General features: G+C 39.8%; 3 protein-coding genes across 9 annotated transcripts; all 3 read left to right on the top strand.

Moving 5' to 3' along the window:
• The first annotated feature begins 4,517 nt into the window (after positions 1-4,517).
• Positions 4,518-14,901, top strand: paqr5b (progestin and adipoQ receptor family member Vb). The gene is made up of 8 exons (XM_077564478.1): positions 4,518-4,633; positions 5,494-5,621; positions 6,495-6,700; positions 8,304-8,430; positions 8,776-8,820; positions 9,305-9,401; positions 12,441-12,585; positions 13,474-14,901. The coding sequence occupies exons 1-8, from the start codon at positions 4,580-4,582 to the stop codon at positions 13,728-13,730; spliced, it is 1,059 nt and encodes a 352-aa protein (XP_077420604.1). The 5' UTR covers positions 4,518-4,579; the 3' UTR covers positions 13,731-14,901.
• Positions 14,902-15,063: 162 nt separating this feature from the next.
• LOC144050855 (uncharacterized) lies at positions 15,064-18,439 on the top strand. 4 transcript variants are annotated; one of them, XM_077564482.1, is made up of 4 exons: positions 15,064-15,895; positions 16,270-16,342; positions 16,472-16,637; positions 16,741-18,439. In XM_077564482.1, exons 2-4 carry the CDS (start codon positions 16,270-16,272, stop codon positions 17,198-17,200), a joined length of 699 nt encoding a protein of 232 aa, XP_077420608.1. In that variant the 5' UTR covers positions 15,064-15,895; the 3' UTR covers positions 17,201-18,439. The 4 variants fall into 4 exon arrangements, with proteins under 4 accessions (XP_077420608.1, XP_077420606.1, XP_077420605.1 ...); XM_077564480.1 differs by having other exon boundaries at positions 15,064-16,342; positions 16,741-17,017; positions 17,729-18,439; XM_077564479.1 differs by having other exon boundaries at positions 15,064-16,342.
• Positions 18,440-21,754: 3,315 nt separating this feature from the next.
• On the top strand, positions 21,755-38,562 carry LOC144050436 (kinesin-like protein KIF23). Of its 4 annotated transcripts, none has more exons than XM_077563668.1 (23): positions 21,755-21,879; positions 22,223-22,289; positions 22,721-22,849; positions 23,108-23,213; positions 23,305-23,441; positions 23,638-23,750; positions 23,856-24,026; positions 24,624-24,736; positions 27,330-27,451; positions 27,606-27,708; positions 27,785-27,864; positions 27,982-28,101; positions 28,376-28,535; positions 29,659-29,820; positions 29,978-30,144; positions 31,804-31,977; positions 33,088-33,258; positions 33,486-33,758; positions 35,552-35,785; positions 35,934-36,022; positions 37,006-37,057; positions 37,900-37,940; positions 38,045-38,562. In XM_077563668.1, the coding sequence occupies exons 1-23, from the start codon at positions 21,869-21,871 to the stop codon at positions 38,058-38,060; spliced, it is 2,811 nt and encodes a 936-aa protein (XP_077419794.1). In that variant the 5' UTR covers positions 21,755-21,868; the 3' UTR covers positions 38,061-38,562. The 4 variants fall into 4 exon arrangements, with proteins under 4 accessions (XP_077419794.1, XP_077419796.1, XP_077419797.1 ...); XM_077563669.1 differs by having other exon boundaries at positions 21,799-21,870; XM_077563670.1 differs by lacking the exon at positions 35,552-35,785.
• The last annotated feature ends 22,386 nt before the right edge of the window (positions 38,563-60,948 follow it).

The raw sequence follows: 60,948 nt of genomic DNA, 5'->3' as shown, positions 1-60,948 counted from the left end.
AGAAGTTCCGGCGTTGGAAAAGCCCCTATTGCGACCAATTTTACAGACCTTGAGAGCAATAAAGTATTTTATGTTCAGGCAACACACATTTCAAATGATGTTTAAAATGTGTTTGATGTATCACCAAAAGCTTATCGCTCGTCATGACGTCCGCTAGCAAGAGCATCTTCTTGCTAGCGGACATCATCATGGCTACACATAATGTTGCAGAGTAGATAGTGGCAGCTACACTTCCTGACGCTTACCTAATTATGTTCCATGTGGGAACTTGGTTCACTGTGATGTAGCTGAAAATTCATAGTAACAATTATAATGTATGTAATTTTATTTATGTATTATTTTTAGGCTCTCAAACCACATTTGGGTCCCTACCCAACATCTTGCAGGAACACTATTGGAGGCTTCTTGTGAACTAGCTACAGTCTGTGTGGTTTTAGCCAGCCACAGTATATGGAACATACTGAAAACAACCCTTTGAGACACTTTCTGTATATTCATATATTCAATGAATATATTCAGTATCTGGCAAAATGCACATTATAGTACAGTTCTTTGACTTGCACAGGGACAATGCACACTGTATGTACTATAAAGTACATGCTTTGTTTGTTTTTGTAGAAAAACGTGTGTTATTTATTTGTCAACCCGTATGCTTACAATCACTGTGCAATATACAATTTTCTCCAGACCTGTGACATCATGGTCTCACTCCAACCTAATTATCAGCTGGACTCAAGTCTCTACTCTGATTCACTGTTGAAATAAAGGGAGCAATGTCAGCTGTATCATCAATGGGGCCCTTAAATGGTCCTCTATAAATCCAAGTTATTAGGGCCTGAGCACGGAGGGGCCTATTGATCTATCTTTGATTTCCGCAACTCAGGATGAAATCACACTTGCACCAGTGCTTGAAGAAAAAGCCAAATCACTGATGTTATTTTTTTCTAGATTAAAAAATAAATAAATTTTATTGAGTAAAAATTGAGATTTAATTTGGAAAAGTCCACTCTCTACAGTCAAAAAGTAAGACGGTGGAAATTCAAAAGAGAGCAAGAAGTGCCTGGAGTGAGCAACTATTAATAATGCATCAGAAGAACGCCTGCTGTGCATACTACTCGTTTGGATACACATGTCTGCAACAGAAACTCAAGGGACACCGAGCAACAGCAGCGTTCGAATAGACATCTGTTTCTTTTTGTCACACATATTATGCCATCATTACAAGTGGAAAATGTGTAGACATAAACAGTTAATTATTGTTTAGTGGAGTAATTAAAAAGGAAGAAACCGTAAATACTTGTAAACATTTATTTTTAATTAATTAATGTATAATGTAGTGCACAGGGGCATGCGTGTGATCATATTCATCTATTTATGCAAAACGTGTAATTATCTGTCTGATTCAAGCTTCATGCAGGAGGACATGAGCTGAGATTCAAACCCCAGAACTTCAGAACTGTGAGACAGACACGCTAACCACTATTGACAGCGTTGCCCCAGATATAGTCTTTGTATTCTAATTCGTTCTAAACATTTGCATTCATATGAATTGTTGGCAGTAAAACTGTAGGCCTACTTTCAGTACCACCTCACATCGTCTTTGAATGACAATAATTCTCCTGCACAAACACATCTTGTGAGTGGACCCCATTTGCTGTTTTCTTCCACAAGAAGTTCTATGTGGCATATGGTCAAGAGATGCAAGCCTGAAGCTTTTGACTTTTTTTCTCATGAGCATTGAGCCATTCATTTCTGGCACTTGTCCTCATTAGGGTCATGAGTGAGCTGGAGTCTGTCGCGCTTACATCCGGCGAGAGGCGCTGTTAACCATGCACCAGTCAATCTTAGGCCACATAGCCTACAGCCAAAGCGCCATTCATATTCAAATTCATGCCTATGGAAAATGTAGAGTTAACTTAAAAAACGTTTTGGAGCATTAAAGGAGGTCGTAGAAAACACGCAACGTGAACATGCAAACTCCTCACAGGAAGGCCCAAACCGTTAGACCGTATTCATAATAAAAAAAAAAGAACATTTTGAGACAGATTTGCTAACCATTAGGCCACCATTATGCCTTCCAGCAGCATTCTAACACTTTGATTGATTTTGATGCTCTTTAAATGATAACAAAAAATGTTTTATCAATTTACAACATTGGAATACATGTAGTCCTACGGAAAAAAACATGTAAAATGAGTATGCTTGGGGGGCTGAGTTTTTAAAAAGATACCGTCACCATAACAGTTTACATTATATAATATTCACCCTCCGATACAAGCTTTTTCTGTCACACTTTTTGTTACATTCAAATGGGACAATGCAAAAAGTTTTGACTTCTTTGACTGCCAGACGTTTTCAGAAAAGGGATTCCGTGGGTGCCAGCCGATTTAAGCATTTTGACTGATCTTTTGACTGATCTAGGTCCACAGAAAGTTATGTGTTTGGACTATGGAAACACACATACTACCAAATGAAAGATTGGACTCTCATCTTTCATCAGAAAAAAAAGTTTGTTTCTACCTTATTCCGTTTTTGAGTAATCAACAATAGAAAATGGTTAGTTTAACCTCTGTTTTGAAACAAACGTCTTTTAACGTCTTTGGCACTCCTCCATAGGATTTTACTAAACGTTATTTAACGTTTTTGGCAGTCAAAGAGTCAGGAGGTTTCTTTAAAACAAGTTTTGCCTCTGTTTATTGTTCCAACCACTTTCAGCTGAAACCACAAATGCAGTTAATCGCTGTTTGGAGTTGCTCTTTCTTTAGTTATAACAACAAAAGATTGTCTGAAGGTGAAAGACAATGACACAATCCCAAGGGTGGAAAACTGACATATTTTTGGACACATTGCAATAAGGGAAGTGCAAAATGTTTACCTCTTTACAACGTCATGATTATTATGAAGGAATGGTGATCCAAGCCTGGCAAAATACATCAACAGATGGGAGGGGTGGAAAAAAAATCTACTATCCACAACTCAAGTGTGCTTAGTACTTCAATGTGATGATTTACATACACAATATAACAGCCTGAATTTAGATGTTGACTTGCCATGTCAAGTAACGTCAACCTCTGGGCAAAGTTAAGATTTGAGAAGAACAAGTTTACTCCTTTAACGTTTCTCTTGAAAACACTGACACCTTCTGGTCATATGGGGTTATGGGACACAAATCTGACTCCGAGCGCAGCGAAGACGTCACTGAGTCAACACAACTCAATTCATTAAAAAAAAAAGTAGAAAGGGGGGGGGGGGGTATTTTGCCAGGGAAAGTTATCAGATACGTGTTGATGTTAAAAAAAAAAAGTGCCTGCTCGAGGTGATACCTTCTGACTGCAACTGCAACTCGCTGCTCGTCTCTCTGTTTTGTTGTGTGTGCGTGCGTGTGTCTGCGCTTTACTTTGTTTATGTATTTGTATTTATCTATTTTTCAACTCATCCTAATGAGACACTCCCCTTCAGGTGTACAGGAAGCCTAATGCATCTCTTGGTAATTCTTATACCTCCCCCTCAAAGCTGCTGTGTTGCTCCGGTGTTGTAGCCCCTGAGAGAGAGCAGAATGAGATCCCTTAGGTGCGCTCAATTTAGTTTTCAACGTTGTCTTGTTGTGTTTGTTTGTAGTTTCAAACAAAAACACAGCAGTCCAACTTCCAAGACTTTAGTCCTCAATATTACAACAACAGGCAATTTTTTTCCATACATGCTCGTGGACTTGTCACGTAGCATAAGCCAAATACTAAAGTAGTAAGGTATTAATAAGTAGGTTTTCCATCAACTTTTGAGATAAAACATTAACTTGGCTATTGGGTTTGAACCAAGCAAGTTTGTTTCATAATAGCTACTGATTTTAGCAGGTCACACCTTATAAATATATATATATATATTTTTTTACAAATTTATAAAAAATATATATTTATATTTATATTAATTTATAAAATAAAAATACCAGAATGGCAATACATCAAATCAATCAAAACAGAAATGTCATGCAATGTCTTCTTTCAGAGAAATTTCAAACAAGAAGTGTTTTTTTGTTGTTGTTGTTGGCAACAGTGAGCATTCTCATTAGTAAAAAGCAGGTGACAGGCCCGGGAGTTCTGGTCAGGATAGTCCATCTCTCCTTGTCTTGTCTGAAGAAGACAGATGGTGGCATGTCAGCAAGGAAGTGGCTGTGTTTACCTTCCCATGGCCTCTCACACACTTCTTATTCACGTGACGACCTGAAACTTACTTTGTATTATAAAGTCATTTATGCCTTGTTGGCGCATCTTTCAACTCTATCAAACGTTTAATGTCAGTTGTTGAACACCTCTTGTCGATGTGTGTCACAATGTTGTGATCTGTTTTGACTTTCTGTTTGTCTGTCTGTGTGTAGTATGAAGATCGGAGGAGGAGAAACTAGAAGAGGGAGTGCCACAGGTATACTGGATATTCTCGCTGGGTTTGAAAGGGTGTGGGCTGGGGTGGTGAAGGGAGGATTCCGATGGGACGGCATGGCAACACAATGCTTATAAAGATACGAGGCACACCCCGCCGGTAGTCTCAAGTCAGCTCACTCGCATGCAGACACTTTGCAGTAAGCATGCTCAGCCTCATGAAATTACCAAGGCTCGTCACCATCAATCAAGTGCCCAAAGTAAGTTTGCTGTATCTTTCATTGCAACATAGATGGTTGGGAAATCTACAGTGCTCTGTCATCACTTAAAAGTAACTAAAAAAGCAACAATGGTTTCATTTGAGGTATATTTGTACTTCAAATATGGTTTTATTTCACGTTTAGGCTCAGTAGAAACTGAATGTACCAAGACTAGAAAAAATAAAACTGGGCTCAGGGCTGAGCGACCGTGATTTATTGCACTTTAAGTGAAAGTGAAACGTTTTCTTCAACAAATATTTTCTTGCAAAAAGCTTCTGTGGATGTTTTTTTTTTTTTATGTAGCAAACAATATATAATACTGCAATACAATATTATGCCATGAGAGAATCAAATCTCAAGCAAATCAATCATTTTCAAACCCTGTAATACGTGGTAGCATGCTTTAATTGTTATGTATTTGTTTTATCTTGTTTATTCATTATAATGTATTTTTATTTGGTATGGCAACTAGTCCAGGGTGTAACCAGCCTCGCACCCAAAGTCAACTGAGACATGCAGCTCAGTCGCAACCATGATGAAGACAGGTTGCTTTGAAAATGGATGGCTATTATTATTATTATTATTATTATTTTTTTTTAATTAATAGGTCCCCCAAATAGCCATTTAAAAAAAACATTTAGATCAACATGAAGCAAAACATCTCAAAGCGTCCACCAAATTTAAAAATATTAAAATCATCATTAGATGGTCCTTTTGGCCTGTTGGAGCAGTTTTTAGGAGCCCCCCACAAACAGTAGCTCCCTGGTAGCTTCTGTAAGTTTTATGAGTGACTTGAAAATCTTGTTTATGAAAATATTTTCCCACCACATACTAATTTATTTTTCTTGTGTCTTGCTGAGGATTTCCAAGAGCACAGCATTATCTCCGGCTACCGTAACCCGCACAGCTCAGCCACGGACTGCATTTTGAGTCTCTTTCAGCTGACCAATGAGACCCTTAACATTTGGACTCACTTTTTGCCCACCTGGTAAGCACCTGCAACATCTTTTTGACATGTGCCTGCGCTCATTGTGTATTTGACATTTTTACTCTTACATGCTTTCATGCTCTATTTTAACATCAAAACACAATAAATTGCAGTGTTTTGTATTTGGTAGCTGAATTTTTTTTCTTTTGCATAATATGATACTAATCTATTTAAAAGCCTGTTGGAATGTCAGCTGCATTGAGTGCTAAATTTAGACCAATAAAGCTTTATTACACACACAAAAAAGGTTGTTTTCCCAACTCACTCACTAGTGAGTATATTGATGTTATAATGTATTTTGTCATCTATTACTATTATCAATAAAAGTAATAGAATTAAAGCATCAGCAGTAAAACCAAATGGCCCAACTTTTTTGTAATCACTCACAAGAGTCACAATCAGTTTAAATTCATTCAAGTGGGATAAACTGCATGGCAATAGACTTGTTTAAACATTTTTTTTGTATGTTATGCCTCCTACAAAGTGTGTGCCAGGCCTACAACAGACTCACAAATGTTCCCTGGCAACACATTATTTGCAGCCTTGAGTTTAACAATAGACAGACATTAACAATAGAATGATTTCATTATCATTTTACAAGCATTATTATTATTATTTTATTTTTATTTGTTTTTGTTACTTTTTGTAGCATTGCATATAATTGTCCATATAGTAGTTTTAAAAAAAACAGTCACTTCCTATTATTTTGAATGTAGTTTTTTTCTTCTTTGCATTACTTATGATCATAATTATGACCCCCAAAATTTCACATAGCTACAGCCACAGCTTGAAATGGTCTGAATTTGATTCTGCTGGAGCCAAAAGGATGAAAATGTGTTTGAATGACTCTAATCCAATTGTTCCCCCCTGCAGGTATTTCCTATGGAAACTCGTAAGCATGGTGCTGATCCAAACTGCATGGCGGCACCAGTTCAACTGGCCTCTGGTGGTTTTAAGCATTTCCACCTGCATATATCCACTGGCATCGAGCTGCGCTCACACCTTCAACAGCATGTCAGCGCGGGTGCGACACATATGCTTTTATTTTGATTATGGAGCCTTAAGTCTCTACAGCCTGGGTGAGTGTTGTGTGCACCTCATTACAATACACTCATAGGTCAATAAAAATCTAGCTTTTGCTATGATGCAATATGGTTGGACACCACTGCCAAGCATATTGTATTTATGACAGGGTTCCAGACTGCCCCTAAATGGATTCATTTTGCCCTTAAAATTTGAGACAGTGGAAGTACATTTTTCATCTACTCGCACATGTGCAACCATTAACACATTTGCTGTTTAAATATTTAGTATTATTATTGAACTTTTTTTTTTTTTTTTTTTGACCATTTCCTGCTCCACGCTTCAGCCCATTTATCAGTAATATGCAATTGGTTGGCAACCAGTTCAGGGTGTATCCCGCCTACTGCCCGCGACCCTTGTGAGGACAAGCGGTTAAGAAAATGGATGGATTGAACAAGGAGAGATTTTAGATGGATCGATTTTCTTCTTGCACCCCTACAAATTCAGGTTTGGGGTCACAATGATTCGGGGGGTAGTCTGGAGCCATGTATTATGTTAAACATGTTGTTAGATTACCTTTTCTCAAGTCTCAATCGAAACTGAGTAACGGTTAAAAAGGTAGAATTTTTGCTCTGTATTTGACCTTTTCAGATGATTATTCTGTTTCGGTTGTTCACTGTGTATACAGAAACATTATTAGAATTGTTTTATGGTTTTAAGTAAATACGGATGTTTCGATACTACTTTTTTTTCCCAGGCAGATACCAGTACTGAACTATTGAGTATTCACCAATATTGATACCTAGTGCCGATACCACTGTTATTTTTGATACATGAAATTTCCCCCCCCAAAAAACAATGACAAAAAATTTTCAACAAAGACCTACATATAATATCCCAATTTGCATTTTCCTTAAAATTGCACAATACCTGGTACGTGGTACATTTGCCCATCCCTAAAAGTAACCAAGCCATTTTTTTTTGAAAGCTCAATATTATTCATTTGTCAGCCTGCCCGAATCAACAAGTCATCTTCATCGCTCTTTTATTTTTTATTTTTTTCGCGCGCGTGCGTGCATAAGTGTGAGTTTGTGCTCATTAATTCTATTAATACAGAGTCCCGCCAGAGTCGTGAAGTTGTCAGGAGACCAGAGGAAGGATCAAAGAAAAGAAAGATGAAACAAAGTTAAATCCAACACCAACCAGACACCACCTAGAGTTATAAAACCAGAATCTTTCACCAACCCCAGAAACATCTCAATTTCAACAAATTAGGGAGAAATCAAGAGACCAGAGGATAGGAAGGAGGGATAGATGAAGCAGAATGAGATCCAGCATTTTTCTTAAAATTGCATGAAATCAATGGCAATTTTCTATTTTTCAAATTTATAGTTGCTCATTGTAAAATGGCAGTCGCGAGTACCGATAGCTTGAAATAAGGCCGGGTATCAGCCCAGTACCGATACCTGGCATTAGCACACGCCCATCCCTAAAAGTAACCAAACCATGTTAATGGGTGCATTATTTTCTTTTCTTATTATGTGCACTACTTGATCTACCGTACCCAGATACTGATGAATAAAACATCATAGAATAATTTACAGTTGTGACTCAAACCGTTGAAAGTGAAGTTTCCAAAACAAATGTGCTGCATTTCAGGTATTGCTGTTACATATTCAGCTTACGTGTTCCCAGACAAGTGGGTAAACAGCATCTTCCACCATTGCTTTATCCCCGTTGCTCTGCTTAACTCCATCATATGCACTGGCTTGTCCTGCTACTCCAGGTATGGTAAGAAATGTTATCTCTTTGGGAGGGGCATGTCATGCTTGGCAACACACCAGCTATTGCCGTGTGAATTGGGATGACAGCTACAGTATCTGTTAACTGTTAGTGGCAATTACGCAGTATGCATAGTATGCATAATTATTCTATTGAGTGAATATATGATTTAGGGAAGTCTTTCATGTCTTACCGGCGAGCTGCAAAGGCAACATCTAAATTCAGGCTGTTATATTGTGTATGTAAATCATCACATTGAAGTACTAAGCACACTTGAGTTGTGGATAGTAGATCCTGTCATCAGATGATTTTTCTTCCACCCCTCCCATTTGTTGATGTATTTTGCCAGGCTTGGATCACCATTCCTTCATAATAATCATGATGTTGTAAAGAGGTAAGCATTTTGCATTTCCTTTATTGCAATGTGTCCAAAAATATGTCAGTTTTCCACCCTTGGGATTGTGTCATTGTCTTTCACCTTCAGACAATCTTTTGTTGTTATAACTAGAGGAAGAGCAACTCCAAACAGCGATAAACTGCATTTGTAGTTTCAGCTGAAAGTGCTTGGAACAATAAACAGAGGCAAAACTTGTTTTAAAGAAACCTCCTGACTTTAATTAAGTCAAAACTTTTGGCATTGTCCCATTTTAATGTAACAAAAAGTGTGACAGAAAAAGCTTGTATCGGAGGGTGAATATTATATAATGTAAACTGTTATTGCGATGGGATCTTTTTAAAAATTCAGCCCCCAAGCATACTCATTTTACATGTTTTTTTTCCCGTAGGACGACATGTATTTCAATGTTGTAAATTGATGCATTTATAAATTGTAAGGCCATGCAAAAAGCATGAACATGATTTCTTTTCATTTATTTCAGATTCCCTGAGTGTCAGAGTCCACGGTTCAGTAAAGCGCTCCGTCTTCTTGCTTTTGCCTACCCTTCCTTGTTTGACAGCATTCCTCTCTTTTACAGGGTAGGGCCACACTTGTATTAAGGGTCCAAAATAGCAAAAAAAAAAAAGACAACAACAAAAATAAAACTGAATTTAATTTAGTGGTTCCCTTGCGCAAAACTCAATGCTCCATTCATGAAATGATACATGCATGGATGACATGGGACTTTGCCATGCTCAGCACAGTAGTCCATTGGTTGGCACTATAAAGCAGTGCCAGCCCATCCTGTGCGGAGTTTCAGTATTCAGAATATTTATTGTCATTGTCACAAAGGAACAACGAAACTTCGTTTGGAGCATCCATATAGCAGAGTTGGTAAAGTGCAAAATCCCACAAAATAAAAACCCATAAAATAACCCAGAGTAAACATTCGACATAGGACATAGTACAACAAAGACTAAGCGCAACTTAAGGTCTTGTCATTAATAAAGTGCAGATCAGACATATTCACATACCTGAAAATGACATTGTGTATCAGTGCAAAACCGGATCAAAGTTATTGTTGTTGTTGGATGTTTTTATTGTCTATAAAGGGGAGGCAGAGAGGGAAGAGGAGCAGAGTTCAGTAAACTCACAGCCTGTGGATACAGACTGTTGGCCAGTCTTGATGTTCTGGCCCGTATGGACCTGTACCTTCTCCCTGAGGGCAGCAGGTGGAAAAGGTGGTGAGTCGGATGGTGCTGGTCCCGTAAGATGTTGCGATAATGTCCTGAGTGCAGCTAGAGAACCACACTAAGAATCCACATGTTAGAATGCTTCTGATGGCACGGTTGTAAAAGTTCACCATCAGAGATCTGGGAATGTAAGCGCTTCTCTGCTTCCTCAAATAGTAGAGGCGTTGTTGTGCCTTGCCCACTGCTGTGGAAATGTGATCACCTCAGGACAGGTCCTCAGTCACTGTTAACACCAGAAAATGGAAGCTTCTTCTCCTCTCCACCACATCGTTGCCTATAGAGAGAGGTTGATGGTTGATGTGTTTTTTTCCTACGGAAATCCACCACAATCTCCTTGGTCTTTTTGGTGTTTAGAGCCAAGTTGTTGTTGTGGCACCATGACTGCAGATCTTGCACCTCTCTCCTATAGTTTGCCTCATTGTCATTGGAGATGAGTCCGAGCACGGTGGTGTAATCGGCAAACTTGACGATGAGGTTTGACGAAGAGGAGGCAGAGCAGTCATGAGTGTACAGGGTGTAACGCAGAGGGCCCAGAACACACCCTTGAGGGGCACCGGTGTTGATGACAAGGGTGGAGGAGGTGTCTTTGCCCGCTCTGTCACTCTGCGTGCGGTTGGTTAAAAAGTCCACAGTCCAATTGCACAGGGGGGTGTTGAGTCCCATATGGTGGAGCTTTGACCGTAGTTTAAATGGCCGGACGGTGTTAAAGGCAGAGCTAGTCCACAAAGAGGAGCCATGCATGGTTGTTTTTAAGCTCTAGGTGCTCTAAAAGTACATGCAGCACCGTGGCAATGGCGTTCTCAGTTGACCGGTTCATTCTGTATGCAAATTGGTGCGGGTCCAATGATGGTGGTAGGGCAGCTTTAATGTGTTTGATGACCAGTCTCTCCAGGCATTTGGCAGGGATGGAGGTGAGAGACACAGGTCTGAAGTCATCCAGACATGTGACCTTGGACTTTTGGAAAAGGAAGCTGCTTTAAAGCAGGCAGGGACCAGCGAGCTGGACAGTGAGCTGTTGTAGATAGAGGTGAAGACGTCTGCCAGCTCCGCAGCACAGTCTTTCAGCACGCGGCCTAGAACTCCATCTGGACCAGCCGCCTTTCTGGTGTTAATGCTGCGAAAGGCACATCTCACCTCAAGCATGCTCAGGACTGCGGGGTCGGTCAGTGGGTCGTTTACACTTCCTTGCTTGTGTGGATACTCCAACTTCCTCCCACATTCCTGTGGCCATTTAGGACATTACTTGTAATGTTCCTTGTTAATTGCTGATGGCTTCTTGAACTTATGAGTGGCATATAAAGAGGGTGACAGGTTAGTTTTATTGGATAAGTGATGTAAAACAACAAGGTTCCATGAGTACCAAAAATATGTCTTTGCGCCTGTGTCTTATGTCTATGGGTGTGTGACGTGACATGTGTCTGTGTCTATCGAATGTTGAACTGTCCTTATGTCCATGCTAGGTGTATATGTACGTGCTTATGATAGGCGTATAGGCTAGTGCATATGCTATATGTTCATGATAGGTGTATATGCTAGTTGTATATGCTACGTGTCTATGCTAGTTGTATATGCTACCTGTTATTGGACAATGTCATTGCTACTTGTTACCTTGTGTCGTTTGGATGTGCTATTTCAACGTGGTTATGCTTTATTGGTACCGCCGTGGCACCGGCAGCGGCGCCCATACTGGTACTGTAGCTTCTAGATCGGCTCGGAGAACTCCGTTGGCCGAGGACGGCACGCTACGCCAGCTCCAACCAACAAGTACGTTACGTTAAAGTATGTTAATGGAGCTCGACTCCTCTGCACCTAGCATATACAATTAGCATAGACACGTAGCATATGCACATAGCATATACACCTAGCATAGTGTGATCATATTCCTATTTCCAAAAAAGAGGACACTTGCCCAGGCCTTGAAATTGTGGTACCAGTCGCAGTTACACAGTGTACTTTACCTCATATTGGTCATGCAATGCACCCGGACATTTTCATGAATTTATAAATATCCTGGATGCCCGAACAGGACGTAAGAAAATGGTCTGTCCTACCTAAAGACGACACATTTGGTCACCCTAACCTAGTATGGACACATAACATATTCACCTAGCATATGCGCCTATCATAGGCATGTACATATACACTTAGCATGGACACAAGGACAGTTCAACATTCAATAGACAGACATATCTTAGACACAGACATATGACACTCATATATAAGACATAGGCGCAAAGACATATTTTTGGCACTCATGGAACCCCATATTAAACTACATGTAACAAAGTATAGTATTATTAAGACTAAAAGAAATATTTCCAGCTGCTGCAGTGATACACCTTGAAACAAGTTGATTATATTTACCATAGTGCACTCTTTTCCCAGCTGTTCCTATGTGAAGGGGAAGGCTGCACAGATAACGATGCCAATGCCTTCCACTACACCCACATGGCATTGGCTTTTCTCACTGGCTTCCTGTATGCAACGCATTTACCTGAGCGCCTGGCGCCTGGCAGCTTCGACTATTTTGGTGAGTCCAATCTGAGATGTCAATTGTTTCATTCTTGGGGCAGACTAAGTTGAGAATTGCCTTTTGTCTCATGCATGAAAACCAAGTTCAAGCAAATGTAATCCTTGGGTTGAATTATTCAACATTAACTATAACAAACAGAAACTGCTCAGTCAATATAAATAACAACTGATTGACATCTAAAACGGTGAAGATCAGGGGTTCAGAAAATTTAGTATTCTAGTGATTATTCAATAAATTAATTAGATAGTCAGATCACATTTTATTCTATTTTTAAACATTTTCCCAGTCAGCCTGCTTTCATGAAAGAATACAAAAATCGGAGAATAATTACTGTTGAGAAGCTGCAATCAGAGGCTCTTTACTCTCTATTTAAAATAGTTGTTGGCTAATTTGATGATCGACTAGTTCTTTCTTTATTCGCCTTTTTTTTTGTTTGTTTTTTGACAAAAAGTCAAAATTAAACAACAGTCAGTAGCGGACAATCCCCACAAGCACTTATACACACACATTTATGAAAAAAAAATGCTGTTTGTTGTCAGTCTTTAAATGATCAGACACCAGTTACACACGACTGTGATCGATGCAAAACACATTTGTAAAAAACCCTATTTCAGGAAATAGCATGTGCTAGACTTTTTTGCCGGGCATTTTTATGTAGGCCTATGGGATAATTTAGATTTTTTTTTTTAAAAAAGATAATGACAAACCTACAGTATTTATTATGCAAAGAAAATACACAAATATTATAAACTTACCAAGCAAGCAAGTGATGCTGCAGACGGAACGTATTGATTTCTTACCATACACAGCTACAGTGTGAAAATGTTCATTTCAGTGTGTAAACAACTGTTAAAAACTGTAACTGTGTTATGCCTCCTTCTGCAGGTCACAGTCATCAACTTTTCCATGTCTTTGCCATCCTTTGCACCCACTTCCAAATGATGGCCGTTGAGCAAGACATGGTATTGCGACGTTCCTGGCTTCTCGACCACTCCCTACCTATCACCTTTGCCAACTCGTTGGGTGTAACACTACTTTGTCTACTGGCCAACCTGATCATCATCCTCATCTTCAGCCTACCTCTCCTTTCTGCACCAATCGGTCAGCAAAAGGAACATAAGAGACAAGTAAAGGCACACTGACTTTTGGCTTGTGGTATGGCACAGAACTCCAAGCTGGTCTTTGGATAAATCAACATCTATTGTTATGTGGAGTAGGCTATGAAACATGTTTTTTGTTCTTGTTGTTTTTTTGGAAACTGATGAGCTGTCTATGTGAATCACAAGATTCTATCCACACTGAAAAGATAGTGATAGTTAGCCTTTAAATTACTGTGATGACTGCTGTTGTATGTGATGCAAATTGATGATCTTAGTATGTTACATAAACACAATGAAAATACGGGCTACATCTAAATAAATAACAATATTTATTTCTTCAAACCTATAACGGCAAAGTGCCAAAGTATGTCGATTACATCAACATTTGTGTGAAACAGTGAACTAAATTAGATTTTCTGCATTCTCTGATGATGATTGTTAGATATTATTAACATTTAAATTATTTATTTCATATATTAACCATTGTTATACATTATTAACATTTATATTCTTTATATTAACCTTGTCAAAATGTTTTGTAGATGTGAGGTAGTGTTGAACTCAGTATAATTTGACCTTAAGATGGAACATATTGTTTGGTCTAAAAAATTCCTTCTCAGTGTTCTGTGCGAAAACACACATTTGGTCCTTGAGAACAGAATCTGTCTCGAACACACACACCCCTGACCCTGACTCTGTTTTCGCCATCGCTCACGGAAAAGTACCCAGAGAGTATGTTTTGTCTACAAATGAAAGAGAGGCGGTCTGTTTAACTATAAGAAGCCATTTTACACGCGGAAGAGACACATTCAGACTCTGAAATTCCACCTGTTACGTGATGTTTGGAGTCTGTCACGATGTCCAGAGATCTCAGTTTTTTTTTATTAAATCATTTTTGCAAAGGTATTTTTTCTTACATTAAATCTGTCTTCAAATTTTGGAACACGCAAAGAGGACAAATAATTTTATTCCTCTTCATGATCCACACATGAGGATAATTATTGAAGAGCTTGAAATGATTAAGTGAGCAAAAAGTGAAAATAGCACTGTCGTACAGTGTTTTGTTTACTGCTTTTAACCTTGACGCTTTCATCTGCATTGTGCTTGTACACAACCTATGGAATTTTACACAGATTATTATTTTTTGCCTGAACATTTTTAAAATGTAGGCTATATTTATTTATTCGAAATTAAAGCTTATTTGTGTAACGTTTTTTGATTTTTTTTTTTTTTAATAAGTAAAACTTTACGTGGTTATTTGCTGTCATGAACTGTAGCTTTTAATCAAAATACACTATGTGTGTGTCACTTTCCCCCGCTACGCTCACTCATACATACTAACATGGTCTCCCGGGCGGAGTAGCGAACACACAGTTCACTCTGTTGTATACATACTGCTTGTTTATTTATTTATTTATTTTACTGCAATTGTGTTAACATATCTATGCCATTGTTACTTTATATGACCCATAGTATCTTCATAAAAGGCAGGTGATGACTTGGACAGGATATTTTCAGATAATTGTAAAAAAAAAAAAAAGGTATTTAATTAACATCAAACATGGAAATTACCAATTTAGTGCTTTCTCATAATCTTTTGTATCATTTTAGGAGTGAATATAGGATTATAAATAAAAGTATAAAGTCATAACAACTCATGGTAGTTCAGAAATTGCTTCTTTGCTGCCGGTTGCCAAGGTAAATGCTTTGCTTAGCAACCGTTGCTATGCAACACAGCAATCTTGGTGTTTTATCACATTTTGAGCAATTCCTACACCGATTAACTAGAGACTATATAATCTGATGGCATGTGAAGCAATTGATGGCGTTCTCCCCGACAGGGTATCCGGTCTGGTGTCGGTGAAGAGGAAGCGTGGCTACTATATGATGGCCACGCTGCACTCCCTCTTCTCCAAGTCTTCCTCCAAAGAGCACTCGTCCATGCTGGTCGCCAAAATTCATATCCCAATATATTTTCTCTTTCTCTTTCTCTCTCGCTCTATGTCTGTCTCTCTCTCTCTCCACTTTACTGTCTCTCTTATTAATGTCCCTGTCTCGCTCACTCAACCAATCACTCTGTGCATCTAGTCTCAGTTATATTCCTGGATGTGGTCTCAACTCCGATTGTCTCGTGCCTGGGTCGGCCTGTGGTTAAACGACGCTAATGACGTGTGGAAGTGGGTAGACAGAAGTCTTTACACTGGATTGTAAGTGTTCATCTGGTATCACTCAAATTGTTCCTCCGCTCACTACAGATGATGATAAAGACTTTTTGTTGCTCATGGACAAAATCACTGAAAAGACTGCAGTCGGTTTTATTTGACAAAATAGTCATCACTGGAGTATCAATTACTTTTCAAGACCAAACTGGTATTGGCGACAATGTTTTCCTTGAGGCGAACTGTTTGCTATCCTCTGCTCGTCTTGCAACTTTGAAATGTTAAAAGGTAATCCAACAGGTGTAACTTCTCGTGTAATGAGAGGGCAAACAGCCAAATTGTGTTTATCTCAGTGTTTAACCTTAAGATGGCACCAAACACATGGGGAACCAAATAACCAATATGATGAATTCTGTTTTGAGATGTTGTCCAATGGTTTCTTGAACGACCTTAAATGTGACAGACAGTGGATCTACATCTGCAAGAGCACATTGGGTGAGTCCACATCTTGATTTGGGGCTGTCACCTCATGGACAAACGGGGAAGTGCATTACCAATAACTGAACATTTGCATGTTTGTCTTTTAATATGCGTACTCCTTTTAAATGCATTGGATCCCAGCAGACAACCCCTCTACTCCTCCTCAGCCAACCTACCCCCCCACTCCTCCTCCTTGCCTTCCTTGTCGTGCCCTCCAACCAACACCAGCACAAGGTGACGTCCCATCCGGCATCCACGGCCAACAACATGGACGCTTCCAGCATGCTTACTTTGTACACGCAGCAAGCAAGTGAGTTGAAATGAATTCCCGCGTCCTTATTGTTGTCGTGTCTTACAAATCGTTTGTGCTGGTGCGCAGGATGAATTCCTAGCTGACTTTTCTGGCCTTTTAGGCGTTGGACGCTGCATCGCCATCCAAGGACGAGTCAGAGAGGCGGCAAAGAGGTACGTAAGCGCACGTGGGCACATGTGGCCTCACGTCACCTGGCCACTTGTTTGTGTCTGGGCAGTTTTACCTTCAGCCTGCGTGCAGACGATGGCCCGGTGCTGACCGGGCTCCCTGACCTCCAAACACAAAACACCACGCTCAACTCCAACAGCTTGGTCAGCTGGAAAGTCCAGGGGGAGACGCAGGAGGACTTCCCCTTTGTACCGCAACGTGACTTTGAGGTAACAAACGTGACAGCCGCCCGTCCAAAATCCCGTTTGGTGGATCACGAGCAACATGTTGACGCTGCCGGCCCTCTTGTTGGTCTTTCGATTGTCATCAGCTGCGAGGCAGAGCGTTTCCACATGAGCGTGGACGGCGCTTACTGGCTGGATTCAGCCCATCGCGAGCCCGTCCAGTGTTAGATATTATTAACATTTAAATTCTTTATTTTCATATATTAACCATTGTTATACATTGTTAACATTTTAATTCTTTATATTAACCTTGTCGAAATGTTTTGTGGACGTGGATAGCAGGTAGTGATGAGCTCAGTATAATTTGACCTTAAGCTGGGACATATTATTTGGTCTAGAAGTTCCTTCTCTGTGGGAAAACACATTTGGTCCTTGAGAACAGAATCTGTTTTGAACACGCACCCCTGACTCTGTTTTCGCCATCGCTCATGGAAAAGTACCCAGAGAGTATGTTTTGTCTACAAATGAAAGAGAGGCAGTCGGTTTTAACTATAAGAAGCCATTTTACACGCGGAAGAGACACATTCGGCACTCTGAAGTTCCACCTGTTATGTGATGTTCGGAGCATGTCACGATGTCCAGAGATCTCTGTTAGATTAAATTCATTTTTGCAAAGGTGTTTTTTCTTACATTAAATCTGTCTTCAAGTTTTGGAACACGCAAAGAGGACAAATAATTATATTCCTCTTTCACCAGCCGTGCTCCAGCTACTTCCCACAAAGCATCGGTGGGGGGGACGTGGGTCTGATGTACGTCCAGCTCATGTGATCGCCGCAAAATCGGAGCCGCTACTTCCTGTTTTCACGTCAACCGTCGCAGTAAACATTGGCGTCAAAATTTGGAATAGTACTAACTTGCTTTTTGGATTTGCAACATGTTAAAGGTCTCTTTTTTGCTTTCTATTTACATGATAGACATGTTTGTTTTCAGATGGTTATTAAAAAAAAAAAGTGCAAGGAGCTCCCAGGCTCAGCGGCACGTCACCTCAAGTCCACCGAAAACTATTTGGCTCCCTCAAGATCTCAACAGCAAATCAACTTTTCCAAATTGACACTTGAAGTCAAATGTTCATCTTGGTTCTACAAAAACAAATTGCCAGCATTTTGGCTCTGATGCAGTCAGAGAGTCAAAGAAAACAAATCTCTTATTGGCCATCTCATTAAAAAAAAAGTTTTTTCAAAATGAGAAGTATCGGCAACTGCCCTCAACCGACGGCCATGTGCTCTGCCTGGGACTTCCCTCATTACTACTTTTTTTCTTTTTCATTATTGTTTTATTCTGTTTAATGTAGTGTTTTTTGGAACTCAATTCTATTGTAAGCGCTAATGCAACTTTTTGTTCAACCATCATAAGCACTCACTGCTACCACCACATGTTACCATTCAATAATAAAAGCATCCCAGCATATACCAGGACTCGTCATTGGCTGAATGAGCTTCCACTTTCTCTTTTTTTTGTAAATGTTGTCAAAAGTAGAAAAGTAGATGAACATCATTAGAACCGTGCTAAACGTCCACCTAACAACCTTTTCTACCTAGAATCATAATGTAAAGAAATAAAGCAGCCTTCAAATACCACCCAAAAATGTATTGTCTACAACATGAATTAACAAGAGAAATAGGCATTGTGAATTCCAGGCAATAGCATTAACAGTATGCCAGCATAATCAAATATGCTCGCATCAGATGCTAACAAATGCTAACCTTAATGACTCGTAACATTTTTTGCAACATTTGCATCCTCAAAAAGATGAATTTACTTGTAAAACACATTGCAGTGGTGTCAGTAGGCCTTTTTTTTTAGGGATGTTGAAGTTCCCCTAAAATGACATGTACTTTTAATGTTTTTTTATTTTTACAAAACGTATCAAATGTCTTTCAAATTGATTATGACAATGAAATTGTGGGGGTTGTTTTGCTTCTGCAATCACAAATCCTGAAAACAAGAGATCACTGATTGACTCCCGAAGTTGTCAACAGAGGGCGGTGTTACAAATATAAGTCTGCAGAGGCGTTAAATCCAAGTACAGAATGTAAAAACCTCATGCCTCAATTTGGCTTTAGCCACAGCACCTGTGGTTAAAGCCAAACTGTGGCTTTTCTTTCTGGAACTGGATTTGACAACCCTTAAGTCTAAAATGTATACAAAAAACCTTAGGGGTACACCTGTTATAACGTGAAGCAAAATAAATAAATAAATGCATATGTAAACTTAAAACAAAAAAGAAAAAAGTACACAACACACAAACATCATCAATGACACGCATCTTCCATAACAATTTAAAAAATTTGCAAAAGTAGATAAACGACTTAAATGAAAACATATCCGTCCATCCACCCATGCACTCGTCAATGGCTTTTATTTTTTGCCTGCACTATTGTTACAGTCGCTGTGAACGACACCGGAAGTTGGAGCACACAACGATCACTTAACTTACGGGTTTTGTGAAAAATGTCTATAATATGCTCTATGTGATCTCACTAGTCTAAACATGACATTCTGATTGATAACGCAAATTGCAGACGTTTGGATCCAAATCAGGGGGCAGCCATTTTGCCATTTGCTGTCGACTGAAGATGACATCACAGTTGCTCAGGGCGAAGGCATTGACCAATCACAGCTGACCTATTTTCCGAAGTTGAGCTCTGATTGGTTGTTGCCTGAGACCTGACCAACAATTATGTCATTTTCAAGTGGCAAAATGGCCGCCTTCTTATCTTGATAAAATAAATGCTGCATTTTGCTGCTTAACTCATATTCCACATTCACTACCACAATACTTTATTACAGTTTATCTCTATAGGTTTGGCACATTTCTTGAAACCAAGATGACATTTTCAAGATACCATGGACAAATTCCAAAACTACCCTACAATTGGATCTGTGCAAAGGGTTGTGTACATTTAGCCTACAGTTAGCACAATGTGCCCACTTTTAGCACATTTTCCGAATGGATAGATCTTGCTGATCGAACTGGATTAGTTGTTTTTCAGTCTAATGGCTGTCCTCTCCAAAACATGTCATCAGGATTTCGGTGTGTAAGTCATATTGTGCAAAATTATCTGTTCAATTGTCAAAATTAGTCAAGCATATCACAGGGGATCAGTGTAGAGGACGGTTGAGACATTCAGACCATTTTTTCCCCCTCGCACCATTGCAAGGGAAAATATCAGCTGTGACATGGATGAAAACCTTTGGCCAAACAAAGAGCAGCGTATGGATGGCCAAGAGGGGGAAAGTGATGATAGTGACTGCACAGTAAATTCTGTAGAGTAAATTTGACTCTATTTAGAGTAAATTTTACTCTATTTTGAGTGGGATCAAATAGACTCAGTTTAGAGTAATATTTTCACTTGGAAGAGAGTAAAATAAAGAATTGACAAAAAATAAATAAAAGTCACTGAAGGTTTGAGGAACTTTCAGGTTGGGGGATGGCCGCAGTACCATCTGAGATACGCCACTTATACTGTTTGCTTAGCTCCAAGAATTTTGGGGTCTCGGAGTTAAGAAGATTCCAGCTGACACGAGTGATATACTACCGCAACACACAGCAGAAGCTGCATGGCTCAGGGCGTAGATCGGCAGCCTCCCAAGCTGACAACATTCCAATGGAAGCATTCCATTTGGCTCCTCCAATCAAAACCCATTTTCCCCTTCCAATGTTTTGTTTGTTTGTTTGCGTGGCTGGCGACCACTCCAGGGTGGAGCCTGCCGCTCACGCCAGTCAGCTGGGATTGGCTGCGCAACCATTTGCATATGTATAAGATAGCTGCACCTCTTCCTGCCCCTCAACTGTGTTACGCACTTGGACAACATATAACTAAAGTTTAAGTAAAAAAGAAAAACAAGAATAGGAAGAAAGAAAAGAGTTTATATGTTCAAAAGGGACTGCATTAAAAGCTCATACCGGCAATGGTAATGAAAACTAACAATACCAGCTTGGGTAAGAGACAAACCAAAAACAAAACAAAAGCACAAACAGCACATATCAATGATTCCAAGACAAAAGTATACCAACAATGGTAATGGATAATATGCCCACAATGATAAAAAAAAAAAAACAGCAAGCATATACTATCACAATAAGATGGAAGATTGATGTAAGTAAGATGTAAACACTTTCCAAATACTGAAACCAAACCATATGTTTATACAACAGTTTGAATCTGTGGATGTTTTGGCATTGCTTGTGTTGTACCTCTAAGTTGTTCCAAAGTTTGACCCCACGCACAGACACATTTTTTTAAGTATTCTACTTTATAAGGTCGTGTAATTTAAACAACTTTGACTGAACAAACAGACCATGAGTGTGACCAAAAAAAAACAACTTTATGAACGATCCACATTGACCGTTACTGTAAAATTACTGAAGCATTAATTGAACATTGATAAAAGTTATGATGTTTGTTAAGAATAATTATGAATTGCATATAACAATTGATTGTGTTCAGATTGAAAACAATAATGAGACGACATTTTTAGGAGTTATAATCGACGAGAAGTTGACATGGAAGTCCCACGTCAGACATATTAAAAAAAATCTCCACAAGCCTCTCAATTATTAAGAATTGAAATTAAATACCGTACTGCGGCCGGTTTCTTTGGTGTAGAACTCAAAATTAAATGGTTATTGAAAACACGCATTGCATTTGAATGCGTCATTCTATTTGAAGGCGGAACTTCCGTCCCCTAGCGTTTCGTACTGCACTGTGATTGGTTAAATGTACCAGATCGTTGGAAACCGTTTGTCAAGGTGGAAATTTCAAAAAACAGAGACGAGGCGCTTTTGCGTGAAGTTTCCTGTTCACTGTGTCCAGGCGTTAAACAGCATAAAAAATGTATAGACCGTATGTATTACCTTCTGTTTTACAAAACCTCGTGTTGTTTGGTCCCGGTTATTTGACATAATGCGGAACATTATCAATGCCTGTCCAAAACCGCGAAGACTAGCTAATTTCTCATTTTGACAGTTAAACTAACCGAGCTAAAGGGACAACTGCACAAAAACGGGATTGTGCAACACAAACCAACGTAAATTGGTTTTATGTAAACTGGCTGCGCCTGTGGCCCGAACTCGTTTGCTGGTCGAGAATTATTTTAGCTGCTTTTTGTCAGTCATTCTTCGTACAAGTGGCACCTAGTCCATTTGAAATTACATTGTCAATCATTGATTTTTTTTTTAATCTTCAGGAAATACAAGACTCCTCGCAGGCCTGGCCTAAAAAAGGCTTCAAATACAGAGAAAGATCCTGTTGGCGTAAGTGAACACAACTCATAACCGTGGTTGATTGTCACTTTTTTAATAATTCTACCAATAATACTGACTATTGGCTAAGCATTATGCCAGCGAAGCTCAAGCGCTGTTCTCTTGATGTAATCATCGGGAAAAAGGACAAAAAATCACAATAATGCGATAGGTTGCACGCAACTCAATGAAAATGAACTATTATTTAAGTTTATGTGTTTGAAATGTACTAAACAGAGACACAGGCTATTTTTATATGTTGAGCAAATGCACTGATTGGTCTTTAGCATAACACAATGATGTTAGCCACACATTTATGGTTCATCTCTCATTAAACCAATTATGGGAAAGTCAAATAGAGTGAGTCAATATGCTATAAATAAAACAACTTTGGTGATTGATATACAATACTCTCAATATGTGTGCTGTTGTTTTATTTGTAGGTGTACTGTCGTATACGCCCACTTGGAGCAGAGAATGAGGAATGTTGTGTAGAAATGATCAGCAACTCCACCATTCAGCTGCATGCTCCTGATGGCCTCAAAGCCAACCGCAATGGAGAATTCAAAGAGGTAGTATCTCATTTAACCAGGCCAATATTATCTGCAGTGTCTCTACTTTGCAAAATGTATGTGTGTAATCAGGGAGGCATCACTTGTCACAACCAGCCTATAGTTTTCCAGCATTAATAGTGTAAAGTAAACTGTTTTGCTTGGTTCAGTATCACTCAGCAGTTATTTGAATTTACAGTTCAAAACATCAGGTCACGCCATGGGCAACACATTGTATAAAACTGACATTGCATTGTTTGCTGACTGATGCTGTTTTAGACGCAGTACTCCTTCAAAAAAGTATTTGGTATTAATACCACTCAAATGGAGCTGTTTGAGGAGGTCGCCAAGCCGCTAGTTGAGGATCTTATTCAATGCAAAAATGGTGAGGGCTTAAGCTGCTTCAGGACTATTTTACACCTTGTTTTCTTCATGTTTTGAAAGGGGCCTTGTATTTTTTTTTCTATTCCGCCAAGGTCTGCTATTTACATATGGAGTCACAGGAAGTGGTAAGACCTTCACTATGACGGGCTCGCCTGGAGAGGGTGGACTTCTCCCTCGGTCACTTGACATGCTCTTCAACAGTATCGGCCCCTTCCAGGCCAAACGATTTGTAAGACTTTGCTTATCATAATAATAATATAATACAATCATGCACAATCTAGTCCGGCATTTTTCAAATTAAGACAAGATGGAGAGAGATTGAATATTATCTGAGAAACTTGAAAAACCTATTTTATGTTCAAATATTATGAAGAAGTATTTATGGCTGTTTTTTTGTGAAAGAAACAACATGCTTGTTGTTATAGGTGTTCAGGCCAGATGACAAAAATGGGATTGACATCCAGAATGATGTTGACGCTCTGCTGGAGAGACAGAGGCGAGACTCTCAACCTTTAGTGCCCAAAACACCCACCTCCAGGTACTAATCTAAAGTGTCGTGTTCACTAACCCTTTTTCTGACCCTGCCAGGGACTTTGTTAAAAATTCATTAAACGTTCTGCTCCTTATTTTCTGTTCTGTTTAGGCAGAAGGCGGACCCAGAATTTGCAGACATGATCAGTCCAGACGAGGCATGTAAAGCTGAAAATGTGGATGAAGACTGTTGTTACAGCATCTTGGTGTCCTACGTTGAGGTCTATAACAACTACATCTACGATCTTCTCGAAGATGCCCCCTTTGATCCCATCAGACCAAAGTAAGAGGCAGCATTTTCTTTCTTTGTCACATTTTTGGAAATGATTTTCCTTTGAATCACTACAGGCACCTGATTCCTTTTACGAGAGCAGCATCTGGTCTCCAATTCCTGTTATGTCATGCAAATGTTCCAAGAATATTTAATGTACATGATTTGCAATAGATGAAGTATATTGAAGCCCTTTTATGCTGTAATTTGGAGTCACTTAAAAAAGACTTGTCTTTTGTTAGGTGGCTTGGTACTGGCACACCTGTAAAGAACTCTGACTTTGTATGTGCCCCCAAAGTATTTATTTGTAGCCTTAGCTTCACTGTGTAGCAATTATTTGCCATTTGTCAGAAGCGGTTATTTATGCAGTAGATACGGCTTGTGATTTAGCACTATTAACACGGTTTACTCGCTTTGTCTCATTCTGACTTTCTCGTGTGGCTTTGAGCTATCACTAGATTAGTCCTCACTGAATGGCTTCATCTTTACTGTATGCATGAGGCTGCACCACTGTTGTCTGCATATGTGACACGTTATCATGTTGTCACCTTTTACTGTCAAATATCTGTCATTGTACGATAATGTTTTGTTTTCTTTTGGGTCTTTCAGAGCCCCTCAATCCAAAATTCTTCGCGAAGATCAGAATCATAACATGTATGTTGCTGGATGCACAGAAGTTGAGGTCAAATCTACAAAGGAGGCTTTTCAAGTCTTCTGGAAGGGTGAGTGAAAATTGGGTTAATTACTCCCCCGAGAAACTCGCATCATTTATAACCACACTCAGTTTTGTTCCAATACAGGGCTTAAAATACTCCCGCACGGTGCCGGATTTCCGGAGTAAGCTCTAGCGCAATCCAGAAAAGTAAACATTTGACACGTCTGGCAAAAAAAAAGGCCAACTTCAAAATAAACCTCCCCATACCACGTGATATGTGGAGCTCGATGCCAATGAATGCTTTTATTTTGAAGTTGTTCCCGGAAGCGTTTTGCCAGTCGCGGGCCGCGGCGCAACGGATTACTTGACTAGTCCAGCGGTACGTGTGTTTGCCGTTCTTATTGCCGGCATAAACAATTGCGACCAAAGTCAACAAAACAACTTCATACCGAAATCACGTTCGATCACCAATTAAGGGCACTAAAAGAAGACTTAATTACGCTGACATTGTATTGCACTGTGCCTGTTGCCTGGTGCCTGTTGCCAGTATTTAGGGCGTCTACAGTGTTAGCGTGCTAACGGTGCTAGCTCCTGCAGCTAGAGTAATCGGACTACTTTTCAAAGGCAGTCTAATCGACGTGATGATTTGCACACCTGACAGCCGAACACAGTTGCCGATCCTAATAGATAAATCAAGCTCAGTCATTTGTGCACTTGACAGTCGGCAAAATGACAACCTTGGTTCTGACCTCACTTTGTCTCACAGACCAAAAACTACTCAACTCGGAGTTTCATTTCATACAAAGTGCTTTACATGGAGTAAAAATCAGTCAAAGACAGGTAAAACAAAAATAATACCAAATAAATGAATAATTATCTTAAGTGGGTAAATAAATAAGTCAATAAAAAATGTGTTTTAAGAGTGGGTAGAGAGGGAGGTTGTCTAATATTTAACGGAACGTCATTCCAAAATCCATGGGGAGAGATTTGTCTAAAATCTCCCTAACTTTCTAAAGAGGAATATAATGTGCTGTTAAGCACAATTTAAATTTAATTAAAAACAAAAAAACAGTTGGTTGATCATTAGTAAGTGGAAATATATTTTTGATGTCTTCTGTTTTCATAATTGTTCTTTCACCTTGCAAAAATATTATTTTTATCCAAATACCTGATTATTCTATAGAATCTTCCGTAGGATATTTGATTATCAAAATATTCGATAGCTGCAGCACGAGAGGGGTTTGTGCTATACTGTACTATACATAATATAAATGGCTAATGAAAGAGATGACCTGATGACACTTAGGGAGGACTGACCATCGGGAATTTCATGAGTTTCCCAAATGCCCAGTCCATCCACGGCGACGAAAGGAATAGTAATTAATGGCCTAATGTTGGTCGAACAACGAATCGGCACGTTGGGCACTGCACTACCGCTCCCTGATAAAAGTTCAGGCTCAGGATTTTTTATTTTATTTTAAGCCTTGCAATACTCCTTGAGATCTGATCGCCAATTTTTAAGACAGTGCAGTATGACAACGTACCTGAATTTGTATGGCGTCAGAAATCACAGTTGTCCACCACTAACTTGTGTTAATGCCATAGTAAAGACCGTGGTAAATTGTTTAATGAAATACACTTCTCCGCGATAAATATTAAAGAAACAATTAAAAAACATGAAGTGTTGTATTTTGAGATGCTTAATTTTGCTGTATTGCGTTTTTCAGGGTAGGAATATTGCACATAAAGACAGTGATGGTAATTCAAAATGATAAACTTGCAAATTCAGTATCTTTTGTCACCATGGTTGCCTTGGTCTTAATTGAGTGTCAACAACAACAAATCTCAATATATTGGAGAAAAAAATATTTTTATTAAACTTTCAAAAGTCATCAAGAGATTGCCTGTTTGGTATATAAAAACTAAAGGTGTCAAAAAAAATATATGTAATTTAACGCGCGATTAATGACCGCCCCTTACTTGGAAAGCCTGTACTGGGGGAATTCCAGTCGCAATGCAGCACACACGTCCACGTCAAAATTTGGCAGTAATAATAATGCATATATTTGTGGAGACCGGGGTCAAATTGTATTTTGGAATTTTAAAAATGTGCAGAATTTCACAAGTTACTTCATGTTAAAGATTAGATAACTCTTAATTTGAAAAAAAAAATGCACTGAGCTGTCATCCTCTTACAAATGCTGTTATGCCATCTAGTGGCAGAAAAATGACAAACACAAATCAATATTACACTTGTTTTTTTCAGTACAGTGCAGTTTTTTGAATTTAACTCTATTTTATTAGTCCCATTTTTCCCCCACTTTTATCTTAACATGAGTATGAAAACTATTAATTAATGATAAATATTTAATTGTACATTTTGAACAGATATAAAATTTGCGATTAATCGTTTGTTAATTATTGAAGCAATGCGATTAATTTCGATGACACATTTTAATTGCCTGACACCTTTGATATAAACTTGAGGTGTATCCAAACTTTTGGCCTGTATATATATATAAATACTGTATATTTTTCTGGTCTTTTTACCTTTTATTGTTTTAACTTATTTCAGTGTGTTGCATAAATTTGATCATTCAAATCAGTAGATGTAAATATGTGGAGCTTTTGCGAAACGTTAAAATGAGTGCTTCTTGTAGGGCAAAAGAAAAGGAGGATTGCCAACACTCAACTGAACCGCGAATCCAGTCGTTCCCACAGTGTCTTCACTTTAAAGCTGGTTCAGGCACCTCTCGATGCCGATGGCGATCACATTCTGCAGGTAACGTGCCACTCCAAAAGTGACTTGAAAACAGGGTTTTCCTTCCACAATATGGCCATTATATTTGTCATCAATTGGTGTGACACAAAAGCAGCCTGCCGGGTATGCCATGCCTGTCCATCATGTTTCTCTTCAATCTGTTGTTGAATTTTAGGACAAAACCCAGGTGAATGTGAGCCAGCTGTGTTTGGTTGACCTAGCAGGAAGCGAGCGCACCAGTAGAACAAGAGCAGAGGGGAGCCGTCTGCGTGAAGCAGGTTAGTCTCTTTTATTGTCAAGAATTGACAGTAAAAGCAAATTCATGTTCATATGTTGTTTATGTCTCACCGGCAGGGAATATAAATCAGTCTTTGATGACTCTGCGCACATGTATGGAAGTCCTGCGAGAGAACCAGTTGTGCGGGACAAATAAGGTGAATGAGCTCTAGTATTTGTGTGTGACATTGTTTCACCTGAAGTTTTGCTGCTTATGAGAGTAACAGTCAGGATTTTTTTTTTTTTATCACTTTCACGTTGTCCTTTTTTCCCAGATGGTGCCATACAGGGACTCTAAAGTGACTCATCTTTTTAAGAACTACTTTGACGGAGAAGGGAAAGTTAAGATGATTGTTTGTGTCAACCCAAAAGCTGATGATTATGAGGAAACCATGGTAATACATATTCCCATTGTTGTCAGGTACCTTACAGCAAATAGCCACTGAGGCCACTTGGAATGACTTAATTTCACTGGAGATTTGATAGACTTTTCACTGATATGTCTTTTAATGAAAAGCCAACTGTCTCAACTTGGCTTTTCCCCATCTGTCCCTCAAATGATCTGCATCTGCCTCAAAAATGGTTTTGTCTATGATGTACAGTACATAAGATCCGTTCAACTTGGATAGTTGCGTTTTAAGTTTGTAACAATTGTTTTTGGTGCTGCAGCTCGTAATGCGGTTTGCAGAGATGACGCAGGAGGTGGAAGTTGCGCGGCCGGTTGACAGGCCAATCTGTGGTCTTGCTGCTGGACGCAGGCAAAGAAATCAGGCATTCAGGGAAGAGCTGACACGTCGGCTGGATGATCGGCAAAGTCCCTGTAATGCTGGTAAGTAGGTAGTGCTCTCACTAGCGACTAGTTTTAGAATCGATTATTCATTTTTGATTAAGTGTATTAAATAAATAAAAAATTCCACCCCCTCTGATTACTGTTTATTAACCAGTGATTGCTGTTTATTTCATACCTCGTATCGCATAGTGATTAAAGAAAAGGGGGTTTGATGTTGTGCTATGTTGCCGGTTTGGTCATTGTTTTCCAAAGTAAAAATGGATGTTTGCAAATGTCTTATTTTGATTAAAAACACAAAATAATCAATCTTCTTTCATGAAGGACTACAGAAATCAATTAGCTGTTGATATTCTGAACTCAGAGGATTTGGACAATCTTAAATAAAAAATGGCTACAAACGATTACTCTATTATTAAAACAGCTGTTGATTAATTTGATAATCGATTACTTGTCGATTAATCAATTAATTTTGACAGCTTTATAAGTAGGGCTGAACATTTAATCAAATTGAAATCTATATCACAATGTAGTTGTATGCAATTTTCAAATTGCAAAGGCTGCAATTTAGGGATGGGTGTGGGGTGACCCAAAAAAACCCTCAGCTTCATTTTGGTTGGTCATTAGTAGGCTTTAATTTTATTATTTATTATTATTATTATTATTTTAATTTCCATGTGCAGTAGGGCTGAGCATAAATCGGTGCTGACTGGAATTAAGTAGCGAATTGGCCGTTAAAATGGCCGCCAACTGGGTATTTCCACATTCCAGTCACCTGTTTTCTGAAGCTGAACTATGATTGGTTGTTACCTGAGCAACTGTGATGTCATCTTCAGTCGACAGCAAGTGGCAAAATGGCCGCCCCTTGAGATGGATACAAAATTTTGCTGCTTAAGTGACATCCCACTAACGCAATATTATCCAGAATACCGTATTTAGGCTAGAGGAGCTGCATAGAACATATTATTGTCAAAAAAAACTTTTAGGGTTGACTTCCTCTTTAAGGAAAATAATAGCAATTAGAATTAGATTATTTTTTGGAATTGTTAAGATCTAATTAAGTGTATCCGACTATCACTGTCGTCTTGTTCAATGTATAGGAGACTTTGCATGTATTTCTTGACCAATGTCCTAATTTTCCATTGTCACACCTTTCCTATGGTAGATGATGGAGCTCTGCTAGATCAACTCATTGAAAGCTTTCCACCTCTGCCTCCCTGTGAGTTGGTGGACCCAGCAGATGATCAGACACTGCCACGCCTGATTGAGGTTCTGGAGAGGAGACATCATATCCGCCAGCTGATGGCAGAGCAGTTAAAAAAAAATGGTACAACATTTACACAGCATTGGTAGTCACATAACTTTCTGATTGATTATGGTTTAATATTCCACCTGTGGCATTGTCAGAATTTAACTTATTTTCAAACATAGTCAAGTCCTCTTTATTTTCTTGTTCGTGGCTCACACTGTGTTTTCTTGTGCAGCCAATCAGCTGATTTCCATGGCTCAGCAGTTTGATGATCAGCTTGGCGTAAAGGAGAGCTTAATCCAAGAACATCAAAGCAAAGTCAGCGAGAGGAACAAAGTTATCAGCGACCAAAAGACAGAGATTGAACGACTAGAAAAAAAATCCAGGACCTTGGAATACAAGGTATCTCTTTACAGCATGGGTTGGCAACCATAGTTTGGCCCCGGACATTTTTTCTCCCCCGATATGGTTCTATCTAATTTTTTTTCAGATCTCAGACTAGTACCAGGAGGGCATGCATTACAGTTGACCAACCATTTTAGAACTACTTCACCTTTTTATCTGGCTCATTATTGTCATAGCACATTTACTTGCCTGTTAAATGCGAGGCCAAATGTTGATGCTGACTTCATCGGAAGTAGCACGTCCTTTACTTCTACACCACATACCCATCCCAAGGTGTATTTGTAAGAGTTGCAACTGATCATTTATTTGAAGAAAGTTAAGCCACACTTTCGTTCAGCGTATCTAGTATGTGGTAACATGATGATTTGGGCGGGGCAGCCAATCGGGTGTTTGTATTAGAGGTGGGAATTTTTGAATGTCTCACGATTTGATTCGATAACGATTTTTGGGTCTGCCATTCGATTCAGAATCGATTTTTGATTCAAACTGATTTGATTGACAATGATTTTTGCTTCAATCTATAGATGTGCAAGGAATTGTAATGATGTACTCCAGTCTGACTCGCTAATGCTAATTAGCGCGCTACTTGCGGCGCTTTTATCGCTCAAAAGAACGGCTCCACGCTGAAAAAAACAAAAACAAAACTTTTATTGGAATAACTTGATCGGGACTTTTCCCTTCTACTCTCTAATGTGGCTACAACTTAACAGTGTATTAGACCGCGTGGAACCTTACTGCCCCTCAGTGGCCAAAGGTACAACGTGAACAACGCTCCAAATAAAGGCACACACAGACAAAGGCAAGACAGTATAAAATCTATTTTGAGACATTTAAAATCGATTCTGAATCGTACTAAATGAGAATAGATTTTTTTTGGGGGGGGCACACCCCTAGTTTGTATAGTGAATACAGGCACCCGATTGGCCCCGGATCCTTAAATATGGTAGTGCAACGCTTTCAAGCAAAATGCTGAACAAAATAACTTTTTAAGCAGAGCGGCTCATTATTTTCTGTAACAAGTGTCGGCTGGCAAATTTTGGTCTACAGTATTTGCTCCATTATGTTCATTTAACCCCCTCCATGTTTTTAAAAGTCATCAGAAAATGTGTTCTTCCATGACACCAAACACATTTATTTACATTAACCAATTTTCTTCACTGTTTTCGGATAAGAAATAAACTTATCGTACTCTCAACAAGTGAAGGATATTGGGCTCTCAGGTGCAATTTCAAGATGAACTTAAAACTACTATTGCTAGGTTAACTGAACTTTGCTTCTCTTAACTTGAACACACACATCCAACTGTCAGTGTTTTGACGTATTGTGCGTCTTAGTGTTCTCTGACATAGACTTAATCAACAAAATTTCTAACAAGTGTTTGATCTGTGAATCGACCTGCCCATTTATTGAAACGGTCGTCTTCATCATGCTGTTCACATTTTGTCATCATGAGACCAAGATGCCACCTAACAATTGATCAACTGTACATCAGCAGATTGCAACAGAGATGCAAAGAGACTGGAAGAGTAACAGAAAGGCATAGACGTGGACTTGCTTGGAAATGCATCGGTCCATGCATAGATCAATCACCTGTTGTGAATTTCAGTGGATCTCCTTCAGTGACAGCACATTTGTTCTTACGTCTCTGCTGTCTAGATTGATATCCTGCAGAAGACGACCGACTTGTACGCCAACGACAAACGCTCACTCGAGCAGGAATTGGACACTCGTGCTCATAAGCTCCAGCAGGAACTGTCGGAGAGGAAGCAAATGGAGCAGCGCATGCAGGGCATGGTCACAGATGCCAAATACAAGTGGGAGAAGGAGTGTGTGAGTGAAATCACGCGTAGAAGCCCTATTTTCAAAAATTCTTTGAAGTTTCTTGTGGATAGAAATAAGGAGAACGGTGACTCTTTTGTTGACGAGATATGACACGATTATACAGCATAAACCTTAAAGTGGAAGTCAACCTTAAACATTTCTTGACAATAATATGTTATATGTGACCTCACTAGTCTAAACATGACATTCTGATTAGGATTACATTTGTGGAATATGAGTTATGAAGCAAAATCCAGCCGTTTTTATTCATCTCAGTAGGCGGCCATTTTGCCACTTGCTGTCGACTGAAGGTGACATCAATGTTGCTCAGGCAACGACCAATCACAGCTTACCTGTTTTCTGAAGTTAAGCTGTGATTGGTTGTTACCTGCTGAGACCTGAGCAACATTAATGTCATCTTCAGTCGACAGCAAGTGACAAAATGGCCGCCCCCTGAGATGGATAAAAACTGCTGGATTTTGCTGCTCCAGTCATATTCCACTAAACACAACAATTTTTAACCAGAATACCATATTTAGACTATTGGGGCTGCATAGAACATATTATTGTTAAAATAATTTGTTTGACTTCCCCTTTAACTCATTCACTCCCAGCCATTTTCACTGAAGCAATTCCCTTCACTCCCGGCTGTTTTACTGAATTCTGACAGATTTTGCAAGGCCCACAGAATATTGTGTTCTATTGCTATAAAAACATGAAACCTACCAAAAGAAAGATTAAAGTCTCTTCTTTCATTAGGAAAAAAAAGTATATTTGTATCTAGGGCTGTTTCAGTTTTGCAGCAATTAGTATTAGAATATAGCAATCTATTTTGAATTCTGAGTAATTTAGTTTTTTTTTCAACATGATCCTGGTTCATTTTTTGCTTCGCTTGCCGTTTGTGTTATAACTACCATTTTTTTTCAACCTTTCTTTTCAGTTGAGAAGCTGCATCAAAGCCTTCTGTAGGCTCTAGCATTAAAAAAACGTATACATACGTCTTTGGGTCACTTAAAAACATTTAAAATAGAATGTATATGTCTTTGGGAGCAAATGAGTTATTGTCAGCCTTGCCTAATGCCACCGTGCTCTGAGAGCTGTCACTCTTTGCTTGTCCAGGAGAGACGGGTGAATGCCAAACAGCTGGAAATGCAGAACAAGTTGTGGGTCAAGGATGAAAAGCTGAAGCAGCTCAAAGCGATCGTTTCCGAGAGCAGCAGCAGCACAGGCGGACCAGAAAGGCCCTCAAGAGACCGAGATCGCAACCATGGAGAGCCGTCACCGCTTCCAGTAAGTGACGGCCGTTTATTCATATCAACAAAAATCGTGTGATATATTGAGCAAGGACGGTTCATTGAATGCCCCTCCATTAGACCCTCAAGGTTTTATTTTTTATTTTTTGTGTAGTTGATCCATTGTGCATACTTGTAGCTGCTTTTATACTGTATGTGACACGGTGTATTTCTGACTACTTAACACCCACAATGCTCTGGCATCGTTCCCTCATCACTTTTCAGGATCTGCGACAAACACCTTCCCATCAAAGTCAAGCTAAGATTAGGGCAGTTCAGGACAATTCCCCCACCTCATCTTATCCTTCAGTAGCAACCTTCATCTCTGAGTGGGAGCAGAGGCGCCCCGTAGACTCTCAGTATAGAGAAGCTGGGACCCCTCAATGCAGCCATGACGCCGACCGAGCCAATCGCAGGAGAGGCCAACGCTTTGCCTCCGAAACCGAGGCCCCTGCAACGCGTCTGGTCCATGGGCTAGACCTAGAGGCAGGCATAAGGGTTAGTGTGTGCCAGTCACCTAGATGTGTTTGTGACATGTATGAGCATCCACTAGTTTACATTTGCATCTTCTAGTGGCTGTGTATCAGTTGTGACATGCCCTTTGTGGTTCAAATGGTCGTCATAATGTCGACTCCTATCCTAAGCTTTTCCCAAGTAGTAACATTTATGAGTAGTTACGTTGCGTCTATCTTACTCAGACTTTTTCCTCAGTGGCCTCTTTGGACTTTTGAAATCTGTTCACGTTATGCATGTTTAAATCCTGATTGGGGCTGCTCCGATTCACCTTTTTCAATACTGATACTTTGGGTTCAGCATACAGAAACACCCTATTCCAAGTTTGTATACAGGGGGATATATAAATCTTATGAATTGTTTTTTTAATAACTAAGCAACAATAGAACAGTTGTTAATGAACCAACAACTCCCCTAGCTTGGCAACACAAAATATAATCAGGAACAAAACCTTTTAACTCATTCACTCCCAGCCATTTTCACCGAAACAACAGTTTTGACAGATTTCGCAAGGCCCACAGATTGTGTATTGCTATAAAAACGTGGAACCTACCAAAAGAAAGATTAGAGTCTCTTCTTTCATTAGGAAAAAAAAGTATATTTGTATAGGTTTTCGTTTTGCAGCAATTATCATTAGAATATAGCTACATTTCATCATTATTCACAAACCTGCTTCCTTTTTTTTCAACATGGCCCTGGTTGATCTCTTATACTCTGATGCCACCTGCTGGCCATTTTTGTAATAACTATCATTACTTTAAGCGACTTCTTCAGTTCAGAGGCTGCATCAAAGCCTTCTGTATGCTCTAGCATAAATAAATAAAAAAATTAAATTTAAAAAAACATATATATATATACGTTTTTGGGCCCACGACAATATTTTAAATATAATGTTTTGGGGAGCAAATGAGTTAATAAAGGATTTGTCAGTGCAAATAAGATGTCTGTGGATTGGGACATAATACAATTTTCCAATATCGGGGCTGATATCCGATACATAACAAGTATCGAATAGGAGCATCCCTAATTCTAATCAAACACTTCTGTTTTAAATATGCATGCAGTTTCACTTCCCTTTGTTTTTGCATGAGAACTCACAAACTACTGGGATTTTTTCCTCACTGGGTGTTTTCAGATGTAGTGTTGAATAAGAGTATTGCTGGAAGAGTCACCAAATATTTTGCAATATCATATTTCTACTCTTAATATCATTCCAGGTTTGGTTCTTGCAAAAGTAAACATTTACAGAGAGTCAGGGCTGGACAGACACAAATAAACGCCCCTGGCATTTTGACTTGTCCTCGCCCCAACTCAGCTCCGAACCACCCCTGGTGGTTACAGCACAGCTCTGTTGATTGGTTCAGTTTGCTGTAAAATTGTAAATACATAGATTAACGTCTCTTGGGGTAAAATGGAGGGAAAAATTTAATTGCACCGGAACGGCTCCAAAAGTTGCTGACCCACCAGGCATCTTCCCTGTATGCCAGATGGCCAGTCCAGCTCTGTTTACAGTAGGCCTGGCAAAATTAGACGCCTGGCTGCGACTATGTTGATGACCAAATCCTACCGGTGACTAGTTGACTAGCAAAATATTCGTTTGTGGCAGCCCTAAAGTGTGAAAAGAAACTTGACCCTGTGACCCATGACTTCCAGTAGTACAGTTATTCTCACAGCACCTGGACAAACCCACTCAGTCTCTTGATGAGTACATTCAAAGTTGAATTGTCATAAATCTGAATAATTTCCTGGTTTTTCCTCTTTCACACTGGGCACATCAGGCGGCTGGGGAAATTAATCCAGTGCACAGACGTTCACACTCTGCAGGTGGGGAGAAATGGGTAGACCACAAACCAGCTTCTAATGTGGACCTAGGCACTGTCATGCAGCCAGTAATACCCAATGCAATCCAAGTGACTTCCCCCAGCGAGAAAGCTCTGTCTAAATGCCACAAGTATGTGCTTAGACATCAAGAGCTTGCCTCGGACGGGGAGATTGCCACCAAGTTGATCAAGGTAAAAAAGATGAGAGATGATTCTACGTATTTGATTTCAGTCATTGGTTATTTCAGGTATTAAAGTGACATCATTCATCCCCCCCCACCAATTCCCTGCCCTGCGCTGTCATATTAACCTGCTATTACTCTCTGTTTTATTCCCACAGGGCAATGTTTTTAAAACCAGAAGTGGTGGCCAGGCTGTCGAGTTCACAGATGTTGAGACACTCAGACAAGAGTGCCCAGTTGCACCAAGGTACCCTCGTCTTTCAGTTGAACTCCCAAAGTAAAACATAGTTTGTTCCCTTATGCTGTTATTCAAATCTAATCACTTTTCAATTGAGACTTAATTCACACCCCAAATTGCCATTTTCTGACAATTCAGGGAATGTTTTTAAGGGATACTTATTTAGCTATTTCAGCAATAAAAATATGATCTTATGTCTATGATTCATTTGATAACTTCAGATAATGGAGGGATGGCATTATATTTCATGTACGTTGAATACCTTTCCCAACACACACTGAAAATGACGTCACGTGTTCAGGGCTCGGCTAACGACCAATCTTGGCTCAGCCACATGAACAAACACAGAAAACAGGTGAGCCGTGATTGGTTGTTGCCTGAGCTCTGAACACCTGTGATGTCATTTACAGTTGACAGCAAGTGGCAAAATGTGCTTTTTAAAGGTGTTCCAAGCCGGGCCGACCGAGTGGCACGCAATGGCAGCCTTTCCAGACACCACTTTGTCTTTCAATAAAGTGGGTGTGGCTTGCCAGGCTATGTAGTTGTTACCATACAATGGTGAATAATATATTGCACTGAAGGTTGACTTGAAGAAAATCCTAAATTTAATCAATCACAATATGTCAGAATAATTGCAATTCTGTTTCTTCCTAAACACTGGCGCAGCCAGACTTTCGGCTGTGTGGGGCAAGGATAGTTAAGGGTATCCAAAGATTATGCCAAATAATTCATTTCATAAACAATTTCAATCGGAGTCTCTAAATGTTGAAATATATTTAACTATATATTAAGTATTAAGTACTGTATTAAGTTAATACCATGTTCTAATAATAATATTAGTAAAAATCTGTTTCTTCAGTAGTTCAAGTCTTTTCGGTGCACTGCTGTTCATATAGCAATACAACCACTTGGAAGCGCTCAGTCACTAAAGTTCCCAACAATTTTAGCAGTGAAAGCCGTCTTTATTTGACCCAAGTGTTGTCTTGTTACAGTCGCAAGAGGAGATCAAAGTCTGCAGATAACGTGGAGGACCGAGAGAACTGGGTATGGTCAATTTTCTTTTCCAACCAGAGAACGCCAGTTGTTTAGACAAGTCAATGTTCCTCCTTTTTAAATGTATTTGGATTTTAAAACTATAGTTAGCTACTCATAATTTTCTTCAGGTACCGACCACTCAGTACGAGATGTGCAGAATGGAACAAATAGTGAAATAAAGAACTATGTGGTGATTTAATGTATTCGTTCCTAGATCGTGTGATTTAGTGCAGACTATTAAACGCCCACTTGAATGTGGCTCAGCAACTAGAACTGCTCCTCATAGGTTTCTTTGAGTTCAGACGACTTCCTCTCATATTTAGCTGGCTCTGTAAACCAGACTCGATAGCTCTCAACATCATGTTCATTTTGAAAACAAATACACATCAATAACATACAATAACCATGTTCATTTGGCCTTTTGAAAACAATTTTCTTTCTAAGAAAGTGTACATCTTGCGGTATATTGTGCTTGTATGCAGGCTTTTTTTTTTTTATCACATGACCTCTTTTTGCAACTTTCAATGCAACACTCAATTAGAACAGCAGGGGGCACTCTAAACCAAATGTTAAATTCCTCAGTACATAGAAAGGTAGGTTGTTGTTTTTTTTTTTTATTCTTAACACACATTTAATTAAATTCACAACAGTTACATACAGCAACTGCAATTTTGCAGCATGTGACATTGTTACAAGCGTCAGATTTGTTGATTTTACTCGAATCTGTGAGATTTGAACATCAGATGCTTGTCTTTTGCAATGATATATTTGTCTCATTCGTGTTTTGCCCCATTTACTTCAGGTGGTTTACACAGAATTAATCTACGTCCTTTCTATTTTGTTCTTGACAGCCTTTTGTTCCCAGCACAAGCGCTGCCAATGGACATCAAAAGTAAGTGTACAGCTTTTTCTGCCTTTTACTGTAGTTGTTGATCTGTATCTTCAGTTATGTTTGCTTAATTTCTCATTTATGTCTCATTTCTCTCATCCGTGTAGACGCAGGAAGCCGTAATGATTTATTTTTTTCTCTGAGTAGCAACATGGCGCACTGCCTGTTGGCCTACTGGAACATGAAGGAACAATGCACATTTTTTTATTTTTTTTAAATACATACACCTATTGTGACCCTTTTAGAGTGCAATACACTGCATTAAAAATTGCATTAAGATACATAATCACAATGTGCTGGATTTATTAATGTTAGTTTTCTTGCCTTGTATTTTTGTGCACCAAGTATATGAACTTTAAAAGACTAGACCAGAAGTATTTACTACCACACAAATTGATATTGTACTTTTTTTATTTTCTTTTTGTGGGGGGGGGGGAGGCATCAGGACTTGCTTAATATTGTGGTCGTAAATTGTGTGACCAGCATCAACTGTATAGAGATGTGAAGTAGATTTTGTTGAAATCGATGTCCTGTAAGTAAGTGCAATGATGCCCCCCATCTTCTCCTGTTAAGAAAAAAATGCATTATAAGACACACTTCAGTGACATTAAATGTATTAAACTAAGGTGACCTGTGTGATTATTTAGAGGACCGTCGGTACAAGTCTATATACTGCTGTCAAAATTATCAACAGAAACATAAAGTGCAGGCAGTTCTTAATCGGGCATACCAAATCCATGCTTTAAATACTTGATGAGTTGAAATGTTGGCTCTATTGGCTATGTCTTTATTTAGAGCGTGTGAATAATTTGGATGTGGAATATTTTGTCAAAATGTGCTTTATTGAAAATAAAGTAAGACTGTACCATCTTTAGGCTACTTTCATGGTGAAAATAAATAAATCACGAAACATTTTTAGACCAAAAGCCCCCTATATGGACGCTGACTCATTATTACTGTCTTCTAGAGTTGCATAAATTGTAGCCTTTTTTGCTTCCCAGGAAATTAGGATGATATCTTATGTTAATATGCAGTTTATACGCTTTGAATAATACATGAACTTATCAGATGTGAACTGTTGACCAACTGCTAATTCTGTCACAATTTTTTGACAGTTACACATAAAAGCATAATTTGTATTAGATTTATTGCACAACTCGTAACTTTGCTTTATAATTGAAATCTTAATTGGCCTGGAAAAGTCATCTGGTCTTTCTTGGTTGGTTGGTTGGTTGTGTTGTCCAGCGTGCTTTCCATCCTGTGTTGTAGACTTTTGCAAGTGATAAGGATGTGGGAAATGGCTTCATCAGGCCTTGTCAACCCTCGGCTGCTTGTGAAAATATTGACCCTTCCTTCCTGCCTGTTTAACTGACAAACCTTCACGTAGTGCACGAGCAAATAGCACATGACGGCCCCACTTCATTAAAGGCCTCCTTTAAGTCAAACACACACTAATGACTTTTAAACAGGCCTCAACACAACCTGCCGCCCAGTGTTTGCTTTCAAACTTGGTATTAGGCCATAACATTCTTTTGTGTGTTATTTCTGAGTCTTCATTTAAGTATATTGATTTAATCCATTTCCTCTAAATGACTACCCCGTTGTCTTGAAAGATGTGTGGTAACCCTATTCGCCGTGAACCTTCACTTATTTCAACCTCCAGTCAACAAAACACTGTTTGGACAGCAGTGTGTGTGGGTCTGTTTGTATGTATTTGTGTGTGTTCACCGTCAATAGGAGTGTCTTACACTATTAGAGAGCTCCCTTATCAATTTTCCGGTCTCACCTTGGTGAACATAGTTTTAAACCTAGATCATGCTTGAAGTGGGTGTCACATCACATATACTGTACATATTGCATGAAAAAACACAACAGACTGAAAAGGTTGCACTGTCACTTTTTTTTCGTTATTGCACAAAAATAGTTTAACTGCTATGACGGTGTATTAGGGCCGTGTGTGTATATATACATTATATTTATTTATATATATATATATTATATATATATATTTATATATATTTATATATATATATTTTATATATATATATTTTATATATATATAATATATATATATATATATATATATATATATATATATTTTATATATATAATATATATATAATATATTTTATATATATATTTTATATGTATAATATATATATAAAATATATATATATTATATTTTATTTAGAGGGTGGGGCAATATTCAGAGGAAAAAAAGGCAAATTTGTGACTTTAAAGTGGCAAATTTGCAAGGGGAAAAAAAACCCTCAGAAACTAACGAGAAATACACATGGCTTACGACTCGGATGTTATGCCAATACTTTTCGGTTGGGTTTTCAAATAAGGAGATATTAATTGCTTTAGCAAAGACTACCATAAGCATTCGCTCTTTGAAGCATTGGGTACTGCCAGCGACGAAGACGCCCCGCTTTGCGAATGTTCACGCCCTGAGGATCAATCATTTAAGTTAATTTCTTAAAATGTATACAGTATTTACTTGTACATTTATGTTTCCAGAATTATTGTTTACACATTCAAACATTTTGGTATTTTTTTGTTGTGTCGAATCTGCTGCTCTCCGTCATTCACTTGCATTTACCTAAAGTATGCTAGCTTCTGATTGGTTCGTGTTAATCAGCTGATAAAAGCGTAAAGTCTAAATTAAGAATGAATCAGTCTCCAAATCCTGCCTACAACTTTTTTAGTTCATATTTTGTTTTTGTTTTTTCATTTGTGATGACCTTTTCGTTTAGTTTCATTTTTTGTGTTTGTGTTTTTTGTTTGTTTGCGATTACTTTTTTTGTGTATGTTTCTTTTTGTATTTGTGTTTTTTGATTTGTGTTTGCAATTACCTTTTTGTTTTTGTGATTTAAAAAAAATTGCTGTCATGTTTCGTTTTTGTTTTCGTGTAGTTTTTTATTCAGTTTGTGTTTTTTAGTTTGAAGTCGTGTTCACTTTTTTGTTTTTGCGTTTTGCACTTCAGGGCCACCGTATATAAACAGTGTCCCATTAACCACCAACAAATCCTCACATTAGACTATAGCTACGCTATGTGTATTTGTCGTAAGTTTCTGAGGGTTTTTTTCTCGCAAATTTGCTAGTTTTTTCTTGGAATAATACCCCCCTCTGGGGAAAAAAAAGTATACGTGGCCCTAATACACACACTGCAGATATGAAAATACCCCCAAGAAATCGTTAATCAGACGTACCGTAATAAAGTAGAACCTCTAAAGTCGAAAGTCCCTTAGGTTGTATTTAAAAACAAAACAAAAAAATAAACAGGAAAATGATTCCAATTCTAAATAATAAACTGGCGAAAAAGCACGTCAACATGAATAAAAGAACAGCAGAATGAGCATTATTTTAGGTAGAAGGTAGAATATTAGTTTGGATATTGTCAAATTTGCAAGGTGACCAATGTTGTGTCCAGTGAGGAAATTCACGTTTGCTTGTGAAAGCCGTTGAGACGAAGCTTGTGCTGCGTTTCTCTTCCAGCTGAAGACAAGTGAAGCTATAACATCTTAAGAGCCACTGTTGAGCTTGTTTGCTTACTTTGCATGTTGATCTAACTAAAAGCCTCTCACACTCCCTTCATACACACACACACACACAAAGCATGAGTGTACATAGCTTAAATACACACATTAATAACAACTGTAATGTCATTCTCTGTTGAGTGCTTTTAACAGGTTCACACTGACCTTTTAACGTTTAAACTTCCTCCACAAACAACCATCACCTAATATGCAAACAAATCTTTATTGACAGGCAGGCACTTCCCATGATGCTTTAAGAAAAGCTGAACACAAGAACTCATATACGCGCTCCTTCAAAAGTATTGGACCACTGAAGCAAATTGCATTATTTTGGCAGTTGACATCAAAAGATGAGTGTATTGTACGAGTCGATAAAAGATCGACATTATTTACATGTGGATTAGCTAAACAGTTTAGATAACATTGTTTTTTTAAATTGAACAGCAGTTTTTTGTTGTTGTTGAGAATAAGTATTGGAAGAAGCTGAAAAAGACAAAAATAAAAAAAGTAACTGTGCCATATTTTTTTTTGATAATTTTCCTGCAATAACTATGCAGCCTTTGACCCAAGTTGTACACAATTGTCCATTTCCCACTTATCGTTATACAAGTCACTGCAGTACCACCTGCTGCCACAGGAGTTCGCTGTGGACTGCTCGTCTCGTCCCTTCATCCTGCAAACAAGACATGAGGGAGTGGACCCGACACGACAGGCTGACACACGGAGCACGTTCTCATTGTTATGTCTGCAGAAGCTGTTTGGTCTGTGTCATTATTTGATAAACACTTGTTTGCTTTAAGCGCTAGTGATCATTGTGAAATAGCTTTTTGTGTTCTTCATTTATAATGCCCAATATATCTGACATCATTTTTCACGTGATGAATTGTTCTTCATATAATGATGATGAAACAACTAAATGTACAGTGATTATACACTTCCTTATAAGACGGTATTATTAAACATAAGTCTTTTGAAAAACAACATCAAAATGTGGTCTATCAAAACATTTGGCACAGAACAGCGCCACTTATTTACCGTAATGAAATGTTCACCTTTAACACGATGATCATTCCAACATATTGCGAGCACGAGCTGCTGTCTTTGGGGCGTTTTGCGATAAATGTGCCCTGTGAGCTGTCTTTTTGAAGACCCACCGGCCAAACGTCTTCTCCCCAGTCATCTCTCCGACAAATCCCCAGTCCTATTTGAGGCAAGGTCTGGGAGGCCAGCACTCGGAATGGAATATAAATGACATCATTATGTAATATTCAATCTGTTGCTGCTGCAATATCCTATTCCACAGATAGCGCCCGCACCTCCCCCCTTCCCTCCCTCACCTCCCACCCCATATGCCCTGGCCTCTCTGGTCGCTGGTTCTTTTTCATGAAGAATATTAAAGACTTATTAAATTAATCTGCGCGCGTTGGCGCATGTTATTGCATTGCAGAGATTTGTGAAGCGAGTGGAGCCATTAGGCTGCATCGTAAGCTGATTTATTAAGGGTAGCAGGGATTCACCAAATAGATAACCTGGTTTATTTTGCATAAGTGAACACTTTCACTCCAACCCGCTTAGATCGCTCCTATTTCCCTCCTTTTGTGCAAGTTGGATGGATAATGGATAAACTGCTTCTTGATGTTTTCTGTGCCCTGAGCCCTGTCTGACTAATTCATGCTAGGCCAGAGTGCAATATACACTATTTGGCCCCGCCCATCAGCTCCTTCCATTTTGAAATCAGTAAAAACTGTGCTCTCAAACCACCCGAATCTAACGATCTTGTTGTGGTACAAATGTATAACAAATAGGGGTGGTTAATTTTTTTTATCGTTATTAATCGCATGACTTCAATAGTTAATTCACGATTAATCACACATTTTATATCTGTTCTAAATGGACAATAAAATAGTATTTTTTTCCCTAAGTTTCATATTCTTAAAATAAAAGTGGGAAAGAATATTAAACTAATAGAAATATGGCTGCATCTTTTAGTCATTGATATAGTAATTTCATAATTCATACAATTTAGTTAATATTTAAAAGATGTACTGTAATTTTAAAAATGAATGTGACATCGATTTGTGTTTAGGTCATTTTTCTGACACTAGATTACATAATTGCATTTGTAAGACATTGGTGCATTTTTCTTTTCATATTAAGAACTATGTAATCTTTAACATGAAGTGACTTATGAAATTCTGCACATTTTTAAAAATGTAAAATACAACCTGAATACAGTCTCCACAAATATATGCATTATTATTACATTTGTTACTGCTGAATTATGACGTGGATGTGTCTGTTGCGTTCCCTCAGTACAGGCTTTTTCAAGTAAGGGTCGGACATTAATCGCAGATTAAAACAATTAGTGGCGTTAAAGGAACTTTAAATTAACTCAAAATAAATGTACTAATGTTGACACCCCTAATAACAAATATTAAAGCATTGACCATTATATTATTTATAATATTCAAAAAAATTCTGAAACTTGTGAGAAATACAACCTATTCGGATTCCCAAGTGTGCAAAATGCCTATGGTGGTTAAATTATACATAATACGTTAAATTATACATTTTGGTTGGGTTTTCAAATAAGGAGATAGTAATTGCTTTAGCAGATATTTGTATCATCGGAGGGAATGGTAACACTTTTTTTGTTTTTATACAATTATAGATTGATACACTAGTAAGTGTAAAATTGTATATATTCACCATGTTTTTTTGCTCATACCAATCAAAGAACTTCTACTTTGAAAAAAAGGTGAATTAGCCAAACCAGACCTTCTATAATTACATTCCGATGACCTTTTTACATTCACACCCTCACTGAAAAAGGTCAACTTGAAACAAAGTGTAATGTTTTAGTGTTCTTCAGCACCTGCTTTCTAAGAGCTTGTGGCTTATCATGCCAACATTGAGGGTGTCAAACAGAGAAAATGAGGATGACGCTTCTTAATGAGTGCACGTGTGTTCTCTATACATAACGGAATCAGCAAATTTAGCACCAATCGAAGGTGCTTAACCTCATTTTACAATGTGTATGCCAGCAGTTTAAATTTAATTTGTGTGAGAATTTTTTGGGGCTCCTCTGAGTCAATGGTTTAGTAGGTGTGTTTTTTTCCCCCCCTTTTCTTTTTTTCAAGCTTTGAAACAGTCTGCTCTCAATTATTTCCACAGAATTGCTTTACTGGTTCTATGCTAGATTAAATATTCATTATGCTAAATAGGGGCTTTTTCTCTCCATAAATCCCTGTTAAATTTATTTGGCTGGCTCCCTCAAGCCACGTGAGAAGGACTTGTGGTGCTCGGACCGCCTCGTTTGTTTTTGTTCTGATGTAAATGATGACGTGTTTGTGTTTTTCTACCTTTGTGTCCTGGCCAGGAACAAACAGGACTTTTCGCAAAGGCTGGAAACCTGTAATTTAAAGTGGGTATGGGACCAACAGCCGTCAGTCCAAAATGAAAAGGAGTGAAACGATATTTGTGTCTGCATGTCTGTACAGTATGTGCGGGAAAAGGAGGGCAACCTTTGAATAGGAAAGATGCTAAATTTCAAATTTGACTATGAAAATATTTTATACCTAATATTTGTTGTTGTTGTTTTCTTTCTAAGCAAAACTGACCTCTCTGATTGTATAGGTTGCTCCAAAGACCTCCTGGAAAATAAATTCAGTCTTATTTGAAATTCCTGAGTGGATTGGCCTGGGCTGCCCGGAGTAAGCCCGTGTTTATTTGTTTTCAGATTGGAAGGGGCGTAAAGGTTGTGTTGACACAGAAGGCATTTGCTTTGTCTTCTGTTCACATTATGAAGGGCTTCTTAGTGCAGATGGCCCGGAATAGACGAGACCTCAAGCAGCTGTGTACTCGTCTCTTCTCCCAGACAAAAAGTCTTGCTTCTTTGCCAACTAATATGTTTGAGTATTTGCTACTGTGGCATTATGTCTTATAGATTTTTAGATCTGTAAACCTGTGTTTCATAAGTGCGGCCAACATTCCAGCCTTTGGCCTCAAGCTGTTGTAGTGCTGCTAAAATAATACAGCTGAGGTATACAGGTCGTTCTTCAACCAATCAGAGCGATGAAATGAGAACCAGCTGCTTGAGAGAGAAGCATGTGAAAAAAAAAAGTCCACCTTGAAAGCATTACCTTCAGTCCGAGCCTTGACGAGCATATAATGAACTCCTGCCAGGCCCACAGAAGCGATTTCAAGGTGGCAGGGCAGAAAATAAACAGACATGCTGTGAGTGGGTGCAGTGTTGGTAACGTAACACTTCCTCCTAATCAGTGAATAAAATGAAAAGTAGTTAGTACAGGAAACATACAAACACAACTGTTCATATTTATCAAACATCGGCTACAGTGAGGAGATCAACAACAACCATTTTGAGCAAGGACATTCCAAATCGTTTTCCTGTCATAGTGTGTGCAGTGGCTCTCATGTCTCCTCTTTATCGTTCACCTCTAGACAGCTTTCTGGGTTTCATGTTGAGTACACCATTAGTAGAGCTGTGCACAAATTGGTGATGATTCAAAAGTTAAAAACTAATGTCCAATCAGAATTTGGGAATTTTAGTGAGAATGTATCATAACTTATTTGTTTGTAGTGACACGTGACGTATGCAGGAAGTCCACAGCGTAGTGTGACGGGTGCTCGTCGAGAACCGACGCCCTGAAGTGTTGTATGGACTGTTTAGCTAGCTATGAGCATTATATTAAACTTAAATAAGTCAACAAAGCTAATCTAGGCAGTGTATTAACACCTTTGTCATTACTTTGCTTTTGGCCTCTGATGACGTCCTAACACAAAGTGAGCTTGCAAACTTGAATGTTGGGCTGGAGAGATGAAACCTCACGGGGTTAGCTTAGCGCTAGCTGGCTGCTACGACAGACTGACACAGACGGATTAATCAAAGCGAAAAAACACCCCGGGTTCTGCCATTGGCCAGGTTGATGAGGCTGTCTTTGTGTGTTGACCACATCTGTAAACTATGAAATGCATTTGAAAAGGGGACTAAGGGGACTATGAGACATAAGCCAGCTGAGGTGGTTCGGTCATCTGGTTTGGAAAACCAAACGTCCTCTTTTGGGAGTACATTTGGGAGAACAGACCATTTTCCTGTTCGGGCGCTTGGGGATTTTATAAGTTCATTGGCAGTTCAGTTAGCATTGCGTGACTAGCCTGCACTGTGTAACTGAGACTGGTACCACAATTTCAAGCAAGAAATGGGAAAGCTTCAGAATCCTACTGGAGGAGTTATGAAGTGGCTGGGGAGAAGGAAATCTGGGCTTCCCTGGATGGATGGATGAACATGAGGTTTAGCAAAGCGCTTTCGTGTAGATGAAGCGACGGGGTAGAAGGAAGTCTGGGCTTCCCTGGATGGATGAATGGACAGGTTTGGCAAAGCGTTTTGGTGTAGATGAAGCGGCTGGAAAGAAGGATGTCTGGGCTTTCCTGGATGGATGGATGGATGAACAGGAGGTTTGGCAAAGCATTTTGGTGTAGATGAAGTGGCGGAGGAGAAGGAAGTCTGGGCTTCCCTGGATGGATGGATGATGGATGGATGAACATGAGATTTGGCAAAATGCTTTGGTGTAGATAAAGCGATTGGGTAGAAGGAAGTCTGGGCTTCCCTGGATGGATGGATGAACAGGTTTGGCAAAGCGTTTTGGTGTAGATGAAGCGGCTGGGGAGAAGGATGTCTGAGCTTTCCTGGATGGATGGATGGATGAACAGGAGGTTTGGCAAAGCATTTTGGTGTAGATGAAGCGGCGGAGGAGAAGGAAGTCTGGGCTTCCCTGGATGGATGGATGCATGGATTGATGGATGGCTGAACATGGGATTTGGCAAAGCGCTTTGGTGCAGATTAAGCAGCTGGGGAGAATGAAGTCTGGGCTTCCCTGGATGGATGGATGGATGGATGGATGAACATGAGATTTGGCAAAACGCTTTGGTGTAGATGAAGCGATTGGGTAGAAGAAAGTCTGGGCTTCCCTGGATGGATAGATGAACAGGTTTGGCAAAGCGTTTTGGTGTAGATGAAGCGGCTGGGGAGAAGGATGTCTGAGCTTTCCTGGATGGATGGATGGATGAACAGGAGGTTTGGCAAAGCATTTTGGTGTAGATGAAGTGGTGGAGGAGAAGGAAGTCTGGGCTTCCCTGGATGGATGGATGATGGATGGATGAACATGAGATTTGGCAAAATGCTTTGGTGTAGATAAAGCGATTGGGTAGAAGGAAGTCTGGGCTTCCCTGGATGGATGGATGAACAGGTTTGGCAAAGCGTTTTGGTGTAGATGAAGCGGCTGGGGAGAAGGATGTCTGAGCTTTCATGGATGGATGGATGGATGAACAGGAGGTTTGGCAAAGCATTTTGGTGTAGATGAAGCGGCGGAGGAGAAGGAAGTCTGGGCTTCCCTGGATGGATGGATGCATGGATTGATGGATGGATGAACATGAGATTTGGCAAAGCGCTTTGGTGCAGATTAAGCGGCTGGGGAGAATGAAGTCTGGGCTTCCCTGGATGGATGGATGGATGGATGGATGGATGGATGAACATGAGATTTGGCAAAACGCTTTGGTGTAGATGAAGCGATTGGGTAGAAGAAAGTCTGGGCTTCCCTGGATGGATAGATGAACAGGTTTGGCAAAGCGTTTTGGTGTAGATGAAGCGGCTGGGGAGAAGGATGTCTGAGCTTTCCTGGATGGATGGATGGATGAACAGGAGGTTTGGCAAAGCATTTTGGTGTAGATGAAGTGGTGGAGGAGAAGGAAGTCTGGGCTTCCCTGGATGGATGGATGATGGATGGATGAACATGAGATTTGGCAAAATGCTTTGGTGTAGATAAAGCGATTGGGTAGAAGGAAGTCTGGGCTTCCCTGGATGGATGGATGAACAGGTTTGGCAAAGCGTTTTGGTGTAGATGAAGCGGCTGGGGAGAAGGATGTCTGAGCTTTCATGGATGGATGGATGGATGAACAGGAGGTTTGGCAAAGCATTTTGGTGTAGATGAAGCGGCGGAGGAGAAGGAAGTCTGGGCTTCCCTGGATGGATGGATGCATGGATTGATGGATGGATGAACATGAGATTTGGCAAAGCGCTTTGGTGCAGATTAAGCGGCTGGGGAGAATGAAGTCTGGGCTTCCCTGGATGGATGGATGGATGGATGGATGGATGGATGAACATGAGATTTGGCAAAACGCTTTGGTGTAGATGAAGCGATTGGGTAGAAGAAAGTCTGGGCTTCCCTGGATGGATAGATGAACAGGTTTGGCAAAGCGTTTTGGTGTAGATGAAGCGGCTGGGGAGAAGGATGTCTGAGCTTTCCTGGATGGATGGATGGATGAACAGGAGGTTTGGCAAAGCATTTTGGTGTAGATGAAGTGGTGGAGGAGAAGGAAGTCTGGGCTTCCCTGGATGGATGGATGATGGATGGATGAACATGAGATTTGGCAAAATGCTTTGGTGTAGATAAAGCGATTGGGTAGAAGGAAGTCTGGGCTTCCCTGGATGGATGGATGAACAGGTTTGGCAAAGCGTTTTGGTGTAGATGAAGCGGCTGGGGAGAAGGATGTCTGAGCTTTCATGGATGGATGGATGGATGAACAGGAGGTTTGGCAAAGCATTTTGGTGTAGATGAAGCGGCGGAGGAGAAGGAAGTCTGGGCTTCCCTGGATGGATGGATGCATGGATTGATGGATGGATGAACATGAGATTTGGCAAAGCGCTTTGGTGCAGATTAAGCGGCTGGGGAGAATGAAGTCTGGGCTTCCCTGGATGGATGGATGGATGGATGGATGGATGGATGAACATGAGATTTGGCAAAACGCTTTGGTGTAGATGAAGCGATTGGGTAGAAGAAAGTCTGGGCTTCCCTGGATGGATAGATGAACAGGTTTGGCAAAGCGTTTTGGTGTAGATGAAGCGGCTGGGGAGAAGGATGTCTGAGCTTTCCTGGATGGATGGATGGATGAACAGGAGGTTTGGCAAAGCATTTTGGTGTAGATGAAGTGGTGGAGGAGAAGGAAGTCTGGGCTTCCCTGGATGGATGGATGATGGATGGATGAACATGAGATTTGGCAAAATGCTTTGGTGTAGATAAAGCGATTGGGTAGAAGGAAGTCTGGGCTTCCCTGGATGGATGGATGAACAGGTTTGGCAAAGCGTTTTGGTGTAGATGAAGCGGCTGGGGAGAAGGATGTCTGAGCTTTCATGGATGGATGGATGGATGAACAGGAGGTTTGGCAAAGCATTTTGGTGTAGATGAAGCGGCGGAGGAGAAGGAAGTCTGGGCTTCCCTGGATGGATGGATGCATGGATGGATGGATGCATGGAATTTATGGATGGATGAACATGAGATTTGGCAAAGCGCTTTGGTGCAGATTAAGCGGCTGGGGAGAATGAAGTCTGGGTTTCCCTGGATGGATGGATGGATGGATGGATGGATGGATGAACATGAGATTTGGCAAAACGCTTTGGTGTAGATGAAGCGATTGGGTAGAAGAAAGTCTGGGCTTCCCTGGATGGATGGATGAACAGGTTTGGCAAAGCGTTTTGGTGTAGATGAAGCGGCTGGGGAGAAGGATGTCTGAGCTTTCCTGGATGGATGGATGGATGAACAGGAGGTTTGGCAAAGCATTTTGGTGTAGATGAAGTGGCGGAGGAGAAGGAAGTCTGGGCTTCCCTGGATGGATGGATGATGGATGGATGAACATGAGATTTGGCAAAATGCTTTGGTGTAGATAGAGCGATTGGGTAGAAGGAAGTCTGGGCTTCCCTGGATGGATGGATGAACAGGTTTGGCAAAGCGTTTTGGTGTAGATGAAGCGGCTGGGGAGAAGGATGTCTGAGCTTTCCTGGATGGATGGATGGATGAACAGGAGGTTTGGCAAAGCATTTTGGTGTAGATGAAGCGGCGGAGGAGAAGGAAGTCTGGGCTTCCCTGGATGGATGGATGCATGGATTGATGGATGGCTGAACATGAGATTTGGCAAAGCGCTTTGGTGCAGATTAAGCGGCTGGGGAGAATGAAGTCTGGGCTTCCCTGGATGGATGGATGGATGGATGGATGGATGAACATGAGATTTGGCAAAGCGTTTTGGTGTAGATGAAGCGGCTGGGGAGAAGGATGTCTGGGCTTTCCTGGATGGATGGATGGATGGATGAACAGGAGGTTTGGCAAAGCATTTTGGTGTAGATGAAGCGATTGGGTAGAAGGAAGTCTGAGCTTCCCTGGATGGATGGATGAACAGGTTTGGCAAAGCGTTTTGGTGTAGATTAAGCGGCCGGGGAAAAGGATGTCTGGGCTTTCCTGGATGGATGGATGGATGGATGAACAGGAGGTTTGGCAAAGCATTTTGGTGTAGATGAAGCGATTGGGTAGAAGGAAGTCTGAGCTTCCCTGGATGGATGGATGAACAGGTTTGGCAAAGCGTTTTGGTGTAGATTAAGCGGCCGGGGAAAAGGATGTCTGGGCTTTCCTGGATGGATGAACAGGAGGTTTGGCAAAGCATTTTGGTGTAGATGAAGCGGCGGAGGAGAAGGAAGTCTGGGCTTCCCTGGATGGATGGATGAACAGGTTTGTCAAAGCATTTTGGTGTAGATGAAGCGGCCGGGAAGAAGGATGTCTGGGCTTTCCTGGATGGATGGATGGATGAACGGAGGTTTGGCAAAGCATTTTGGTGTAGATGAAGCGGCGGAGGAGAAGGAAGTCTGGGCTTCCCTGGATGGATGGATGCATGGATTGATGGATGGATGAACATGAGATTTGGCAAAGCGCTTTGGTGCAGATTAAGCGGCTGGGGAGAAGGATGTCTGGGCTTTCCTGGATGGATGAACAAGAGGTTTGGCAAAGCGTTTTGATGTAGATGAAGCAGCTGGGGAAAAAGGAATTCTGGGCTTCCCTGGAGTGATGGATGTATGGATAATGGATGAATATATGAGGTTTTGTGTAGATGAAGTGCTTTTTAAGCACACTCCATTTACCATTATGATCAAATTTGATTATTTTCATTTTTTTTGGGACTATTGTACAACTACTTACCTATTCGAATGGTTTTGGGATTGGGTGGTTAAACGGTAAACGAATATGCGAATGTGCATTTGATGTATGAGTCCAGGCACTAACTGCTAGTATAAATAGTTTTGTATGAAAAACTGATTCTAAGCATTGACCCTCAGCTATACATATAATATTATTTATTTAATACTATGAAAAGAAACCGCAGGAAAATTTGAAATAAGATATTGCAATCATTTTCTGGGGTTGCAATTAAATTTTTTTATATATAAACGCAAGAGAGAGCAAAATAAATCATATATGACAGTGTCAATCAAAAGTGGAAAATCGGTCTTTGTTAAGGTGAAACTTTTAATTGAGTAGGAGGTCATCTGGCTGCTCAGACTGTAATCTGGCGATGTACATGATGTGGCACAATATTAAAGCATCATGTGAATGAAACTTTTGTATGCTATATTTATCTTCTACTTGTAGAAGGGAGAGCTTCAATTTAACAGTGATTAACCTTTCACCGCTTTACTTTCAACTAAAACATAATAGCCAATTATGTTTGCTGTTTTATGTCATAACATCACTCTGGTTATTCTTCCAACAAAGCTAAATTCCATATGAGGAATTGCTTATTACTAATCTTGAAAAGCTCCAAGACACCATGAAATTATAAAAGAAGAAAACAACAATAATCCCCTGAGGCCAAATTCAATTTTACACTTCATTATTGAACATGCTGTGTGGATACATAATATCAGAAATGTGCAAACAATGAACTGCCACATTTACTCCACAATTATAATATTTTTTACAACCTGAGACGAGAGTTGAACCTCATTGTTATTCAATCATAAGGCTGTTTCAGTGACATAAAAACAAGACATAAAAAAAAAATAAATGGAAAAAAAACTGTAATATAACATAATTTAAATTTTTATTTTAGAGTTTTTATGTATTTTAAAATATTATTTAATTTACAAAAATAAACTCTGGAAAATAATGTGAAATCACTCTAACGGTAACAACACACAATATTATTGTTCTTTTACAAAAAAAAAAAAAAACTCCATTAGAAAAACATACAAGTCCACTCTTTCTCCTGCAGCGCCTTCCTTTTTTTCTTTGACGAGAGCCCCTTGAGCGCGTCCACTTTTTCACTTGCCTTCTGGTGGCCGTGCTAAATACTTTAGCTAATGTTAGCACTATTGCTATCAACAGTTTTAAACAAGTCAACACTTACCACTATCTCCGGGTGACTACAGATCTGTACAGGACGCCCTGTGTGACTTTGCAGTCCGTTCCCAAAGTCAATTGGCTGGTGCGAATAAATGTATTTATTTTTAAACGCTGGTGAATGTGTCCCGTTCCAAATAGCCTACAAATGCATCATCCGCACTGCACCGCACGCATCCGTGCCCGCCGGTGCGAATTACTGTACATTGACTATAAAGTGCAATTGCACCGCCAGAAAATGCTCAGTTGCTCACCCCGCGTTTGGTGTTTACCATTCGCCAACATGTCTGTGATGTGGACGCATTTCAATTTATATCGTGCTTTGTTAAAATGCCCGTGCTAAATAGGCCTAAATATGTTATAATAATATTATAACGTTAATTATTTCTATAATTTCTCATTTTCGGTTTCGGCCCAAAAAATTTCATTTCGGTGCATCCCTAGTTCCTACAACAATAAGCTAAGATATTTTTTAATACTTTAGTTCTGGTGACAAGCAAGGTTCAATCTATGAAAACTAACAATAAACTAAAACTGAAATTAAAAAAAACATATCTAAAAAAGAAAATTATATTTAAAAAAAAAGACAACTAAAATTTTACTTATGAAGTTAAAACTATGATTATGGGGAAAATTTAATTTGGTTTCATCTTTGTCAATTAATATCATACATGAGATTTGGGGTTTCATTTTAAATGTATTTATTTCTGTGCAGCAGAAGGAATGACAAACAGACTTTTGAGACTTGCAGTTTATTACACAATATAAAATAATACATTTTTGTCATCTTGCACTGGATAAATGCCCCGTATATTTAAACAAATACAAAAAAAACTACAACCAATACCAAAATTAATTAAAAAGGACTAACCTGCTCTAAAAACTAATTAAAACTAACTGCAACCACAATGAATGGATGGATGAATTTCAAAAACACAAGTCAAAACTAATTAAGAACTAACTATAAATTTAAAAAAATCCAAGACTATTTTAACCCTTGTGACAAATCATCCTCATACTATTGTTGAGTCCTGGAAATATCAAATTGTGCATTGCTGAGTATTGTGCGCTGATACTGTGTTGTCATTTGTTAAATGTGAATCCTGGTCAACAGCCACGACAGGCTCCTGGCAGGTGAAGGTAATGAAAATAGAAAAGGGAGAACAATGGAGAAACAAGGGCTCGTCCATTTCCAAAATTAATCTAAATGCTGCTCTACCTGCAAGCAGGCTTTGCTAATGGGTCTTGTGCAGTCGATTATCTTAATTGTTCTATTTGCGAAAGCTTCTGGATATTTGAAAAATCCGGAAGGAAGGTGAAACACTCTCTGTAATTGTAATTGTCACCAGATTCACTCATTAACATCCGGGCGGCCGTAACACTGGCGAGGGGAATCGCAGGTCATTCAAAGTGGGTTGGAGGGTAATTGTGATAATGAGAGGGGAATGCTGCTTTAGTGTTAATGGTTCAGCACCTCTGATGAGATGACGCCTTTGATCATCTGAAAGGGTTACATTCAGCGAAGGTTCCCTATCACATCTGCATATCATGTGAGTGCACAGGTTCACCAGACTATCCACAATCACGCTTCCTGCAGTCTGCAGAGATCACATGGCCCAATCCTTGTCCCGTTTGGTGTGATTGCAGCAAGGATGTGGTTGTTGTGAAAGCCGAGGAATTACATCCACACACAGTGGAAGATTATTTTTACCTGCTTTGCTGTGATCTGCTGTCACAGTGAACATGAAATCCCCATCTCCAGCAGTCGCTGAGCTCCTGATAGCAAAAAGCCCCCGTGTCGGGGCTTACTACGCTTGATGGAGTCTTTAGAAACACCCTTACAGAGAGGGGAGGTTTGCTAGCCCTCACACAGCTAACAGCATAGCATGGAAGGACAAACCTTTGGGAAACCTTCTTCCTTGTTGACCAACTAACAACTATTCAATACTGGTAAGAGATTTAAAGACGGAAATCTACTACCTCCACCTATTATATTATACATTTCTCCTTATGCCTCTTTCTGCTTGCTATGTTGTAATTTGAAATAAGTGGGGGGTGACTAACACGAAGGTCTGTAGAGAAGGTCAAGCACTGGCAGCAATTAAAGTCACTTGTCTGCCATATCAAGTGCTTGATGAGCTACAACGCAATAAAAAGCACTTGTTCCGTGTGGCCCCGTGCTTAATGTCTAGCACAGATTGGGATGCTTTTAACACTGCAGACTTTTTCAAATTTGGATCAACCATTGGCAGCGCAGTGGAAGATTGGTTAGTACTTGTCCCTCTCACATAAATGGTCTGGGTTTAATTCATCGCACATAGAAAAGTGCCTGGTTGTGATGTTATGTGTTATATATCAAATGCATGATCTTTTATTTCCATTTGTTCATAAAATACATATTTGTATAGAACACAATAAAATGAACTAACTAACTAAAACAGGAATTTCCCGTGGCAAAAGTCCCAATCAAAATATGTGGTTGTCCAACTTGGTTTAAAGGAATTATGTGAAGTTCAAAGAGTCCAAGTGAATACAAGAGCACTTCAAGTCATTAGAGTTTTAGCAACACAAGTTTCTTGTTCTTTAGATGAGTTGATAGTTAAGGTTTAATTCAACTGTAGTGTCTCAGTTTGGACACTGGGTGGCACAAACATGGAATGACATACATGCAGAAGGAGAGAACTCAAGAAGAAATCATGACATAATGTTGAACACTAAACTGCTGTGTGATAACTGCTGATCTTAAATTAAAGTACATTTAAAGAGAAATACAAGGCCGGAGGCCTGGTACAAGCCCAGACAGCGACCCTCGTCCACTGTGAATCTCTATGAGGCGATCAAAGGATTTTTCCTGTTCTGAGCGGTAGTGCGACGAAGCTAGACGCTAATGCAAATGTGAACGCTAGTGCAGTGACCCACTTTCTGTCACTTCAGCGATCAGCAAGCTATTTATTTTCTCGTTACAAAAGAGCGGCAACTGCCGAGAGTTCCTGCCCAAATTGTGTCAATTTATGTGGCATAATGATTTTATTTTTTTGTTTTAAACAAACCGTGACTTTAGAGTGTGTGTTAAATAATGACATCCAGGTTAATTTCATGTAGCAGTCGAATTGTTCATCTGGACATTGCTTGACAAATTTTAGTGTAATGATTTTGGACGGCGATTAATGAATCGGGTCTTATTCATTTTAATACTCCACGAACGCATCTCGCAGGCCGGATTTAACCTCTTTGCGAGCCTGATCCGGCCCGTGGGCGGTACATTTGACACCCCTGACCTTACGCCTACTCAGACCACGTCTAAAACCGGCACATGGTAGACAGCTTGCCTATTTAATTCATATTATTTATAGATATCTGAATATGTGAACAGTGGCTGTCAAATTCGCTGCATCATTGTATTGTTATTATTATTATTATATTTTTTAATCATCCCACTGGGCGACACAGCTATTGGGGGCACAGAAACTGTTGGGGTGTGTGGTGTGGGGTTCGGTCTCCAAGTACCCACAGATGTTCTTTCGCCATGTTATTTATTTTTTTATTTATCAGCATTTAAAGGGAGTTAATTTAATTGGCCCTGACTGATAGCTGCTGCGATCACTATCACTGCGCCGCAGCCGGCTGGCCTGCTTTAACCTACAAAACATCAGGTTGAAAACACCACTCCGCAGGATTTACACTAGTCACCAAAATAGAGCTCTTTAACTCTTAGTTTGTTGCTTATTTGTTAATTACCCGCAGAATTCTAAAGCATTTCACCATAACAACTGTCCCTCAGGTTGTTTACATGCAAAACAACACGTTTTCAATGACTTGTTATATTGTTTGACTTTAAATGAATCAAAACATGCAACGACAACTTTGAAAATAAGCCTTGCAAACGATGCTCTACTCTTCACTTTTGTCAGAGAACTTTAGCTGATTGTGATTGGATACAAGCTTGATGCTGCAATTTATTGTTGAGGATGGGCTGGTTGTTTGTGAGGATGTTCATCCATCCGCTATACAGTCTGAAGCAACCGCGTTACCCCTGAACAGGGCTGAGAATATTTTCATAATGTAATCAGCATATTGGTCAATTTAATTCCGTTCTTTATAATCAACCTAGGGAGTGAAGAAACTAATTTAAGTATATTAAATCATCAAATCAGCTCAGGTAAAGCTAAAGTCGATTATGCTACAAAATAATGTCAGTCTTTGGGGGGGGGGGGGGGGTATTGCCATTTATGGGAGCTACAGCAGCTCTGTGTATGAGCTGTTAAATTGTGGCCCACACATCAGCGCAATTAAACCCATCAGAGGAATAGAGGCTTTCTGCTTGAATTCACAATGTTAATTAGCCGGCTGGGCTTTTTTTTTTTAAATAAGTTATTGCAATGCTTTATCTTGCGCTCTGGCTGAGTGATTCTCGTAAAAACTGTGGCCTCACTCTCGCTGCCTTCCTATCATAGTCCACGTGTGGCTTTAACTAGCAAAAATAATTGCAAGGAAGTGTGTAAGTAATGATTTCCACAAAGCCGCCAACGCATATAATGTGTGGCTGTTTTAAAATGCAAATATCTGCTTGTTTATTCAAGAGGCATCAATTCCAACTTGCAAAGCTTGTATTATTTTGAATTTACACAGTTTAGCTTCTCCCTCATGGGCATTTTTATAGATGATCTCCTCGTGCCTTTAAATGGTAGAGCTCATAAGTTTGTTTGGGTTTAAAATCGCCTGTAAAAGAGCGTAAGTCATTTAGGTGTGAATGAGGTCGTGGGTTTAGGCAAAAGTAGCTCCAGTTCATCTACTACCACTCAGTCATCATTGCGACTTTCCTCTTTTCACCATCATACACTCGTACACCGGCGGCCATTAACTGTCTTCTTCTTTTTCTTTCGGCTTTTCCCTTCACGGGTCGCCACAGCGAATCAGTTGCCGCCATCTAACCCTGTCCTTTGCATCCTCTGTTCGTACACCAACTACCTTTATGTCTTCTTTAACTCCATCCATGAACCTCCTCTTTGGTCTTCCTCTAGACCTTCTGCCTGGCATTTGGAAACTCAGCAACCTTCTGCCAATATACTCACTATCTCTCCTCTGGACATGTCCAAACCATCTCAGTCTGGCCTCTCTGACTTTATCTCCAAAGCCTCTAACATGCGCTGTCCTTCTGTTGTACTCATTCCTGATTCTATACATCCTGGTCACTCCCAAAGAGAACCTCAGCATCGTCATCTCTGCCACCTCCAGCTTTGCCTCCTGTCTTTTCCTCAGTGGCACTGTCTCCAGACCAAACAACATCGCTGGTCCCTCCACAGTTTAATAAACCTTTCCTTTCATTTTAGTTTAGAAACTCTTCTATCACACATCACACCTGACACTTTTCTCCACCCGTTCCAGCCTGCCTGCACACGCTTCTTCACTTCTTTTCCAGACTCTCCACACCACCTTGTTGGTTTCTTCTCCCTGTAACCTCACTCTTCCACTTGGGTCCCTCCATTTCACACACAGATACTCCGTCTTGCTACGGCTAACCTTCATTCCCCTCCTTTTCAGGGCAAACCTCCACGCCTCTAGCTTCCCCTCCATCTGTTCCCTGCTCTCACAGTCCACAATGTCATCAGCAAACATCGTAGTCCATGGAGATTCCTGTCTAACCTCATCTGTTATTCTGTCCATTACCATAGCGAACAAGAAGGGGCTCAGAGCAGATCCCTGATGTAGTCCCACCTCCACCTTAAACTCCCCCATCACACCCACAGTACACCTCACCACTGTCTTACAGTCCTCATACATGTCCTGCACTTGAACATACTTCTCTGCCACTCCAGACTTCCACATACAAAACCACTGTTCCTCTCTGGGCACCCCGTCATAAGCTTTCTCCAGATCTACAAAGACACAATGCAGCTCCTTCTGACCTTCTCTGTACTTCTCTATCAACATCCTCAAAGCAAATACTGCATCTGTGGTACTCTTTTTTTTGTCATGAAACCATACTGCTGCTCACAAATGTTTCCCCCTGCCTTGAGTCTAGCTTACACTACTCTTTCCCATAGCTTCATAGTGTGGCTCATTAGCTTTATTTCTCTGTAGTTGCCACAACTCTGCACGTCTCCCTTCTTCTTAAAAATGGGCACCAGCACACTTCTCCTCCATCCTCAGGCATCTTCTCACTATCTAAGATCCTGTTGAACAACCCAGTTAGAAATTCTACTGCTATCTCTCCTAGACACTTCCATACCTCCACAGGTATATCATCAAGACCGAGTGTCTTTCCACTCTTCATCCTCTTCAATGCCCTTCTTACTTCAATTAGCCATTTTCCCATATATTACACCATTAGCTGCACTTTAAGCCAAGTGCTTTTCTATTCTTGAATTAATTCCTTATCCACAAGAAAGATGTATGCAGGTGCCAATCTGGCCGTGGCCTTGAATAGACTGAACCCTTCCCACCCCGCTAGCTATATCCCCAACCTACATGTTGCATATTTATGCATATGCATATCCATTTTATTAGCTTTTCTATATCTTTGTATTATGCCACTATGCCAGGGGAAAAGAATGAAGAGTAAGACAGCAGATATAGGGTTGTTTTTTAGTAGTGGTAGCAACCAGAATCCAGTTTAGATGCAGTAGACTGAAAAACTGGGTTCAAGTGGACTTCCAGGTAACTCTGTCGCACTAATGATGATTGTTATTGTTATGATTGCAAGGCTTTTTGATAATGTTGTCCGCTGCATAGTGGCCATCGCATTCCACCCCCAATCATGCGTGTGTGACTCTTCGTTGTTGGTTTCACTTGATTTTGACAACTTTGTCCACTATCCAATTAGTTGTTGAAACCTCACTTTTAGTAGTTTCATTGTCTTATCAGCCCCACCCTTGTCTTCTTCTAGCATGTGTTAGTAGGGATGCACCGAAATGAAAATGGTTGGCCGAAAACCGAAACGCCGGGAAAAAAAGCTAATTTTTACTATCATTGCATTCATTATAATTAATTAAAATTATATTATCAAAAAAATATATATTTAGCACTGGCATTTTAAGGCTAATGGTACATTAAACACCAAATGAGGGTTGAGCATTTTCTGGCAGTGCAATTGCACCTTATAGTCAATGTAGTTCGCACAGGCAGGGATGGATGCGTGCGACGAGACACGGTTCAGCGCAGTTAAAATCGGCACATTCACATATTCACCAATGTTTGAAAATAAATAACTACATTTGTTCGCACCAGCTAATCGGCTTCGAGAACGGACTGCAAAGTCACACACAGCGTCCTGTACAGGTTTGCCGCCACCCGGAGATAGCGGTAAATGTTTTCGTGTTTAAAACTGTTGATAGCAATAGTGCTAGCATTAGCTAAAGTATTTAACACGGCCACCAGGATGCCGGTGAAAAAGTGGAAGCGTTCGAGGGACTCTTATAAAAAAAAAAGGGAAGGCGCTACGGGAGAAAGAGTGGCTCACCTGTGATCCAGTACATGGCAGTTCTGTCTTTTTTCGATCCGCTTAAATGTTGTACACAAAGCGACGCCCCTCTCCTCCGGTGTGCGCAATGACCCCAGGAGCTGCTGCGGTGCAAACTCACACGGTGAAAAGCCAGAGAGAAGAAAAGGCGAACACTCACCCCCGCGTTCGCTGTTTAATTCAAACAGATGCTTGCTTGCAGCATTTTTTGCTTGCGTCACCACAACCTATTTCGGCCATATTCTTTCGGCTTTAATTTTATTTCGACCAAATGCCGAAAATGGCAAAAAAAGACATTTTCAGCTGAAAATTTTCGGTGGCTGAATATTCGATGCATCATTATGTGTTAGTATAATTAACCTTTTCTTTTTAAACTTCCTGATCCAGATCAGGCTCTGTTGGATGCTTGTCATTGACATACTGTTGTAGTGTACGTAGTTCTCATGCATTCCTGTGGTTTGCTTGACTTTTCAAGTTTGACGAAGTAATTTTCTCTTGTTCCTTTTAATGCAGTTGTAGCAGTTAAAAAAAAAAATAAAATCTTATTTATTTCTTAACATCTTGGGTTCATACAATAAACTGTGACAAATATAATAAAATACAAATATGCAAGGACGGAAGTTCTTCTCTAATATGACCGTTCCATTTTCTATAGTGCCTGCTCTCATTGGGGCCACAGGTCAGCTGGATCCTATCCCAACTTTCAGTGTGGATGACATCCTCCTGGCTGCCTTTCCTTACATGGTTTCTCTGTGCCTTGCCTTTTTTTTGGGGGG

This window comes from Vanacampus margaritifer, chromosome 4 (genome assembly GCF_051991255.1).
Source record: "Vanacampus margaritifer isolate UIUO_Vmar chromosome 4, RoL_Vmar_1.0, whole genome shotgun sequence".
Classification (NCBI taxonomy): domain Eukaryota; kingdom Metazoa; phylum Chordata; class Actinopteri; order Syngnathiformes; family Syngnathidae; genus Vanacampus; species Vanacampus margaritifer.
Note: the sequence above shows the minus strand (reverse complement) of the source record. Positions and strands in the feature narration are given on the sequence as shown.

Bases quoted from the DNA above. Each gene is read 5' to 3' on its own strand.
- paqr5b (XM_077564478.1), top strand. From the start codon at position 4,580: ATGCTCAGCCTCATGAAATTACCAAGGCTCGTCACCATCAATCAAGTG. The intron at 6,701-8,303 runs GTGAGTGTTGTG...GCTGCATTTCAG, and splicing joins CTTAAGTCTCTACAGCCTGG to GTATTGCTGTTACATATTCA. The intron at 12,586-13,473 runs GTGAGTCCAATC...CTCCTTCTGCAG, and splicing joins TGGCAGCTTCGACTATTTTG to GTCACAGTCATCAACTTTTC.
- LOC144050855 (XM_077564479.1), top strand. From the start codon at position 16,126: ATGTTAAAAGGTAATCCAACAGGTGTAACTTCTCGTGTAATGAGAGGG. The intron at 16,343-16,471 runs GTGAGTCCACAT...GGATCCCAGCAG, and splicing joins CATCTGCAAGAGCACATTGG to ACAACCCCTCTACTCCTCCT. The intron at 16,638-16,740 runs GTGAGTTGAAAT...CTGGCCTTTTAG, and splicing joins TTTGTACACGCAGCAAGCAA to GCGTTGGACGCTGCATCGCC.
- LOC144050436 (XM_077563668.1), top strand. The intron at 23,442-23,637 runs GTAAGACTTTGC...TTGTTGTTATAG, and splicing joins CCTTCCAGGCCAAACGATTT to GTGTTCAGGCCAGATGACAA. The intron at 27,709-27,784 runs GTTAGTCTCTTT...TCTCACCGGCAG, and splicing joins GAGCCGTCTGCGTGAAGCAG to GGAATATAAATCAGTCTTTG.